Genomic DNA, 72,089 nt, shown 5'->3' on the forward strand with positions numbered 1-72,089 from the left:
CAATGGCTGTTTGAGCATCTTTCCCAGTGGCTCGATCTTTTGCGTAGATGGCAGTAAGTTGGTCATAATAAAGGAAACTACGATGTTTGAATTGAGCAGCTTCTTTATGATTCTATAAAAATGAGGAATTCATATTAGATATAAGTTTGGTCAAAATAAGATAATAAAGACTTGAAATAATTCTTACATTTATATATGAGTTTCACACCGCATCTTTAGCAACAACAAGTTGCCTATGCTCATCCCAACCAAAATCGCTATTGTTTTTCCACTGAGCATGTCATAAACGATTAACCAATCCCTTTTCACTGTCCTAATCCTTGATTCAAGATTAGGTTTCACCTTCAACATGGCATTGGGTAAAACTTTTTCTAACATTTTTTCCAACACATTTAAATAATCGGCTTTGAATCTCATATCAACATTAAAGGTTCCAACATTGTGCAAGTCAACCATACAGGCAACCAACGTAGCATCTTTTTCTAGAACCCATTTCCTTTTGGTTCCTCGAGAATTTTGGGAAGAAATACTTGATTGTGAAAAACCTGACATAACTATCTTAAGAAAAAGAATTTAAAAATAAGTTCAATATTATGAATCAAAAGGTCAACACTTTATAAAATTATAACACATGATGAATCAAAAGAAAAATAAATTATAATTCAACAAGTCTAGTATAATACAAAAAATAATTCAAACACCACCAAAGTTTCATAAACTAGATACATGAAATAACATAAACAAAGTAACGTTTACTATTTTTACCCTAAACCTAACTAATTTCTAGATGCTTGCCATTCATCGAATGTCGAAACCATTTTTTTATTTTGAAAAACGGGGATCGACTTTAAAAAGAAATATGGAGTCGCCACCAATCCTTTTTGTTTTGGTGTGATCAGATCACCTATAAAACATTTTATTTTATTAAAATATTGATTTTGGCCTACAAAATTCAAGAAAATGGGTTCGGGAGTCGGTTACATGCGAGGAAGGATTAGCACCCTTGCAGCACCCAAAATTGGTACCTTATTGATCAATTAATATCCTAATGTCGAAATTTTGAAAAGATTTTAAAATACAATCCCCTTAAAAATTTGGATAACTCGAAGTGGATATTGAGATTCTCTTGTTCCGAAAAAATAAAATATTATATTCAGCACGTTAGGATATGACATTTCAAACCCTCGATACCAAGATCATCTCATGATTTCCAAAACTCATGCATTGAAATTTTAAAAGGATATTTGGTTATTTGGTCAAACAGAAAATCGAAACTCAACACGTTAGGGCACGATTTCTCGAATTTCCAAACATGAAATATTTCCTTGTTCTTGAGAGGTTCCTTTTGCCACAATTTAAAATAAAAAGAGTTGATGATTTAATTAAAAGATAATTGATCGGACTAAAACATTCAAATGGCCATTCATAGTAAAAAAATTACAACATGCATAAGAATGATGACATATTATCTTGCCAAAACACATTACAAAAGCATTAACGAATCATGGTGTTGGAAAGCATAAATAATCGAATATGATACAAATGAACAATATAAAAGCAATAAATTCAAATTGCGACACATCAAGCAAATAATCATTCAACATACATTATTCCAATATTCACACTAACAAAATTTTAAGATGAATTAAACAATATATATATAACCAATAATGGAAAATAAACATAAAAGTTTAGAATAAATAATGTATATAAAATTATTTTAAATAAATAGTAAAACAAATTTTAATAAACATTACATTAAAACAAGTTAAAATAAATAATATATAAAAATAATTTAAAATGAATGGTAAGATAAATAAATGTATATATAAATTTTAAGGTAAACAAATATAAAAGAAATATATTAATAATCTAATTTTGAAAATGTATGTAAAGATATACCTAAAGGAATAAATAAATAATGAAATGGCAATGATAAGAATAATAATAGATATATATAATAAAAATAATTTATTAGAAAAATAATAATAAGGGAATAAATGAAGAAAAAAAAGAAAAGAAAATTTAAGTATTAAATTAATCAATTTAATAATACAATAATATTAACAAGAAAGGACTAAATTGAAATGAAAATAGAATTAAAAGTATAAAATCTAAATATTAAAAACGCAAAAGGATCCAATTGGAATGCGCGCGCAAAGGAAAGGGACTAACTGCGCAATAAACCCCAAGCCCTTAAAACGCAGCACCTTGATGCGGACCCAAATGAATCAATGGAAAAAGACATGAAGCAAAATTAAAAAAATAATAAAAAGAAGAGGACCAGATTATAATCTGTTTAAACATCAGAGGGACCAGTACAACAATTAAACACTCAGATCCCCACAGGACAAAACTAAATCGAGCTTTGGGTCATTGAAAACGGTACTGTTTCAGGTGTCCGTCCTCTCAAATGGTTTAAGGACTGAATTAAAAAAAAGAAAAGAATCAAACGACCAAATTAAAAAACAGAAAAGGATTAGATTGGAACAGGCCGAAAATGCGGAAGGGTTAATCGCATAAATAGCCCAAATCATGAAAACATGCAGATCCCTTAGCGGGTCCGTCACGCGTACGGGTAGGCTGAAACGGCGCCGTTTTGAGGTCACTGCAAAACGACGTCGTTTACTTCACCTATAAAAGCCAATTTTTTTAAAAAAATTCTCATTCTGTTAGGGTTTAAAAAAAACTAATGTGAGAGCTTTGTTTTCTCTCTAAAATCCCCGATCTCCAGCCGCAGGGCCACCATGGTGGCCGTCGGTCGCTGACGCCTGCGCCGCAGTCTACGGTGTCCAGAAAGCATTAAAAAGGACCTTTCAGGTCATTTTACTCCCATTAACCCCGATTTGAGATCAAAAACTCGAAAAAAAACTCTACAGAAGCCAAAAGAAATTGAGGAAACCTTTGGTTTCATCTTTTCCGATCGTCAAAAAGGTAAAACAAAGGTTTAGATTTTATATGTATGTATCTATATACGCACGCAACATAAAAAAGGCTATAAAATGGGAATACCTAATCTGTTTTCAATTGATATTTTCCTCTTTGTTTTTTTTATTGTTATGTATGCCTTCGTAAAAAAAAACACAAGACGATTGCTTTGGGCTTCTAATAGCAGAATGAAAGAAAAAATAGAGAAAAAATATAAAAATCGCTTCTTTGTGCTTGTTGCCTTGCTGTTGTTTGTCTGTTTTTTTCGCAGGTACGGAGGCCAGTTGGCGTGGTGGTACATGGCATTCGGGTGGGGCGTACGGAGGTGTGGTCGTTGCTAAAGCGCTGGAGCAGTGCAGAAAGGGTTGGGGCTAGGGTTTCTGTTTGGCTTAACCTAGGCTTAGGTTTTGGGCCGTTGGGCCGTTGGGCCTGGTTTAGTTGTTGGGCTATCGGGTTTTGTTGTAATGGACTGATGGACTCTAATCTGTTTTGGTTTTTTTGTTTTGTTATTTAATCATTTCATGGGCCTGGGAAGATTGGGCCGCTTACATCGAACATTTGGTTGGCTAGTTCTATCCTCCAAGTAGCCCATGCATCCGATGGATGAATATTTACGATATTCGGTTCATCGTCTTCTATCTCATTACTAAGTAATTCTTCTTCCAACTCTGCTTCAATAGGACCAAGACTCATATAGGTTCGAATAAAATTATGGACCAAACAACATGTAATAATGATTCTATTGTGCACACTCACAGGATAGAATGATGGACTCCTAAGTATTCCCCATCTAAGTTTTAATAACCCAAAGCATATTTTAATAACATTACGTGCTGAAGCATGTTTCATATTGAAAAATTCTTTCGGAGTACTTGGCTAGTAACCCTGACGCCACTCATTCAAATGATATCTTTGTCTTCTAAAAGGTGCAAGAAATCCCTTACAATTTGTGTATCCAGCATCAACTAGATAATAACAACCTATAAAAAAAACTATTTGTCATGGTTAATTTCCCAAAAAAGTATCATCTTAAATATTAATTCAAAGTCCTCTAATTTTGCACTTCACCATAAGGAACTTTTAGTCCATGTCTCCTACTAATGGCATCTCGAAGAACTCGTCCATCAGCTATAGAACCTTCCCAACTAGGAATAACATAAACAAAATGCATATCAGGTGTACAAACACCTAACATATTTGTTGCTATGTCACCTTTTCGTGTTCGATATCTAGGTTTATCAACTATTGGAACCCTAATCTTGATGTGGGTTCCATCTAAAGCACCTAAGCAATTCTACATCACATGTATAAAACCTCGAGTTAGGATACTATATTTAAATCTAAGTCAACTAAATTATGTACGAGCTATATATAGAACTCACTCCAATACTTTGAACCATTTCCACCTTGGGTCTGTAGAATTAGCTGTAATTGGCTCTGCCTTTTTAAATAACACATCTTGTAAGCGTATGACAACATTTAAAACATTGTGAAATGATCCGCTAACGGTTTCCCCGGACCCATTAAAATGATGCTTGATAACTCGATTTTTAAGGTGATGAGAAATGATATCTAAAAACATTGCCACTTGCTCATCAACAAGCATGTTCCTTGACAACTTCAATCCCCCTAAAGTTTGTAACATCTCATATAGTTTAAAAAAGGTAATTTTATTCATCCTAACTTGATCAATATAGGTCTCGTCACTAGCATATACAAGTCTTTTCACATATCTCGTTTTGCATAAAAATCTAAATTATAGGATCTAATCCTTGGTCTATAAGTATGTAGGCTATGGATGACACCCAATGTAACTAAGAACCAACTTGCAACTGTACACATTTGCAACCATATTGTCAATGTAAGACCAATTCTTTTACGCCTCACACTTTGTACTATTAAAGGAAGACGAGCCATTACTGCAAGATATTAAAGTGTTACATATCTTCAAATCGTAGTAAAAAGATCACATTTCTCCAATACTAATTTCAATAACAGTATAACAAAATCAAAGAATTTAATTTCCAAAGAATTTACAGTGTTTCAGTGAATATATGACGCTCAATTGTGAGTAGAAGAAGCAATCAAACAAGCCAAAGAAGAAGAGGAAGCAATAACATACTATCAAAGAAAAATGAACAATACATATTAAGAATCTTTACAGAGCACAAAATAGAAATTACAACTATCTTTGCAAGTAAAAAACTTGAAATTTCATTTCTTTATCAATCACCCAAAAAAGAAAAAAGAAAGAAAGAAGAGAAACGAATGTGTTTTTGTGGATTTGATAAATTGATGACTGAATGTGTTTTTGTGGATTTGATTAATTGATGACTGACGTTTAATAATTATTTTTAAAAAGAATACCCATTTAATATATCTACATCCAAATAACATAGTTTCTAGTTCTACAAAAATATACATATATTATATGAATTTTTTTAAAATATTCGATCTTTAATTTACATTTTAAAAAGTTTGCATTCATCCTCACTTTGTAATTAACTAATTTTTTATTTGAATTAATAATTGTGAATAGAAAAATATATATTATTTTTTTTGAATATTAAAATTAGTAAAAAGAAAATAATAATACGAATTTAATAATGTTTATGAGAAAAGAAAATAAAGTCTTAATTTCTTTTATTTTATATTAACTCAATTCGATTATTGGTATATAATGTGTTAAATATCTTAAAAATTATGTATTTTATAATACTCGATTATTATTTTTATTTAAATAAAATCTAAAACTCCATATACATTACATTCTTATCATAACATGATTTGTTTGTAGCATTTTACTCTCTTTTTTTTTTGTTTCGTTTGTTGAGATAATTTTTATATTTGAATAAAAGAAGCTCAACTCTTCTATTAAAAGTAATGAGTTCACATACAGTTTTGGTATTATTATTAATTTTAAAATTTTAGTTTAAAAATATATTAAATTAAATACCCTATATTAACAATTGTAGATAAAGTTTTTTTTTTGAAATAAAATATGTTTGTAGTGTTAATTATAATTTTTAATCAAACAATATAAGTAATATAAAACATTGTTTAAAGACCAAAATTAAATATAACATAAATTAAAGATATCGAAAATAAAAATAGTTTAAAATATATTCAAAGATTAAAATAGTTTTAAATGAAACATATCGAAAATTAAATATAACCAAAATGTTTTGTTTAAAGTAATAAGATCAAATCTGAATTGTAAATGTAGTTTAACATGTATATATTGTCTTTCCCGTATTACTAGAAAAGAGTAATGGTATATTCATTCCAATGGAGATATTTGTTGTTGTTGACTCTTGGCATTTGGCACCCTACGAGGGTGTGCTGCTCTTTACCTTGGCAACCTCCTTTTCCATTAACAAATTTCATCTTTCCAAAGTTGAACACATAACCAACTTACAACAAAGACATTGGAAGGGTATTGTTACCTTAGCACGCCCTTGAGTGATATTTTTCCCCTTCTTGTTGCTATCTTCAACCACTTCTTTAGCTAAAACACACAAACCATTCTATTATTTCAAGAGGATACACATTTAAAACATAATGGTTCCAACTGAAAAATCCAAATAAATATAAACTTAACAAAAAACCAAAGGCAAAATAAACACTACAATAGGGCCAAACAAACACTTTCACTTTGTATTGGGGACTAATATTCAACAATTGGTATCATAAATGGTGAATAGGTCGAACTCTTGTGTAACTTAGATATGAGGAGGTTCAATGGGAAGAGTTTGCTTGAGGAGTTTAGTTGAGGAGCCTCTGCGAGGAGCATTACTTGTTCAGAATCCTAAGGAGAAATTCCCAAGAGATCTTCTCAATGTGTGAACTCTAATTTTCGAGGAGTGGTATTCGAAAGGTCGTCTAAAAGTGTGACCTTAATTTTTGAGGAGTGGTGTATGAAAGGTTGAGAATATAACAATTACTAATAAAATGGCCAAAAAAATAAAGTTAAAGCAAAAATGGAAGCAAGAAATTGAGGAAGAAGCTACGCAACAAAAAAGGAGAACAAGCCAAAACCATTAAGGAAAAAAAAAGAAGAGGGCTGCTGCAAAACAAAAAAATAGGTTCAAAACCTAAGTAATTCATATTTTAAATATTTTTTTGATAAATAAAATATTTTAAAATAATATAATTGATATATTCATATTTTTAAAAATATATATGAATTAATTAGAAATATCTCAATACAGCATGGCACTTTAGAAAAACTCTTCCAACAAAAACTGCAACTGACAGTAAAATAATTCCAGGGATAAGAATGCTACGCTCAAACAATGAACCTAATCCAATTTTTTTCTCATTTCCAATACCTCTAGATAATCTCCGAAAGGACATAGTACAATCTCACATACATATATGTGTATATATATCAAAATGTATATAATACAAACTATTAACATAACAGAATTTACATAAACATTAATTAAACACACTTATGGCATTAAATAGGAGCTAAAACATGGCTAGTTACAAAACCTTCTAAAGAGGAGCAAAAACATATAACCTGTAATTCATTGTTCTGTAGTTGACTCATTTCATATAGGCTGGCCTTTTGGAACAATTTGATCTTTAAGCCACATGTAAATGGGAACCAATACAAAGTAAGTTGTTGCATTTGCTCCAATTATGTGTTCATTTTCACTTAATAAAATAAACTCAACATATCAATAATACTATACTTTCTCTTTTCCATAAAATACATAAACCCAAAAATAAACACTTGAATAAATAAAAGCACTACACTTAGTTAGTATCAATTCGCAACCAAAAAAACACAACAACAAGCAAACAGACAGTTATCATTGTGAACTAAGCATGAAAAACACTGAGAAAAGAAAGAATTTGGAAGAGTGATCAGGGACATTGGAAGTCAAATGGAACTTTTTTTGAGCAGACATTTAGAAGCAAGCTGAAGGAAACTGGGATATTAAGATTGATACCCAAAATTGTGCCTTTGATCATTGTGCAAAGGCAAACAACAGCTTCAAGATCAACAAGGCCTTTGATAAGGGTGCAGCAAGGTTGAACTGGGGGTTACCCAACAGTTACATTGACTAAACCAAGCACCTTAGCACATACACCTAGTTTAAGGATATTTATGGGGTATTTTCCTTCTGCAGTAGGAGTTGGGGAGGGAGTGGGGTTTGGTTTTGGTTTAGGGGAAGGGGAAGGGCAAGAATAATTAACACTGACAAGTGAAAAGAAGAAACACCATGAAAGGGACATTAAAGTTTAGTAATATAAAACCAGTACCAATATTCAAAACTAAAAAGAAACCTATTATTTTACTAATTTAACAAAAAAAATTAGAAAAAAAAGGAAATCAAAATGGGAGAAGAGTTTTCTGAGGGACAATTGCTCACATTGAACCACTATCCGATTATTTCTCTTCTCAAGTTCCCACCTCATACGATTCTTAATTTAAAGCCTTGCTGAGGGTTGTTAAGGTTTGTCAAAGGGTTGGTGAGGATAGAAGCATGAAAAATAGAGAGAAGGTGGGAAGGAAATTGAAAGAAGAATGAAAAAAAAAGAAAATGCTTCAAACGTGAGACAGAAATGAAGGGTAAAGTTGAAAGTTTGACCTAATTTTTCACCCACCCATTCGCTGAGTCCTTATTCCGTGGGGAGAGTGTCGAATTGTAAACGACACTTTTGCCCTGAATAATCTCGTATGGAATAAGGCTGTAATAGTCCATTACAGCCAACCAAACAATGGCTTAGTGATGGGCCCACTGAATTCAGTTGTAATGGCTTAGTATTACAACCAACCAAACATCCCCTAAATGGTTGCTTCTAACGAATCGACTATCAATTTAATGCACCGTTAGTTTAATGATAACTCTGTAAAGTAGGTTTATGATTTCCAATGCTCAGTAAATATGGGAAATAATGAACGTGATGTTAGCCTAAAACCTTGGATTGGTTCTAATATGAGCAGACGTCGTTTTCCACCCAAAAAATGCCTTAATGAAACACTAGGTCTGACATGTCATTATCATTAAACCAAACCATACACTACAATCAAATAATTAAAGTGCAAAACAAGAACAAAAAATTAGCAATGATTTGGTGGTTTTTTTTTGAACATTTTATAAATTTAAAGTATTAAACTATGTACATGCATTATCACTAGTTTTACAAGATTCCATAATGTTATGATATTAGTTCATGACTTTATTACTATTAATGCCCATGCTCAATTATGATATGTGCATAATGAAACTAGTAAGCATGATTATATACATGCATACCCTATTATGATATGTGTATAATGAAACTAGTGAGCATGACTATGTACATGCATGCTCAATGTTGATGTGCACTATCCTGTCTTTATTTACTTTAAAGAAAGTCAAGTTTGGGTAGAGCTCCTTAGTATGCCAATTGAATCTCTGATCCCGCAGTGTTATAGTTTCATTCCGCTTTCATTATGAAACTAGTAAGCATCACTATGTACATGCATGCTCTATTTTGATATGTGCACTGTGTAACTAATGATCATCATTATGTACATGCATGCCTTATTATGATATGTGTATTATACACATTTCTAGTGAGCATCACTATGTACATGCTTGTTACATTAGCAACAATTTTAACAAAAAAAAGTGTTATTAACAATTATAACTCAATTTCTCATTTTTGAAAAGTAGAGGGATTATATTCATAAAAGAAAATTGTAGGATCACCTTCTTAATTGAGTCGTTGTACTTTACATGTAATATAATTGTGTTGTTGCTTGTATATAACATGCCTTGAATGTAATCTGCATAGATAATATAAAGTAACTTCTTTATGCTTGAGTAAAGGCCTCATTTAATGACATTTTTTAAATTATAGCATAGATCCCTATATTCTTAGAAAAATTAAAAATTTAGTCCTTGTACAATTGTACTACTCTTTTACAAACATTTTTACCCTACAATTAACCTTTTAAATTTTATAAAACTAGGGACTAAATTCCAATTTTCAAAAGAGTCTATGTAACTATGTCATAGTTTAACCTTTAACTTTTCATATACCTTACAAATTCATCCAATCAATTCACTTCTTCCAATGGAATATTAAAATTTTACAGCTACCCAATTCAATACAATATTTGCCTTTTTGTATCACTTCTAACTATCTATAAATATTTTGGGAGGGGGGAGAAGAAATAAATCTCATTTAGATTTCCCCTCAAATGCACTTAAACAACATGGATGGAATTCTTGATAACAAAATCAGTCAAGCCTTCCAGCTTATCTTGTCGTCATTAAGTCGCTTTACAGCAACACCAGGCAGAACTATCTTGCTTACAAGGGCGAAGTTAAGGAGCTAATGCAAAAGATTAGTTTAGATTCGAGACCGTAATCTTTCAGGAAAACCTTCTCACTAATATATATGGTATGTTTTTCAAACTAAATGGGCTAATGGAATGACCAAATGTTGCAGTTGATCATGATAAGGTGGGAGCAACTATTATAAGAGGAAAGGACGTGTCCAATAGCAAGCCTGGTCATGCTATACCGAGAAAGCTAATTTTGGTTTATCTAAATCCAAATCAAATAAGATATGAATGATCTTGTTGAGTCCCTTGATGATGTCTGTTGTTTCAATGCCTTGATAATCCCTTTCCTAGTTCACCTTACTACAAATTTACAGTTAATGAAATAATTAACTTTGTTAATTATCTTATTTGATCATTCCATTAATTGCTTTGTTTGAATAAGTATGAAGATCTCCTTTCATTTATTTCACCGAACTAGTTCTCTGTTAGAATGACAACTAAAATATAGAATCATATGGATTATGACATTAAACCAATCATTCACTTACAACCACAAAATGTCATTTAAACAACTAGGGCAATTTATTCTTCATTCATAGGTGCATGGTTTTATTTTTCAAACTATCTTATACTTAACAACTATGGACTTTTTTGGGTCAAAAATAGCTTCTTTGATCATTGATTACTTTGTTATTATTTAAATGAAAATCATTATAAAGTATAGGTTTTTTATATCTAATAAATTTTCAATTCTCGCCTAGCATCATATACATACCAAAATAATTTCAGTGTAGGACATCTAATCATATCTAACCCGAGAAATTTGATAGCAATTATTTTTGCCATTCTTTAATCTAATGAATGCATTCATCATATGAACATGAATTATTCCTTCATTAAAAGGTTTTATAGAATTTAAAATGCAAACTTCAGGATGAATAATCTATCGAGCATGACCTCTACTCCTCCGAACAACATCTTAAAGGCTTCCACAATAGCCATCTAAGAAATTATAAATGCTTGGTTTCTACCATTGAAAAACCACATACAACTTTTTCATATTCATTGTTTGAATATCATTAAGGCTTGATGAACATCATTTGAATTTTTTTTCCCAAGTAAACCAGAGAGATTAAAGATCTGAAGAATTTTTTTTTCAAGTAAAATAGACAAATAAAGATTAAGGATTTGAAATATTTTTTCCAAATAAAACAGAGAGAAAAAGATGATGAGGAACTTGCAAATAAGATTTCATTTCCCGTCTTAAAACTAGAGGAAGATGAGGAGGCAAGGGTTGGTACTTGGGAATGGATAGTTATGGATATAGGTGTTGGGAAGGAAGAGAAATTGCAAATAGTGGCATTTACCCATTAGAAGAGAATGAAACATTTATAAACTCAATCCAGTGTTCACGTTAAAATAAGAGTAATGATTAGAAAGAGATATTATTTTAATTGTAAATTTAAGTAGTAAAATCATTTTTCAAAATTTTTGAGTGCCATCACTTCGATGTCTCTTTCTTTTGTTGTTAAAGTATTTTGTTAAGAGAAGTTAGTTAGGATCTGTTAAGTTGTTAGAAAGGCTGTTAATAGCAGTTTTTCCCTTACTTTCATTCATCTATGTATATAAAAACTAAAATTGATAAATGAAATAGTAGTGTTTTCTTTCAAATAATTCATTCTTTAGTTTCCATTTCAGCATTTTTTAAGTAATTCTTTCATGGTATCAGTCACTTGAGTTCTGGGGCCTTGTTTTTGATGTGTGTGTTCATGACGACCTCTGATTTTGCTTCTGCCTCTCGCGGTGGTTCGTCCTTCATCGGTTCTAGGTTAGTCCAATATTTTCTTAGGTATGATACAGTCAAGTTAGATGAATCTAATTTTGTTTAATGGCAGCAACATCCAAGATTGATTATAGAAGGTTATGAGTTGAATGGGTTTATCGAAGGCATTTTACCAGCTCTACCGCAGCTTGTGCCGTCGCCGGAAGGCCCTCTAGTTCTAAATCCAGAGGCTTTGGCTTTTCTTCAACAAGAAAAATTACTTGCGTCTTGGTTTCTATCCACCATCAGTGGATCTCTTTTATCCCGTTTTATAGATGCTAAAACAACCTATAATGTTTGGAGCACGGAAACTAGTTTGTTTGCTGTCGTTGCTGGTGCAAAGTTGTCTCGCTTACGTCATGAGCCCCACTCAATCAAGAAAGGCCACATGACGATCAAAGAATATGTCCTAAAGATTCAAAATACTTATGCGTTACTTAACACATCTAGATCGCGAATCTCGAAAGCAGAAAAAGTGGAGATTATTTTGACAAGGCTGTCGTCGGAGTATGATGCCATGCTCACACTTGCTTCATTCTCATCTAAGCTACTTCCATTGCAAAAATTGGTAGATGTGTTATTAGAATACGAAACTCGTTTGACTCATGTGGTGCAGGAAACGCTGATTCACGCTCATCTGGTAGAGGCCGCTTAAGTACCATTGATGGCGGATCATGTACATGGTGGTTGCACTTCCACTGGTGGCCGTGGGAGAGGTTTTTGCCCACGTGTTCAGTTTCAGATTTGTGGTAGATTTGGCCACGTGGCTCAACAGTGTTTTACCATTTTAATCGCAAATATGATAGTTCTCCTTCAGCGATGACTCTGACGCTAGTGGTCGGTGCTACATGCGGCTTGATTGCGAGGTTTAGTGTGCCTGTAGTGAATAATCATGGCAGTTCTTGTGTATTTACTTTGCTCTCAGCTGTTTCTGGTTAGGTCGGGTCATGCTTGCCAACAGCATCGTCGGGTTTCAATCCAAGTGGTTGTTGGGGTGGTGCTCCTTCTCATGCGGCCACTTCCCGAATGAAGTTCCCTTGGGTTTCTTCTAACCCTCTTGCTTTGTGGGATACTAATGCAGGCCATCAGTTTGGGCCACTTGAAGGAGCTGCTGGGCCACTTGGGTAGGCCATGCACTGGTGCGGCTAGGCCGACTGCTCCAAGCTATTGTTATGGGCCTCTTGCGTTAGATCAGTAGGTTGGGTCTACTCATGTTTCTACTTGGCAGCAGCAAGTTGGGCCTGCTCATGGTGTTTCTTGGCAATAGGTTGGGCCTGCTAATGGTGCAATTGGGTTTTTTGGTACAGGATTGGGCCAAATGCCAATTGTGTTGCTTTTGGGGGCTCGTCTGATTTTTTCGTCCACTGGAGATGTTCATGAACTGCGTAATGGGTTTGGATTACTGTGGTCTACGAACAAAGGTGCGTGTTATTTTTGGCCCGATTCTTAATCTTTTAATCCCTTACCGTACACTTGGTTGCCTAAAATTCCCGATCTACATACATCCGACTTCTCGGACACTAGTGGATCTAATATAAGCACAGCCCGATATGGGTCTAATTTTAATAATAGTGACTCGTATATTCCTATGTCTGTAAGGACTTCGTCATGGTATCATGATTCAGGTGATACACATCATGTTCGCAAGGAAGCTTCTGCCTTGAATGCGTCCTCTCCATACTCAGGTACTTTTCTCTCTTAATAGGTGATAGGACTCCTGTAAATATTTCGTGTGTTGTGGATTCTGTCTTGCCTACGCAAAATAAATTGCTACGTTTATCAAATGTATTGTGTATGTCGAATATATGAAAAAATTTGCTGTCTGTTTCTAAATTTGCTAAAGAAAATAGCGTATTCTTTAAGTTTCATCTGACTAACTGTGTTATTAATGATATACAGACTCGAAAAATCTTATTGTGGGGCCACACTTGTTATGGACTCTATCATTTTTCCCTTGTTACTCCTGCTCCGATTCTTGAGTTTCTTTCTATTCACAACACTGGTCTTCTGTCTACATCTAATGACTGCGCTGCGTTTACCTTATGGCACCGCCTACTTGGGCATCCCTCTGATGTTATTACAAAATCTGTTTTGGATAAATGTCAAATTGTGCTATCTAAGAAGGTTTTTGATGTTTTGTGTATTGCCTGCAAAAAGGGAAAATTTCATAAATTGCCCTTTTCAAAGTCTAGTACTGAATATACTGATCCATTTTCCATGGTTGTCTCTGACCTATGGGGACTTGCATCTCTTGTTTGTAGCAATAATTGGTACTATGTTTTATTTATTTTCATGTGTAGCCATTTTACTTGGATATATCTTTTTTGTCGTAAGTTCTAGGCTATTGATTATTTCATTCATTTTCAGAAGATGGTCAAAACACGGTTTGAAAAAGAAATTAAACAATTTCAGATTAATTAGGGTAGTGAGTTTTACGCTTTCTCAAAAATTCTAGCAAATCATGGGATTGTTCATCGGCTCTCGTGCCCACATACATTCGAACAAATTGATGTTGCCAAACGTAAGTATAGGCATATTGTTGAGATGGGTCTTACTCTTTTGGCTTAAGCGAATTTACCCATAGACTTCTAGGGTTATGCTTTTTGTTATGCTTTTCATCTAATAAATAGGCTACCAACGCCAATGTTGAAAAGTAAGTCTCCTTACAAAGTTCTTTATGGGCAGGACCCATCATATGATCACTTACGTGTGCTTGGTTGTTGTTTTCCATAACTGCGTCCATTTAATAATCATAAGCTAGAATTTCACTCTCAACCGTCTATGTTTTGGGGGTATAGTTCTTAGCATAAAGGTTATTTTTATCTTACTCCAACTGGTAAAATAATTGTTTCTCATCATGTTGTGTTTAATGAACAACGGTTTTTGTCTCCTACGCATACTATGACATTCTCTCCGCCTAGTGGGTGTGTCTCCACTCATGTTTCCCTTGTTCAGTCCTTCGCTTCTGGGTCCAGTTCTTTCTTACCTCCTACTAACACATACTGAGATTGATGGCGTTGCATCCTGGCTTGTTACACCTGAAGAATCTCCAACTGATTTGGATGCAGCTTATGTGCAAAATGACTTCTCTAAATTACCTGATGACTCCAATCCTTCTGTTCAGTCTCCTGCCATTCCGGCTGCTTCATGTGACCCTTCGAATATGGGAAATATTCATCCCATTGTCACTTGGTCCAAATTCAGGGTTTTTAAACCAAATATTTTCTCGGTTGAAGCTACCGATTTTGAGCCACGCATGATTACGGAAGCATTTGCTAGTCCAGAATGGCGATTTGTTGCTCAAGCTGAGTATGATACTTTGATGCGTAATTCCACCTGGACACTAGTTCCCTTACTACCTGGTTGAAAGGCTATTGGCTGTAAATGGTTGTTCAAGGTAAAGAAAAATCCTGATGGTTCTATAGCTCGTCGTAAAGCTCGTTTAGTAGTAAAAGGGCGCTCTCAAGTACCTGGGTGTGATTTTAAGGAAATGTTTAGTCCAGTCGTTAAACCTGCTACTATTCAGATTATCTTATCACTTGTTGTTTCCAACGGCTGACAATTCCAGCAGGTTGATGTCAACAATGCATTTCTGAATGGTGATCTCACTGAAGAGGTATACATGCATCAGCCTCCTGAATATGTACAATATGGTCCAACTGGTGAATGTTTGGTATGTCGTTTGTCAAAAACTCTATATAATTTATGTCAAGCGCCACGAGCATGGTTTGACAAGTTAAAACAATTTCTAGCTTCTGCTGGTTTTCAGTTGTTTAAATCTTATGCTTCTTTGTTTGCTTGAATAACGGATACCTCTTATATGTATGTGTTGGTATATGTGGATGATATAATCGTTACGGAAAGTGCTTCTACTAGTATTGACATTTTGTTCATCAGTTGCATAATGAGTTTTCCTTGAAGGATATGGGTGATCTGCATTATTTTTTGGGAGTTGAAGTTACTTGATTGTCTACTAGGTGTCTTCATCTTTGCCAGCAAAAATATATTCTAGATTTGCTTGATAGAAGCTCATTAGCTAATGCTAATGCAGTTCACACTCCCATGATCAGTTCTTCTGTGATGTATACAGATGAGGGCGATTGTCTGATTCATCCTACAGAATATCACAGTCTTACCGAAGCTTTAAAATATGTTGTGCTTACTTGTCTTGACATTGTGTATATAGTGAATCGAGATTTTCAATTCATGCATTCTTTTACCAATGTTCATTTTGTTGCATTGAAAAGGATATTAAGATATTTACATGGCACTATTGAGTATGGCTTAGTTGTTCGCCTATCCGACAAGCTATTTTTGGTTGGCTACGCCGATGCTAACTGAGGCTTGGATTTTGATGATAGACATTCTAAAACTGGCTACTGTGTTTACTTTGGGAATACACCTGTCTCTTGGTGCTCTAAAAAGCAACAGGTCGTCTCTCGCTCTACGGCTGAGGCTGAGTACAAAAGTCTGACTACGGCAACTAGTGAGATCACATGGCTAATGTCTTTATTGCGTGAGTTACGGCTTCGCTCTGTTGATACTCCTACTCTCTGGTGTGACAATTCCAGTGTCGTTGCAGTTGCTACCAATCCTGTATTACATTCTAAGTTTAAACATGTCGGGAAAGAGTGGCTAATTGCTCTCTCATTATTGGTGAAGTACCGGCTTGTGATCAGGTTGTTGATATCCTCACTAAACCTCTATCAGCTTCTGTTTTTACTCGGTTCCATAATCTTCTTCGGGTCTTACCTCTCGGGAAGATGGGTGAATGTTAAAGTATTCTATTAAGAGAAGTTTGTTAGGATCTATTAAGTTGCTATGAAAGCTGTTAACAACAGTTATTCCTTTACTTCTATTCATCTCTGTGTACATAAACACTGAAATTAATAAATGAAGTAGTAGTGTTTTCTTTCAAAGAATTCATTCTTTAATTTCTATTTTAGCATTTTCTAAGTAATCCTTTCTCAAATCTTTTTTTTTTTAGATTTTAGAAAGCATTTATAAGCGTAGAAACCCCGATTTTAATGTTAAACATTTACAATTATAAAATTAGGGTAATTATTTTAATTCCACGATGTCTTAATTATTTATTTTTAATTTTAGCTAAACTTGTATTGAAGAGCGCAATTGACCTCAAAACGGACAGATACGATATGGATGTATGATTACACTGAAGATTATGTAGTGAATGATAAATTTAAAGTCAATAATGATTGGAGGCTCTCTCACGCTTCACCCAGATGCGTTGCGTTTTCATTGCAACCTTAATTAAAAAGAAAAGAAAAACCAGTATTACGCGTTAAAATCAACCGTGGATTGGCCCACACGTCCCGAAAATGAATCTCCCAACTGCCTTCATTTTCTGCTAACTCTTCAATTCAAGCCTCTGCTCCCAATAACGTACTTCCTCTATAAATACTCCCAAACCCATATATATTCCCTCATTCCTCCATCATTTCACAACCTTTTATTTTAACCAACCATGGAAACCACTTCCTCTCTTTGCAACAATCATTCCTTAGCTTCACCTCTTCCTTTTCGTCCTCCCTCGAAAACCGTTTATACCAAAATACTGGCCTCGAAAAGAGATGCCCACAGTCACAACTTCGACGGCAAGCTTGTCGACCAGAACATGATCGTGTTAAGAATGCGGATTCACGAGATGACCAAGTCGGAGAAGAGTTACGAACCATCCCGGCATTGGATGGAGTGGGAGAAGGAATACAAGAAATCATATTACGACCTTGATGTCTGTGAAGCACTAGGGTATTTGCAATACAAGTTAATGGAAACGAGGCCAAGCTTTGCTTTGGGGATGGCACTTCTTCTTCTGCTTAGCCTACCAACTTCCTTCGCCATTGTTTTGTTTCATCTCATGCATATCATAAAAGGGTTTTACTTATAATTAAATTCGCTCTCTCTCTCTCTCTCTTTTTTTTTCTTCAGAACTTTGATCTTATTTTTTGTAACCAACATTTCGTTTGCTTAGTTATAAGCACATTTGTTGGAATGAATCTTCCATTACGTAATCCCTGTATGTATATATGTATACATTTAAAAGGATAATTTAGAATTCTTTTCATCCCTTGCGGCCACGCCAAGGTCGTCAATCTACTTTGCTTCTAAGCAACTTTTCTTCGCGTCTAATACTAGATTTATTTATTTTTAATCCTGCTACGCTGAGAATTTAAATTATTAATTATAAAAATACTGATTATATTAAATAAATTTCTCTAAATTTAATTATTGATAAATAGTTACGTATTAAATTTATATATAAACTTTGGTCATATGCATATGTATAAAATGGTGTTAATTCAATAATGAATTTAGTTAGTTTTGGTAGGGCAACAAGTGAAATCATTGGATAATCAATCCTGAAATTGAGCACTAAAACTATAAGAGTCGGTAGTAGATAAAGAAAACTCAGTTGACCCCCAAAAAATATTTATATTCTGAAATCCCATAAAGCTTAAGAGACTAAAGAATGGTAATCTAACTGAGCAAGCATGCTGGTAAATCTCTTCATTCTTAAGCAGTAAATGATTTGGAATTAAAATGGAAAAAGAATGTTGTAATTGGCACCCTTGTACCGATTAACCTGCATTAATTTGTAAAAAGAAATTGTCTAACAATGGAAAATTTCTACCAAATTATGAAAAGAACGATGGTTCTCATTTAATTTTCATACGTTCATCTTTTCCACGTTCAACATACCAAAAAAGATAGTATTATATGATATTTCATGTCATAAATGCATAATAATCAATTTATACTTTTAAAGAAAAAGAAAAGGAAAAGGAAAATTCTTAATAGAAAACCTTAATTAAATCTTTTAAATACAGGATTAACCTATCAAATTCATTAAAATACCGACCTTGTCCCTTTTAAAACTTTTAAACAAAGGTGAATTACCTTAACTACTTTTTTTTATATTAAATAAATATAAATTATTAACGTATAAAAAAATTATGCTTTAAAAGGCACTCAAATTTTTTCGAAAAAAACCAATTAAGCCACTACAACCTTTTTGAACCCCATTGAGCCCTTGAATTAATAAAACTAACCAAAGAGACTTTTTACTAGCATTGACTGTTACAATACTGCTGTGGCCATTAACAACACTAACATGGAGCTACATGTCAGAGATAGTTGCTGACATCTGTTGCTGACATAGTAGTTCTATGTTAGTAAAAATATAAAAAAATAAATTTTTTAAATAAAAAAGAATATTTAATTTTTTAATCAAAATGAAACTAGACATATTGTTGTCCAAGTTAATTCATTTCAAAGCTTAATTTCTTTAAAAAAGTTAAAATATATATTAAAAAAATTATAAACTTTTAAAATATTATTAAATATATAAAAAATTTAAAAAGTTAATAAAATAATAAAAACGATTTAAAAATTAAGCCCATAATAAATCTGGACATATGGTTGTTTACATTTACATTGAATCTGGACAACTATATGACTAAATTCATTCAAGAAGATTTTTTCTAAATTATAAAAATTTTAAAAATATTAAAAATTAATTTTCTTTAAAAATTGATTTGTATAATGTTTTAATTGTATTGGTAGCTTTTAGCATATTTAAAAAATAAAAAATATTTTATAAAATAAATATTATTTTAAATTTTAATATTTTTAAACTTTATATAATTTAGAAAAATCATTTTCAATGAATCTAGAATTTTTAAATGGTTTTATTGATTTTTAATTTTTTTTTAAATTTATTTAATATTTTTATAAATTTTAATAATGTTTTAGAAATTTATAATTCTTTTAAAAAAATATTAAAATTTTTTAAAATTTTTTTAAAAGAAATTAATCTTTAAAACAAATGAAATTGAACAACCATGTGTCCAAGTTCATTCCAATAAAAAATTAAATATTACTTTTAATTTTTTATTTTTAAAAGTTTTGAATTTTTATCTTTTGTTGACATGGTAGCTAATGTGACATTTCCACGCCAGTAACTGTCGCTGACATGAAAAGCCACATCAGTGTCGTTAATGACCAAGTCAACGTTATTATGATCAACTTTAATTGAAGAGCCTATTTGCTAGTTTTATTAGTTCAAAGGCCCAATTAAATGAAAAAATAGTAAGAGTTAAGTTTATTTTTTCAAAAAATTTAAGAAATTATATATGATTATAAAAAAAAGCTATAATATTTTAAACATATTAAAAAAAAAACACTTCTATTGTCTCCCTTTCTTTCCTTTCACCTTATTTCTTCCTTTTTCTCTCTTTCCTACCTTAATTTCCCTTTTTTAGCTCCCTCTCCCTTCCCGGCCCCTTTCTACCCTCAACCCACTACATCTCCAACCAAAAATAGAGTCAAATGTCACCAATTTAATAATAGTTCCCTCACATTTCAATTCTATTCACTTCTTAAAAATCTTTGTTCATTTAAACCTGTGATCACATTCTCACATCACTCATCATACTTCTTTATTAATTAACCCTCTTTACCATCGTTATCATATTTTTTTTCACTTTTATTCATCATTAATAAATATTTTATTAATTCCATTTACATCAATTGATATGCATCTTTTTAATAATAAATCAAATAATCACTTCTCATTTTAATATCGATAAATATTTTGATTTATGTCGATTGCACTAACTTGTTCCACTTAATACTGGTTGCCCCAACTGAAACAATCTGCATCAGCAGATGCATTGTTAAATTTTAACTAATATAAAGTAGTGGTTTTAAAATTTAAAAGTAGAAAGATTAATAAATAAATAAGTCAAGGTTTTATATAACAAGCAAACTAAAGAAAAAAATCTCTAAAAGTTACACAAAACATATGTTTTTATTAAACTTCCATTTTATAAACTTAGAATGAGATGATCTTGTTGTAGATTTTTTTTTATAATGTTGTAGATAATTTTATTGTTTAATGTATAAGATAATGGTTTTCCTTATTTATTTTAGATTTGTTAATAATTAAATTTTATTTGTGAAATTTATTGAAGAGTACTTTATATAATCGATTAATATTCTTTTATATTTAAAATTTATTTAATCCCATTTATTTGATAGTCCATTCTTTACAAAACAATCTATGATATTTTAAACATTCAACCCTTAAATTTGAATGATTTAACCCTTGTAATTCATATTTTACTCTCTTTCTAAGTCAATCCTTTAGTCTTTGTATTTTACAAAATCCTTCAATGTTTCCACCATAAATTCAAACTCAATTTCATATAATTAATTAATCTTTTTATTTTATATTTATTTATTCTTAATTGAATCCTAGTTTATATTTACTTTTCCTTCTTTCACAATTACACTTTAATATCAGATAACCAAGTTTCAAGCTTAACTATTATAATTCTTTCCTTTATTATATTAAAATCTTGGGTAAACTAGAAGAATATTCACCCTACCACTTTATTTTATTTTATTCACTTAATTATTATTTTTATTTAATTACTTAACTTTCAAATTTAAATATTTTAATTAGTCTCCAATTATTTATCATAAGTGACAGGAAGCTGACCTGGCTTTTTTATTGGCCTAATAACATTTCTTCTATTTAATGTTTACATATTCTATCAATTTGATCCTAAATCTAAAAAGTTTAAAAATTTTAGCTTCAATGTTTACAAAATATTTCATTTTAGTTGTAATTCTAAAGAATTCAATAAATTTAACCCTCAATTTTTACAAAACTTATCAATTTGTTTCTAATTTTAAAATTTTCAAAAAAAGAAAAGTATTATAAAATCATTTTTGGATAAAAATTATAAAAATGATTTTAAATTTAAAAATTATAAATAAAAACCAAAACATATATATGTTAAAAAATTAAAAATTACAAAAAAGAGAGAGAGAGAAATGATTCAAAAAGAAATGAAAATGAAATGAATTGATGGGTATTAGAGAGAAATGAAGTTGAACATCCCAATAAGACATGGAATTGAAAAGTTATTTTCCTTAGCTTAGTTTGATTTGTATTTTTAATTTATGGATTGAATTTTCTAGGACTTCGATCGTTTGACCAACGTACTTGTAGGGTTGGCCCTGGGAGTTGTTTTGAAGTGTAGTCTCCCAAGGCCCAAGGTTAAAAGGGGCCCAAAAAAATTATTTATTCAGCTTAATGTGGGAAAGTTTCAAACTAAAATAAATTAATTAAATTCTTAGAGTTTTCAATTCTTAGCCATAAATATTGATCTTCAACTCCTTACTTCTCCAAACCTCCTCTAATTCCCAAATTCCAACTCCTACCATTAAAGTTAAAAAAGAATTTCAATTTTCCTCAAAAAAATCTACTGTTACTAGCATTCAACCTTTTTTTATCTTTTCATAACCATGGCAATGGGAGAAAAAAGAGGAAGGAGGGAGAATTATACCTGCAACAATGGTAAATCTGGCAGACCGCAAATGGGAGGCTCTCAATCTCTCATATATAAAGTAAAAATTAATAATTTCAATTGATTGATTCTGTTCTGATTTTGATGAATGATTATTACTCAAATGAAATTTAACCCTATTTAATTTGTAGAAAATTTCTCCCATTGCCATGGCTTTAGAAAAATAGAAAAGGTTGAATGCTAGTAACGGTTGATTTTTTTTGGGGGGATGAACTTTTTTAACTTTAATGGTAGAAGTTGGAATTTGAGAACTAAATGAGGTTTGGAGAAGTCAAGAAATTGGAGATGAAGCATTTATGGGGAAGAGCTGAAAGCCCCTTTTTTTTCCTGGCAATGAACTGATAATGTGTATGTCAAAAAACTTAAAAGGAGAAGAATTTTTTTCCCAATTGAAGAAATAATTTTTTTGAGCTCTTTTAACCCTGGACTTTGGAAGACTACACTCCCAAACTATCCTAAGGCTAACCTGCTAAGAATAAAATGTTGAAATAAGACTTTTACGAGTATTTAAGCTTTAAGTTGTGTTTCATCATTAAAGCTTATAAAAATTATACTGATAATTTGTTGATTTCAATAACAAATGGATTGTGGAAGTATATATATATATATTTGAAGGATTTGTATGATTTATGTATTTTACTTCCTTTTATCTAATTAATAAAATAAAATAATTTTATTTATTTTATATTTATGTATTTGTTTTATATTTCACTTAATAATATCACTTACTGGTTTTAAAATTTTGTTTATAGAATAATATGTTTATTGTTTTCTCACATCATCAATAAAAATTTTTAAAAGTAAGAATAATTTAATATATATTTTTGTTAGATTAAATTTAAATAAATAGTTTAATAAAAAAATTAATTAGATAATTTATCCATTTGATTTAACTTAAATATTTATTTATATATTATATATTTTAAACTGTGATTTTAACAAAATAAAAATAAAAATCAATGATCACATTTTTAAAAGTAGTATTTCTTAAATTATATAATTTATCTATTTATTAGATTTTATCATTATTTTCAAATATGTATTTTACATATTCATTAGATAGCTAAAGTATTTAAGTTAAATAAAATGGATTATATTAAATAGAGAATATTCTATTTAAAACATATTACATAAATATTTAATTAGGTAATCATAATTTTTAATTTTAAATAAATATTTATTAAATAAAAATAATGAGATAATTTGTCTATTTTTTAACTTAAATATTTATTAATATATTATTTATAATAGTATCTATTTTAAATTTTGATTTTAACATAAATTTTTTAAAAATTAATTTATTATTTTAAGTATTAAAATACTTTTAATATAATTTAATCATACCACCAAATAATTAAAAAAAAAAAAAACTAGTTAGTAATGAGTTCACATCATGAGAAATGAGAGTGTTAGTTGCATGCCACCTTAACAGCTTCGATTATTAAGTACCGAACTGAGAAAATTGTATATTTTAAGGATTAAATCATAAATTAAATTAAAATTTAGGTATTAAGTAGAAAAAGTAGATTTAAAATAAAATTATTGTAATTCAATCTCGTACATATCTCTACTTGTGAGTTGACAGGTTTCCCGTGAATCTTTGAATTTTATCTTCTCTGTACTTCTCTGCAATACTTTAGTAGTTCTCCTGGCAGTTCTGATCCGTAAGTTCTATCTTTAACCTCTTTCTTCTTTTCTAGATTTTTTTTTTAATTTTTGCGGTGAAGTACTTTCTGATTTATTGGATTTATTATTACTATATCTATGGAAGTCTTGGATACTCTTCTCTGCGTTTTCCCATTGGTTTAGCTGGATTAGGGATCATGTAATTAATCCGTTTCTTGGTGTTGGGTATTTCTTTGAGTTTTTGGCTATTGATAATTTTGAGATATTTCGTGTTATCATGTTGAACCCACTTTATACGGATTACAATTCAATTGGGTTTTAGAGATTATCTTGGATTTCACCTGTTCGATTGTGTAATTATTTTTCTTCTTTTTATATTGCAGGAAGAACTTTTAAAATTGTTATTTGATATTCGAGAACTTGGAAGGAAGACCAAAGATGAATCGATATTTAGCTGAATTTTATAAAAATGATATGAAATCTAATAGTGAAGATCTGTTAAGTGCCATATTGCCTTTGATGAAACTTTTGTCTCTTACAGTCATAGGATTATTTCTTGCACATCCCAAAACTCAAATCATTCCAAGAGCCACATTTAAGCTCCTAAGCAAGCTTGTTTTCGCCCTATTCTTGCCCTGCCTAATTTTTACTGAACTCGGTGAAAGTATTACCATTGATAGCATTGCTCGGTGGTGGTTCATTCCGGTCAATGTGTTAATCAGTACTTTTGTTGGTTGCTTGCTGGGGTTGTTGGTGGTCATTATATGTCGTCCACCACCTGAGTACCAGCGATTTACCATCGTTATGACTGCCTTTGGCAATACGGGAAATCTATGTCTTGCTATTGTTGGATCTGTGTGTCACACTTCAAATTCCCCGTTTGGGCCTCATTGCCACTCGAGGGGTGTGGCCTATGTCTCTTTCGCCCAATGGGTTGCTGTTATTCTTGTCTATACCCTGGTTTATCACATGATGGAACCGCCGTTGCAGTTCTATGAAGTTCTTGAAGAAGGGACTGAAATTGAGGAACAAAGGCCGGTAAATGATATCAGCAGGCCTCTTCTTATAGAAGCTGAATGGCCAGGCATTGAAGAAAAAGAGACCGAACATTCTAAGACACCATTCATTGCCAGGATTTTCAACAGCATCTCTAGTCGTTCAACATCCACTTTTCCTGACATTGATATCAATGGTGACACTAGCGGGAGCAGTCCCATGTCCATTCGGTGCTTGGCTGAACCTAGAGTAGTCAGGAAGATTCGAATTGTTGCTGAACAAACTCCGATACAGCATATACTTCAGCCCCCTACAATTGCATCTTTGCTAGCAATCATTGTTGGCACCGTGCCTCAATTAAAATCCTATGTCTTTGGATATGATGCTCCCCTGTCTTTCATAACAGACAGCTTGCAGATTGTAGCAGGTGCAATGGTTCCTTCTGTGATGCTCATTCTCGGGGGTATGCTAGCTGAGGGTCCAAATGATTCTAAGCTTGGACTCAGAACCACCATCGGCATAATTGTGGCAAGGCTGTTGGTGCTTCCTTTGCTAGGAATAGGGATTGTGACACTTGCTAGCAAGTTGGATCTTCTTGTAGCTGATGATGCAATGTACAGATTCGTGCTCTTGTTGCAATACACTACACCAAGTGCCATTTTATTGGGAGCCATCGCCAGTTTGAGGAGTTATGCAGTTAGAGAAGCTTCGGCACTTCTCTTCTGGCAGCATTTGTTTGCGCTGTTTTCATTGTCTCTTTATGTAGTGGTTTACTTTAAATTGCTGCCAGCTATGTAGCTTGATCGGCTACCATGAAAATCTTGTTGGTTAATATGTTAGTAGGAAACTGTTATCCAGAGTCAGTGCTGCTTGTCCCCGTTCCATTGAAAATGTAAGACGTTTGTCTGACTTGATTTTTTTGTTTAGTTTGTATGTTTTGGGACAGTAGTATTTGCCAATGAAGTTTGTGAAAACTTTAAAAAGTTTGCCCAACACAACTATGTTCACAGTTTATTTAGTTTAGCTCGAAATAAAGTCAAGCTATCAAATGAATTCAATTAGCTTGATCGAGCCTCTGAATTCAAAAACCCAATACTGAACTTCCATGGGATTTGCAATTTGATGATTCATCACAGAATTTTTTTTTTTAAAAAAGAAGAGTAATTGAATGCCATATTGAAGAAGATGATGAAAGACCTCTTTGCTTCAATGTCAATTTGACTATGGGTCAAAAATTCCAAATCAAATGCAATAATAAACCGATTTTGTGATTAAAATGATCATAGAACAGTTGACATTCATCATTCTCATAGTTCAGCTATTGCTTTCACAATCCTAACATCCCTAAATCTTCTCTTCCCTTAAATTTGTGTCCAAAACGAAAATAACAAAACTTGAGAAGACAAGACAACTCTTGTCATCAATCAATAAATGCCAAAAAAGGAAGAATCCATTCCCAGCTGCAATAGCAATTCCCTAATTATTAAAATAAAGTTAGTTTGAGTTTGTACTACTTATTCTTGATGGTGATTCCAAGCTCCCCTGCAACTATAACAGTAGTGGCCATAGCAAGAAACATGCCATGCTCAACCACACCAGCAATCCTCAAAATAGCATCGCTTGCCACCTGCAAATCCCCAATATCTTTCTTCAAATACAAATCCACAATGTAATTCCCATTATCCGTTACGAAAGGCTCCCCTTTACAATCATTCCTCAGCTTGGCAACGCAACCAGAATCTCGAAACAAGTTTTGGAGTTTTTTGGCAGTGAATTTCCAACAAAAAGGAACAACTTCGACGGGCATAGCCAAACCGCTGCCTCCCAAATACTTGACCAACTTGGATTCATCAACGATACATACAAATTTCTTGCAAGCTCCTTCCACCATTTTCTCTCTTAACAGAGACCCACCTCTGCCTTTCACCAGATTAAGATGCGGGTCCACTTCATCAGCACCGTCGATTGCCATATCAATGGTGGGGTGGCTGTCGAGATCCGAAAGTGGGATACCTAAAGAAATAGCTTGTTCTTGTGTTTTTTTGGAGGTGGGGATTCCTATGATGTTGGTGAGCTTGCCTTGACGAAGCAACTCGCCGATCCGGTCGACGGCGTGTTTGGCCGTGGAACCTGTGCCCAGACCCAGAACCATGCCTGATTCCACGAACTCAACGGCTTTGTAAGCGGCGATTTTTTTTAATTCGTCTTGGGTTAGGATAACCGGCGGAGACATAGGAGGAGACAAAGACAAAGCCTCCATGGAAGAAGCTTTTTCAGACCAAGCAACAGCCATTATTTGGGCGGGGTTAATCGGTAGCAAACAATAAAGAAGAATATATTAAAAATTTTGGCAAGTTAAAAACTAAATCAACCAAAAAAGTCAAAAGGGTATGAATAGTGAGAGAAAAAGCAAAGAAAAGAGTGGGAATTTTCTTTGCTTTGAAGAAGAAGGGCGGGGAGGCGAGCGAGGTATGAGGTATGAGGCATAAGGGATTGTTTGGGTGTAGTGTGAGTGGGCTGCCCTTCCTTTGCTTCTTATAAAACGGAGAATCCAAGGCCGACACAAAATAATAATACCAGAGAGATTCGGAAAATCGAATATTGGCTTTAGGTCAAACTTCATCCTAAGTTATTAAATTATACTTATTTTGGTTATTTAAATATTATAATTTTTTAATTAAATCATTGAATTATTAAATTCTCTTTTAAAAAATGTACTTTCATCGTAAAGCTTAAAGCAACCATTCTATGATTGGTGTCGTGAATTACTACTCATTAATAAGTAGAATAACATATTTTAGATTCAAAATAATTTAATGGTCAGTGTCGAAGATTTGAAGAAAAAAATTATTTTAATTTTGATTCATAAATTTGTAACATCTAAAATTATTTCATGAAAAAAATTTATAGCAGAGAAAAGGAAAGACAACTTTTGATTGGTGTATGTAATGTGAACAGAAAAAATTATATAACATTGATTTTAATAGTCCAGTGACTAGTAATTTTTTTAAGTTAAATTACCAAAACAAAAATTTACCTATAATTAAGTGACTAATAATTTAATTTACCCTATTTTTATTTAATTAGTATTATTATTCAAAAAATAAAATATATTTACACAATAACCAAAATAATAATTAAATTGTAAATATCTCAATTTTGAAGATTTAATTTTGATATTATGTTATACCTAAATTGGAGTTCCAAAAATAATTAAAGAAATAAGCAAAAGAAATAGACAAGTTGCAAGGAAACGCGTGGGGACTTAAATTACGAATCTCCGCATATTGGATGGATTTGTCGGTGTCTGAAGGAATTTGTGAAAGTGGTGTATTACTATTTTGCTTTTTATTTTCCGCAAACTCTCTTAATAAATAGAAAAGATGAGGAGGCAGGCGTGGCGTGGCGTGGCGTGGGGCATGCATTTCCAACTTTGAAATCTATGATTTGGTCCACCAAACATTTTAAAGGAACCGTGGGGAACTGTTGTTCCTTTTTGCATGATTCTTGCCGCGCTCCGTATCTACAGCAATTGATGATGTTCTTAAGCCAATCCCATTTGCCTAATCATATACTACAAATATTCATCCAAAACCTTTTACACTATTTTCCCAATAAAATAGAGTCAAATCCTACAACTATTTGATATAATCAAAAACAGTAAAATTTATGATCAAATTAATTTTTAAACACAATGTCTAGAATTACTTATAAATAGGATACGTTTCAATACACTCAAATTTACAGTGTCCATTCTTATCGAATTAAAACTTAATCAACTATTAAAAATTAATTTTAGTAAAACATTGACTGTTTTCTTGAGTTGCGTAATTCAATTACGCTTTCTTTATTTAAACCCCAACAAAATCACTAGTAATAATCCGAACAATGTTATGTCTTATATATGAAAGCTGTAGGAATATTGATCTATGTAGTGGATGACCGAATCAAGGAGCAGGATGTGTTGTAGTTGACTTTTGGAGAAATTAGTAGGCAACAGCTCCTTTGCAGTGCAAATAGCGTTTTTAGGGAAAATGTTCATTATTCTCCACCGCTACTGCCTTTTCTCTTCCTCTGTTCAAATCAAACTATTACTAATAGAATCTATTAATATTTTAAAATCTTTAATTGTTAATTTAATGCACTTTTAAATTTATTGAATATTCAAAAAAAAAAAAGAAAGTAAAAACATGATACAAACATTATGACAATATTATTTTTCTTTATCTTTTAATTCATAGAAAATTAAGAGTAATTTTTATTAAAATTTTATTTTGTTAAAGTCTATCTACCATACATACATTGGTTTTTTTTTTTACTTTAGTTAAATTATTTTATTTTGTTTTTATTTTTCTCAATTTTTTTTCATTATATGAATATTTTTAAGTCTATTAGTTTTTATAATATATACTAGGCTTAATTTCATAGATATATAATATATTATTAATCAATTAATTCAATTAATTACCTTATTTTAATTCGGTTAATTAAATTTTCACACCCTTGCTAAAAAAGAATCAAAATGTTCTAAAGTTGGCACAATTTTTTTTGTGGAAGTTATTTGATTTTATCGCAAGGAGATGAAAGCCTAGTTGAAGTAGCGAAACAAATAACAAGTTTATGTTTATGTTGCAAATATTAAGAGTTGGAGAAGAATAGTTGGGATGGAGTTGGGACGAACGTTGGATGGAGCAATGGGTTGAATCTGATCCTTCATGTTACGGAATTGGAATGTATAACAAAGAATTAGTTAAAGTGTGTTGAGGTGGTTAGAGTTGTTAATAGTTACTGCAACTGCTTCTGTTTACAACAAATGTCTACTGCATTAAATAGCAGACTAATGTCACTACTGTTTACAACAATCGATTGCTTTCGCTAATAAATAAATATAGAATTCGTATAGAAGTACTATTATTCTATTTGATATTAATTGTATAAGTAGAATTGATATATAACTTCTCTTATTCTATTTAAGATTAATTAGAATAAGGCTTTTAAACCTATAAATAGAAGTATCGAAATTTCTTTTATATTATTCGAATATATATATATATTTTTTTGTGATCGTTTTATATTATTATTCTCGACGTTGTGTTTTTACAGGAGTGCTACAAGGTCAAACTCTATATGAGAAGCTTTATAGGGTCAAACCTGCTGCTCACATTTTAGAATTTTTAGTTGTGCTTGATTTCCCTATCTAAGGCCGTATAATCAACACAAGCTACAGTTCAAGTCGACACGGTGTGTTTTTTCTTGGATATAGCTCCCATCATAAAGGCTATTAGTGTGTTGATGTCTTGATGACAATGGACATTTTTTGTGTCTCGACATATAGTCTTTAATGAAACTCGATATCCTTTTGCTTGCACTACTCAGTCAGGTTCTTCTTCGAGCTCAGCTTCACCTCAACAACATAGGCAGTCTCATCTGCCTATGGTGGTTTCTTCTAAACCTGGTTGTTGTCATCCATCTGCTTCTTGTGAGGTATCTGCGAATAGTCCGATGGTTCTAGAAAGGTTATCTACCTCTCATAGTTCCTCTTCAATTGGTTCTGGTCATGATAATGTTTCAGTTCATCCTCACACACCAGATGCTACTCATGGTGGAAATGAACAGCTTGAGGCTCCAAGTGATAATAGAGGTAGCGATGTTCAAATTAATGCTGGTGCAAACAGGCTGCCATCTCTATCTGTTCTTTCCAATATGCATCCCATGTAGACAAGGTCAAAGAATGGGATATTCAAGCCAAAAGCGTTTTCAACAAGTTTGACTGAAAAAGGAAAACCATTAACCATTGAAGAAGCCTTCAAGAGTGAAGCAAGGACAAAAGCCGCTCAGCAGGAGTTCAATGCCTTACTTCAGAATTAAACTTGGGATTTAGCCCCTTCTACCTGAAATTAGAAGAGCAGTAGGGTGTAAACGGATTTTTAAGCTGAAAAGAAATGCAGATGGATCTATTGCTAGGTATAAAGGACGGTTGGTGGTTAAGGGATACTTGCAAGAGGCCGGGATTGGCTTTCAAGAGACGTTTAGTCATGTAGTCAAGCCAACAACGATCAGGGTTGTCCTCACACTTGTTACCTTTGGTTGGCCACTTCGACAAGTTGACATTAATAATGCTTTTCTAAAATGAGATCTCGCTAAGGAAATTTACATGCTGCAACCACCAGGATTTTAGCAACATCTTGATGGTCAACAGTTGGTGTGCAAATTGGAAAAAGGCTTTGTATGGCCTCAAGCAAGCTCCTCGAGCATGGTTTCACAAGCTAAATGAGTAGTTGTTGGCTGCTAAGTTTGATGTACTGTCAAAATCGGATGCCTCTATCTTTGTCCAGCAGTGTGGGTCTACTTTTCTCTATGTTGGTCTATGTAGATGACATTATTGTCACTGGCAACAATTCACAAGTTGTGGATGAGTTTGTTCAGTCGTTAGACTCTCGTTTTTCTCTGAAAGATTTAGGGAGGTTGAGTTATTTTTTTGGGATTGAAGTAACCTATATTTCGAATTGAATTTTCCTTAATCGAAGGAAGTACATACTTGACTTGCTCCAAAGGAGTTTGATGGATAAGTCCAAAGGATCCCCCACTCTAATGATTACTACTTGTAACTTATCAGCTCATGTTGGCAGTCCTGTTGAAGATGATTTTGTCTATCGAAGTATCGTTAGAGCATTACAATACATTATAATCACAAGACCAGACATCGCCTTTGCAGTGAAGTATGCTAATTCATGCATAAGCCACTTGATCTTCATTTTAAAGCTGTCTAACGAATTTTAAGTACTTACTGAACACCTTGGATCATGGGTTGGTGTTTACTCCATCTTCGAAGCCGTCCCTCGAAGGATATTCAGATGCATATTGGGGAACTGACGTTGATGATCGAAGGTTAACTACCAGGTTTTGTGTGTTTCTCGGTGGTAATCCAGTTTCATGGAGTTCAAGGAAGTAATAGGTAGTTTCTCAGTTGACGACCGAGGTTGAATATAGGAGCTTGGCTCATGCCACTGCAGAATTGATTTAGTTACAATCCTTGCTCTCTGAGTTACATGTGAAAGTCAGCAGCAAGCAATGATGTGGTGTGATAGTTCAGGAGTTATTGTTATTGCAGCAAATCTGGTTTTACATTCAAAGTTCAAGCATGTGGAGTCTGACCTATTCTTTATCAGAGAAAAGATTGTTGTGGGAGCACTTCAAGTTGGTAGTGTTCCAAGTCAAGACCAAGTTGTTGATACCCTTACTAAACCATTGTGAGTTGGATTCTTCACTAAGTTTAGAAATCAACTTAGAGTTCTTAGCAAGATTGACGAGTTACAAGGTAGCAGAAGATAGGAGTCACCAAGTAGGGGGAATGTTATGGAATTGGAATGTATAACAAAGAATTAGTTAAAGTGTGTTAAGGTGGTTAGAGTTGTTAACAGCTAGTGCAACTGTTTCTGTTTACAACTAATGTCTGCTGCATTAAATAACAGACTAATGTCACTACTGTAATCAAGAGAGTTTTCATGAAATGATTGTTTTCAGTCGATTGTTTTCACTTTACAATCAATTGTTTTGCTGTTTTAATTTATTGTTTTCTCTAGCTAGTATCTACTGATATCTCAACACTTCACAAACAACCCCACCATCAGAATATTGCTTAAAAGTTCGTTGTGTCAAAGAATGCAACATCTCCCCATACTTTATGAATGTAAAAAATTAGAACAATATTAGCACCTAGATTTCTGCCAACGCATCGAGCAAGTTACTCGATCCTCTTTGAGTCCGAGGTTCGATCGAAGCTTGGCTTCGACTTATTGTTTTTGAATAATGTAGTAAGAAAATGCTGTAAAAAAAGTTAATAAAAAAAGTTAATTTTAAGTATTTGGAATGGTTATAAAAAATTGCGATAAAAATTTAAAATACTTTGTTTAGATATGACATTGAGAATGTAAAAACAAATGGTTAAATTAAATGATAGTTAAATAATTTAATATAAATTATTGATTTATTGTTATAATTTAATATAATGAAAGTTATTTACATGAAAGGAATACTTAGAAAATTTTAATTTATGTCAAATTTGATATGCTGAATGGAACATGAAATGTGATTATTAGATTGTTAAAATATTAATGGTATAAAAAGTTATGAAAATGTATAAAATCACTTAAATTTTATAAATTCATTTCCTTTAATATAATCATACACACAATATAAATTAAAATTTAAAAATATATTTTTATTTGAGTGGAGAAACACTTTTTGGCAGTAAAGTCCAGATTTTTTTCTGTACTTATTGGTTGGAAAATGCTTTTGAAACCCAAAGCTTTTCAATCCAAAACAATAACGAACGGACATTCATCATTAATGCGTACTTCTACTTCAGGGGAGAGTGGCAATAGTAGGCCAAACTTGACAAAATCTGCCGAAGCAAAACAAAATAGCTGGCAATAATCATGTCTCAAGCACCTCATCTCAGCTTGATAAGTTGGGAGATGGTGAGAAAGAATTTGGAAAGGTGCAAAAATAATATTAATTGATCTTTATTTTAAGTTTCATTTTTTCATTAATTAAAAATGTCATATGTGATTGGCAATTTTTTTTTCAACAAAGGTAACAAAAGGACCATTTGTATGACGGAAGAATCACTTTGGAAAAATATTTAGCATAGATGAGAAGAACACCCATTTTTCATTTAAGCCTATATATATTATGTATGTGTATATGCATCTATGAGACAACACAGAAACGATAGATTACCCTTCCAACTCAAAAATGGAGCTTTGCCCCATCTTGGTTTCTTTCCCGGTCTCGGATACAACGAAAAAGAATGTTATATAGACTTGAACCTAATTTCTTTCTATAATTTTAGACACTATTTGCGCTTGACAATGTTGTCTTGTTGTTTGTGTTGAAAATGTTTTTGCAGCTCATTAGTTTCATCGGCAACAGTATCTTCACAAACACTTCCTCCCTTCGGGGGCGGTTTGCATAGAATATCCACAGAACCAGACACAGCAAAACTCCTACTGAGATTAACCCCAATCCTGCATTGACCATTTTAAGGTAACGCTCCAATGGATGGCAGTAATTCGAGGTGATATTTTGAAATGTATCCCGGACAAAATCGCAATTTTGAAGGCACAGTAAGGGTGGGGTATAGTGCTCAAGAGCATAACTCTCGTTAATCGCTGCCACCAGCTGTGTGAATCTGTCCGGCGTTATCCTTCCAGTGGTGTTGCATAGCCCAGATTCTGATACCATGCACGTGTAGTTCTGCCAAACCTGAACGAGAAAAAAAAAGTTAAACCAAGTACAGTCAAGTTTCTCTTGCATAAAATAGAACAGCTTCATATTTACAGGATTTGCAATGAGATGTTCATCAAGTGCAGAAAAAAATAATATTTCAGTGTGAAAATGCAGGTATGCTACCTTAAAGTTCACCCTTTAATCTTAATTGGGTGTTGTATTTTTTGTCCTTTATCAAACCTGACTGCAAGTTCATGCTTTAGCCCCTAAATGGTATTACAACTTTAGGTTTTTCTGAATATCCTACGAGCTTCAGTTGTAAAGCTGAATAAAATCATGCTATTCTCACTGGTCTTAGGTATGTAACTACCAACACATACACGCCAAACTCATCCACATTGATGTTCGGGATTACATATTCACAAGGGAAGGATGTAAGTTTATCCGGTAATGTCTATGTGCATCTGAGAAAACATGCAAGCCAAATTATCGAAGCTGATAGACATACCAGTGAAGCATTTGCCATAGACACCTCATAAGACCCGCACTGGCGATCTTGGAGCTGAGAGTCAAATGGGTAACATAAAGGAGGCATAGTAGGCCCAGACTGATTGTAGTATCGATTGTCGTCTGGGGAAAGATCTATATTTGCAATGGAGTAGATATATGTATTGACAACATCTACTATACTAGTGATGACTTGTTTGCTTTGAGTGAGTGTATGATTTGTTGTTCTCGGATCAACACAAGGAAGGATGTTACTAAGAGCAGTCTCCGCGTGGGGATTTTCCACCCATTCTTCCATAGCCAAACAAGTATCAGAAATTGCACTGAAACGCACAAAAGAGACCGTATATCCATCAGACATTGGCATCCACATGGGCATCTTGTGCATCAAAGCAAAAAAAAAAAATGACATGGACGAAGCAATTTGTTCCAAAAAAATTGTTGGCAAAGCAACTTTGAAATATCGAATACAAAAGAGCTGATACATCTTGTATATAAACAAGCTAAGGGTGTGATGGATGCAATTGCCAAACTAGGTTTTAGAATTTTTTATAAGCAAAGCAAAAACGTAGGAAACTTTGGAAATCTCTTCCACCTAAACCAAACATCTTACTTGTTCATGATTACAAAAATTCCATAAAGAATGAATGTAACAGCTACTAGCAACCATCCGCTGACTATGAATCTGCAACAAGTAGTTGGTAGTGTCAGAAAGTGATGTGAAGTTCTAGTATAATTGAAATAAGAGCATTCACCAACCAAGGGGGTGGTTAGTTTCACATGTTTTCGGTTTCCATTTGTACTCTAAATGAGCTAGATAAGATAAGATCAAATAACTTCGAAAACAAGGGATTCCAATGTAGTAAAAACGTTGGATAATCAATTATAATAAATTTTCAATCTACGGGTCCAATAGTTATTATCCTATCTCATTCATCATTTATGATGTAAAACTATGATGGAAAGTGTAGAACCGTTTTCTATAGAACAACACTGGCCTAAAATGAACTTACATGTGAATGGCATGTTGGTGACCTAGGATAGACATCACTGAAACAAAACAAGGAACAAATTCCGGATAGGTCAGAGACATGTAAATGATAAACATAAGATTAAAGTCATCAAAATCTTCTAATGATACTTACAAAGACCAAGCAGAGCCAAAATTAGCATCACAGCTGCCACGGTGATCAGTGCTAATCGTCTGAAAACAAATTTCAAATAGGCCAACTCAGTATGTGTTGATATGCAAACTAGTTCTAAAGTGAAGAGGTAATATTAATTGTTATAGGGGACCATACACAGCATTGAAGACTCTTTTTATTTTGACAGCATTTTCATCAGTCTTCTCAGTAAGTGTATCTGCTGCAGTGTTTAGATCTATGTTCAACTTGTCAATGTCGGTCATGACATCGGAAGGAAGGAAAACCTGAGCCACACTGATGGTTTTTGCTAGAGATAGGTACTGTGTAACATTCTTTAGGATCTGTACAGTATAGTCTGACTGATTTACAACATAATTCAAAGTATGCAACGCTTCATCATGAAATTCATCTTGCCCAATAGAAAGAAGAATACATCCAGTCCTGTTCAGTAGAGACTTAGGGTTAGTAAAAACTAGCCAAAAAGTGGCTAATATCATTTTCAAGAAAAAAACATATACACAGAAACCTCACACGTTCCATTGGAAGGTGCATAAATAAGTATAAGATAAAAAGCTCAACAAAGATCTTAATTGTAAAAAGTCTCAAGTTTGGGTCCTTACGCAGCAACACTTGTGAACAATATGAGCATTACAAGACAAATAGTTTGTGAGTGATCTGATTTTTTTCCTTCGATGTTTATTCTCCATCCACAACAATGATACACCGCAAGAAACAAGCCAAAAGAAACAAACCATAAGGCAGCGAAAATGAATCCAGCAGCACCTGTAAATCCAACAGACTGCAGAGTGCAGACACAACAGCCGAAATGCCAATTAGGAATATCTGATATATTGTACACAATTTCCAAAAGTAATGCAGAATGCAATCCTTAGGAACAAGATGTGTGTTAAACATCTTAGTGTAATAAAATATTAACAATTCAAGCAACTTGTAGCTTTAAAAGCTGTTTGAGTGGGGCATAAATAACAAAAACCCTTGTCTACCAATTTTTATAGCTCATCCAAGAAAATTTGCTACCAGCTCCACCATACTTACTTTCTAATAGCCATACTCCTCCCAATTCAGTTAATTGAAAAATTGAAAGAATCACACTACATTCCTTCGTGTAAAAGATCAATAAAAACATCTCTGACTCCAATACAAATACAGGAAGAGTCAGGATAATAGGAAGTGCATATTTCTCTAGCTTTTAAGTCCCAAATGAGTATAACAAAATTTGTCCCTTTTCTTGAATACATTAAACTTTCATCCAAACAACACTATCTGTTTCAAGTTTTATATGTTTCCCTGCATTAGATCTACATGTATTAAGATTCTGGTCTCATTTGACATAGATTCTAATTTCAGCTTAAGGATAGAGTCTTTACAAAAATACGATATTCACAGTCCAACAATATCAAGAATGATCAATGAAAAGACTAACAAGAATGCAAGGCATAGCCAAGACTTTACCGCCCAGTAATGCCGGTTGGTAATATCCCACCCACCGAGATAATGCTTGAAATGGGGAAGAATGTCCGGCCTATTTGTCCTTTTTGCAGCCAAAACCAGGGTGCTTGGAGGTTCATCATTTGTAGGAGCTGGTGCTTCTCCCATTTCAGATATTTCATTCTTCCATGGACCTAAATTCACCCCTCCTGCATACACAACAAACCGAAACTAAAAATGAAACAATTGGAGATATCTAATAGCAACAAAAGTCAGTCCTTTGGCTTAATTACATAGGTTAAGAACTTCAGATCAAAGTAAGCATTGAGAAAAAAGCAAAAAGCAAAAGAGTAAAAAAAATAAAAATAAAGGATCAACAGAGTTTCCAAAACCAACACTGAACTCTGCCAATTACTTTAATCTGGCTTACAGTTCAACAAAGAAAGAGATAATCCCAATATCCAAAATTCCTTTTTCTTTTCTTTCCCTTTCCTTTCTTGTTTATATAACAAAGAAGATCAAATATCATCAACAACACATACGACAAAAAAGCCAAGATAGAAGAGAAAATAACAACCAAACAACAAACCATAAAAGCGATGAACATTAAAACATTAACGTCACAAATTAAAAGAGAAGGCAAAAAGAAAACCAACCAAAAACGAACTTGACATGATCTGTGATCGGTCCATTTTGAGCCGAAACTGGAACTGAGAATAAACAGCCGAAGCCTAAAAGAAGCAAGGAAACGAAGTATCTAAACAAAATCTTCTTCATTTTCGGCTTTAAGCAGCACCCTTTACTGGAAACTCGTTGTTATGATCCCAAAGGCAACCAACCCAGAAAATCCAAATGTTAGAGACATTCCCAGGAAGAAAAAAAAACTAGAACCCAAGGCAGCAGTGGCAGTGAGAAAAGAAAGAGAAGAAAGTCCAGAGGTTTCAGGGTCATGAATTGAAAAAATAAATGTGGGGTGGAGGGGATTGAAATGGAGACAGAGTCACATGGGAGGAAGGACACTGAAAAGGCGGGTGGAAACAGTGTTGCTTCTTAAGTCTTAACCAATCTTTGTAAATACTATAGGTTTGTTCAGATACAATTAAGAAATAGAGTGGAATATCGGCTGCAAATGGGCTTCATTTCCTTCCTTCCATTTCCTGCTTTCTACCCACTTCTTTTGTCTCTTTCCTACTTTCATGTTTTCTCTAACTACTTTATTCACACTAACTCTCTTTAATTACCATATTAATTACCCTTTACTTGACGTTTAGAAGCTTTAATAAACCATGTATTATTTATTTTTGGCTTAATTATAAATTTGACTACTAATATTTACATAATTTATCAAAATAATTATAATTGTATTTTTTTCAAAAGTTTTTTATCAATATCAAGAAAAATAATTTAATACCCTTCATGGATTAAATCATAAAAAAATTTATACATGTTTGGGAAAAATACAAAAATACTACTACATCTGCTCCTCACTGAGAAAAGAAATGGCGGTATTACTTATTTTACGTGATCTCTTTTTTAATTAATATTTAGACCTTTTGATGTTTTAAACACAATCTTTGTCGATTGATGTTCCGTTGTGTTTAAGTGCACCCTATATCTCTTACACCACCATCAAGTCAATTCCATTTGAGCAATAGAAAGTGGGACCTTCTCACAATCTTTGATGGGATCAAATCCAACGGTCTGATATGACTCTAGTATATACGCGTAGAATTCGTGTGCACAGAATTTATTAATTCATATAATAATCGCAGAGCGCGTGTGATGAAACGAGGCACGCAATTAAAGAAAGCCATGTTGACTCACTTCCCCATGAAAAGCAACTGAGTAGTGAATCGGTCAAGGATGTTACGGCCGCCGCCGTTCATCACGCGCTTGATTCGAGGTAAATGTGAACTGGGTCGGGTTTTTTTAATATTGGCCCCGTGATTGGAGAACCGCTTTTTAGATCAGACGGCTTAGCCAGCCTTTTGCTTTAGAGTAAATAAATGTATCTTTTTTATACTTTTTTTTCCTTTCCTAACAAGCAATGTTGTAAGAAAGGAAAACCGGATTGATTCTGGCCAGAAAAAAGGGGAAAACCGGACGGGTTGAATCGAAACCGACTTGTCGGGGGAGTTTCACATTGAACCGGTTTAGATAGTTTTGCAACCCCTCCTTAATAAGGCCCCGTTCAAGATTGCTTTTTAATGCCATAAGCAGGATCAAATTCTTGGTTTTTGGAGTTAAATTACGAACAAACGTAAATGTTAAGTTTTTACTTTTTTTATATTTTGAAACTTAAATTATTAAAATATCTATATTTATATCAATTTAGATTGTTTTTTTTTAAATTTAGATATATCATTATATTAAATTATTTAAATATTATTTACAAATATTATTATAGTAAATATTTAAATATCATTTATTATTATATTTAATTTTAAAAAAAATTAATTCATGTATCATTAAATTTACAAATAATTTATTAATTACTTAAAAATATTTGAAATATATATTTTTATAATTATATTTAAATATTATCTGAATTAATTTATTTTTTAAGCTCATATATTCTGTTTAAAATAGACATTTTAATGTTCAACTCTAAATTTTGACAACAATATTAAACACTTGAAATTAATAAATCGCATTTTTTCATAATACTTTCCGAAAGCATTTTTTTGAACCAAACTTTTCAAAAGCACTTCTCAACCGCAATAACAATGCCAAATTGGTACTAAATAATTTAAGTAAACAAAAAAGTTAATTCACTATTTAATGTTTGAATTTGATAATTGTCCCTACATTAGGGCTTGAAATTTTTTTATCTGAATTTTTGAACTTAACAATTATTTAAGTAAAAAGAAAAATGTTAATTTTTTGATAAAAATTATCTTCACAATATAGTTAATTTTTAAAATGTTAGGTTTTCATTAAAATAATTATTATTTTTTAAGTGTGATCCGATAGTTTAAAATAAACTTAAAAAAGAAATTAAAAAAATCCTTAAAAAAAAGACCTTTTTTGAGTCTACATCAAAAATTTTAAAAAAAAATTCAAATTTCGATTACAAGCCCAAAAAATCAATACTTTACTACATGCTGTCTCAAATTTTAAAAATATGAATTCAAACTTTCGATATTTATTTTTGATCCCTTAAAATTAAAATCAACATAGATTTTATTTGAATGAGTGAATTTAATTTTAAAATAAAAAAATGCGACAAATGTAACGTTTTTATTTATTTATTGGGTAAATTACACAAACAGTCACTCAACTTTGGGGTAGCTAACAAAACAGTCACCTAGGTTTCATTCCAGTCACTTAACTTTAAAAAAATAACAAAACAGTCCTTTTAACCATTTTCTATTACAGAGTTAACGGGAAAATGACATGGCATTTAACAGTGAGTTAGCAGTCATTTTAACAGTACTTTTTAACCCTAAACAGCCTTGGGCAGTAGAAGAAGAAGAGAAAAAGAAGAATAAGAGAAGAAACAGAGAAGAAGAAGAAAAAGAAGAAGAAAAGAAGAAAAGGAGAAGAATAATAAGAGAAAATGGAAGGAGCTTCGTATCAGCAATTCCCAATGGTCAAAATTCGGGAACTCAAAGATGACTACGCTTCCACGGTACCGACACCTCCATGGCCAACTGTTAACATTATGATTAATGGCAGACAATTTTAATGGCAAACAATCCAAGTGGTGCAAGTTTAGCACCCTAAAGTTGACTTTGAAAAAGTGGCATGGGATATTTTTTTTTTGGTCCTTGAGATAATGGGCTATTTATTGTTTGGTCCTTGAACCTCAACTATAAATAGGCCTTCTCATTTCTCATTTCAATTCATCCCAACCAATCTTTCTCTCTTAGTTTTCTCTCTTCTCCCATTTGAGAATTCTTAAGGAATTCTATTTGTTTGTAATATTTTGGAGATAGTAAAGTTATCATCTGGTGTTAGTGCCCGAGGACGTAGGTATAATTTACCGAACCTCGTTAAAACTTTTGTGTTCTTTTTTGTCCTATTTTTCTTTCAATATTTGAGGGTATAATAGTAGTATTTAATTGTGCTATTAAATTACTATAGAAGGGATATTCTGACTAAGGAAAGACTTGGTATTTAAGAGATCCTTGTGATCCACCTCTCTTCCCTGGGAATTGAACTTTGTGTGATTTTTTAGTACAATAATTTACACGCTTCCGACCCTATTGGAACTACACCAACCCCCTCCGTCGTACAAGTTGAGTGCATGTCATTTCGTTTTCTTTGAATCCTATAGTCTATTCATGTTGTTACCGAAGTCTAAACCTTTGGATACACAGAGAGATCCTTTTCGAAGAGCTGTTGCAGAAGTAGGACGATGTTGTTGCAAGACGAAAGCACGCGAAAGAAGTGTTGCGTGTTTTGAGGCAAGCTGTTAAGGTTTGTAGTTACTTCACTTTGTTTATGTTGAGGGAAGTTTTTTTAACTCTTATGACATCCATCCATACTGCAACTTTTTTACTAGTCGTTCTTTCATATAATAATGTTTGTCTCTTTTGACTGAAACTATTTTTCTGCCTTTAGACGCTAAATGAAGTTCCAACACAGGACTACAAACTTGGGTATTGATGCTAGTCCCGGATTACCAAATTCTCCTGAGATCACCAATAATAATAGAAATTCATCTTGTATGTTGTCATCCAGCAAGCCCAGAGCTCGAAAACTACTCTATCTAGAAGAGCCACCATTGTGTTTCAGCTCCAATGTTGGACTGCGCTACTAGTTGGTTAGAATGCACGTCTCAGCTCCCAGATCCCACTGATTGAAGTTGGTGCCTAGACAGGGGATTAATGCATCTCATAAGTGATAGACTTGTTCCTAGATTACAGTTTACAGAGCTTCATATGTTCTAGTAGCAAAATTTGGTTAACTGGATTTGCTATGTCAATATTGTTTTTATGAGAGTATTTCAATTTTGCCCGACACCAGTTGAGTTTTGTGTTTACATGCGAGAAGAGAATATTCATTTTTTCTTTGAATCCTATATTCTGTGGCTTACAAAAAGAGGAGTGCTCAGCCTTGGTAGCAGCAAAAACAGAATCTATACTGCCTAAGGATGCAAGCACTTGCGAGGCTAACTGGGTCTCTTCCGTAATCAACTCAGCTAAAGCAGCATCAACTGTAAGAAGGGGAGATCGATGAAGCAAAGAATCCCTGAGCTGCTCGAACTTAGGGCGTAGGGCCATAAGGAACTGCATAAACGGGTCAAAAAAATAAAAGAAGCATAAAGAGAAAGAGATTGAGGGAGAAGAAGATGAAGAGAAAGATGAAAAGAAAAAGAAGAAAAATCATTTTGACCAATCATCTTTTCTTTTCTTGTTTGACCCTTTGACTACTCGTCCAACGTGGCAAGTTAACTGGCCACATTAGCTAGTTAATTGGCCACGTCAGCTATCCCGTTAAACGTATGACGGAAAATGTTAATGAGTGACTGGTTTGTCACTTTTTAATAACATTAGTGACTGTTTTATTATTTTTTCAAAGTTGAGTAACTGAAATGAAACTTAGGTGACTGTTTTGTCAGCTACCCCAAAGTTGAGTGACCGTTGGTGTAATTTACCCTTATTTATTTTATTATAAGAACATAATTTTCGTACATTTTAACAAAAAGAACAATAAACAAAATCGTATCCAATTATTTTGGCAATAATGACGTCAAAATTTTTAATATTGAAATGTTTGCTTACTGGAAAAATAGTTAGATTTATTTTAAAAAAAAAGGAAACACTTTCGTGCATATACTTCAAGTGTGAATAATTAATCTCATACACAATTAACAACCATAATTTATATAAGCATAATTAACCAAGTTAGCATGCATTGTATAACTCTTAAATATATATAAACATGTATACTACTCAGCGTCTTTTAATTTCATAAGCTTAATATACAAACATACATATGTAACAACTTTAACCACATCGATTATGTCGAATAATGATCATCACAAACATGGATATCATTTGAAGCAAATTGACTTTGCATGCATGCACATATTACATACACAATATAAGATGTATTAGATCATACACCAATACCCACTAATCTAATTCATGAATCATATATACAAATATGGGAGGCAGCAACACAAGAGAAACACAAATTTATGGAAGGCAGCACTCAAGGCTATGAAACATGTATATATACGTACAATTGCACTTAAGGCATATATATTACGTCTGCACAGCTGACAATAGTTAAGTCTAAAAGCTTGCATGGGTGAGACGTGTAGCAAACAACATACGTATATATAAATTAAATATAAAAAATCATACATATACACGTAAATGAGCCCAAATGCTCGCATGGGCAGCAAAAGCACTGAGGGTACTGCTGGAAAGAGAAAGGGAAGAAAAAAAACTTAAAAAAGAGTTTAAATAAAATATTGATAGCAATAGGCTGGTAAATCCAAAAGAGGCTCGAGAATGCCAAGTTTAAAATTTATTAGAAAACCAACAAGCATGCAGGCCTAAAGAAGCAAGTTTTTATGTTGTTGAGTATTTTTCCGTCGTGTTTTATTAGAAGGGATAATCGAATATTTATACATACAGTTATTGTTTATGGAATTGATGTTCTAGGTAGGTTTTATGCATGACGGACATGTATACTGCTCTGGTTTGTCTGCTGGACCTCGTAGCCCCCCACATGCGAACTCCTTGGTGTACGCGAACTGGGACCACAAGCTTCCTTTGCGAGCCCTCTTGGCGAACCCCTACCACAAGACTTGCACGCACCCAACTAATATGGCCCAACTAGTTCGCAGGTAAGCGACCCAAATTTTATCTGGGTTTCGAATTGGTGATTATAAATATATAACACATCTAAAACATTAAATTACAATTATAATCGAGTGAGCTGAATGACTAATCTTTTAGATTCTGTGTGTTCATTAAGAGGTAGACGTTAGTCACAAATTTTCAAACTAGAGATACTCAGAACGAGAATCGAACACTCAACTTAAGATAAGAGAATAACAAATTACATTTAAAATATGTACCAATCTAAAACTTTCACATCTTTCCTTTCAGGTCTCCCCTTTCATTTAGAGCAATTTTGGTAGAGGCCTCTTTGTGTATTGGTCACGTTTTCTCCTCTTTGTTCTTGTTATGCTTTCTGTGTTTTTCAATATTTTAAACTAAAAACATATCCCCCTTTCAATCTTTTCAACCGCATCTACATGCAATATATTTCATATAATTAGGGATTTAAATTGTGGTCGTGGCTGCGTTTTCGGTCGAGTTGTGTTTATCGCAGTTGCGGACATAACATATGCTATTGCGGTCACTGTGGGTATCGCGGTCGTGAATTTTTTTAAAATTTGCACAACTTATTGTAAAACATAATAATTATAGTTATAATTATAAAAAGTCACTTTTAATTATTTTTAGAGTGTTTTCTAACACTTATGGACTTTTATTAATATGATTGAGAACACAACTTTTATAATCATTAATTATTCTTATATTTATTTACGAATTTTCTAAGAATGTTATATTAACTAATAACAAAGTAAAAAAAAAAGGAAATATTAAACATTTATCATATTTAATAAGTTTGAAAGTTTTTATAGATAAAATAATTGAAAATTCATACCTGAGAGATGTCTTTAATATTTCTTGACAGCTTTGAAGATGGTGAAGATATAAACATTCTATGCTGCAAAAGGAAAAAAGGAATAGATAAATGTATAGATTCTCATTAATTATTTCTATTTCCTATCACTTATTCTCACTATCATTCTACTTTCATATATAGTTTAACATGCTTCGATTCTTAATTATCTTTTCATAAAATATACTCCATTCATTTATCTAAAGATATATTTTAAATGTTTTAATATCATCAAAATTAAGAACATTAACTAAAGTTTTCTTTAAAAAAAAACATACCTTGCAAATAATGGTAGTGGTATGATTTAGTTTTCACCAATTAATGGAATGACGAGGAGGATCAGATCATTCACCTTCACTTTGAAAGCGTTATTGACTTGATTCTCTTGGCCTTTGTCCAAAAATATATCAAAAAACAGTAACATTTTCACCTTGGTTTTCATATATGAAGGATATATTTGAGGAGGAGGATACATGAGAGGTGGAGATGGGTGATACATTGGTGGTGGAGGATGCATTTGAGGTTGGTATGGCACACCATAATTAGGAAATGGTGGATAATAACCATATGGTTGTGGATAACCATGTGAAGGTTGAAAATATAAAGGTTGTTCTAGTGGATAAAAACCTTGAGTGCTAGTAGATGAATCACTATACCCAAGGTTACTAGAACTCGATCTCCCACCAGATGAAGAGCCTATAGAAGTATGTTTCTTGCCTTTTCCTTTTGATGGAGCTCTAGGTTCACTTCTATCTCTCCTAGGTTCAGGAAATATATTTCCATCAAACTCTGATCTATCACGGAAATGTCCACTAGTGGTACCAACCCCATATTCTCCTCCATACCGACTAGAAGACCTAATTTCACTTCTATCAATTAGACTTAAGCCACCGCCATCGGATACTAGAACTTGAATGAGACAAATTTTTTGTTGTTGAGATTGATCAACATCCATTTCATCATCAGAGGTATCCACAGGCAACACACCGGCATTTTTACCATCTAACAATGGATTCTCTTTCTCATGAAGTCATTTTGATAGTGGATCAACATCTTCAAAGATATTATCAAGGCTGATAGGATTAAAACTAGTGTTTATATCATCAATGCTCATTCTTTTTTGATGCTTTATCTGAAGCCTCATATTATAATAGGTAAACACTAGTTTCTCAAGTTTTTTATACTTTAACCTATTTCTTGCCTTGGTGTGAATATAACTAAATGTGCTCCAATTTCGTTTGCAATTTGATGTAGAAGTTGTTTGACTAAGCACTTTAATTGCTAATTTTTGTAATTTGGGAACACATGTGTCGTATATTATCCACCACTCAGTTGCATAATATTATTTAAATTTCAAAATAATTTCAAAATGTACAATATAATTAAATAATTTAATTAACTATTTACCCAGATTCATTTGCTTCCAAGCTCTTTGTGCTTGTGAAGTACCGAATGTCTCATGTTTATCTGTAAATAGTAACAACTGCATAAATAAAAGATAGAGTAAAAAAAAATTTCTATTTCAAATTATGTAACTAAGTTACAAATAATAGTACTTAAATCTAACCTGATTAAACATTCTGACTTGACTATCAAGAGAAGGTTCTAATTTTTCAATTACTGATCGTGTACCTTCTAATGTTTCTATTAGTACATTCTCAGAATGCTCCACCCCAAATTAAAATTGAGGATTGAGAAAATAACCTAAGTATAATTTATAAGAATATCATCAAATAATAATCTAAAGCTTAAAATAATAAAATATAAAAATAGTTCTTAATTATATGAAACATTTTATCTTACCAGCTGAATGCAAGTCGGAATGCATAAAATTCCATCTATTGTCAATAATCTTTTCGTACTCGGGTGAAATATCGACAATCTTGTTGAATTGCTCGTTTAGCTCTATCAACAGCCTTTTAAATAAAAGCCCATTGTTGGTTTTTCATCGCTATCCACAAGTCTCAATACTTTTAGTAGGGGCTCGTAAACTTTTATGAGGTCATTGGCTTTTTTCCAAAAAAATTTTCCCAAAGCAATTTTTTTGGCTTCATAAGCAAGCCTTAACTTTTGCTATCCCCATTTTGATTCTTTAAATTCCTATATATTCATAAGAGAATTTTTAAAATAATATAATTTAAATTATTTGGAACTAATAAAATCATTAAAGGTTGTTATATTTAAGTAATTATATTAACTAATTATAAAATACTGACCTTTGAATTAAACATTTCTCTCAGACCTTGCTTTTGTCTTGTTATCTCTTCAAGTTGGATGAAATGAGTTGCAAATCGAGTAAGAGCAAGTCAAAGTATTTGCTTCCCTTGTGTATACTTCTTCATCAAATCAACAATCCAAATGTGATTGTATACAAAGCAAGTCACTTTCTTTGCCTCATCTAACACTTTTGCTACACTGGGCTATTTCCCAATATCCTCAAGGCATAAATCTAAACAGTGAGCTACACATAAGGTCCAATATAGATGTTTTCTTTTCAACATTAATTTTTTTCCAGCAGCTTTCATTGCTGCCTCATTATCAGTCACTATTTGGACAATGTAATTTTCTCCAATTTCTTCGACAACCAAATCTAACAAACTGTAGTAAAATTCAACATCTCTACTACGAACACTTAAGACATCTACCGATTTCCAAAATATGGTTCCTTTACTGCAATAAACAAGGAAATTAATGATGTGCATTTGATTCAAACTGTTGGTCAAACCATCACACATTAGAGTTGCACCCAATTCTTTCTAATGAGTCTTTAGTCCATTTACCCAATCACTAACTCATTGATACTCTGACGCCAAATACACATCTGAAACCTCATAAGGTGTTGGGAGCTTTACATATTGTCCAACTTCTATTGACACTTGAATTAAGTTATACAACCACGGAGAGCTTGCTAATTGAAAAAGAAGTCTTTCATATATTAAAAATTTAGAAACTGCTTCACCTATCTTCCTTCGAAAAGTCATTAAAAAAGAGTCACCGATCTTTGGTTGCTTTGAACTTTTACTTCTAGCCGATTCAGGTGTAGCTCCCCTTAAGGTAAACTCAGACTCACTTGGGATGGATTTACTTGTTCTTTCTCTATAATATTTTCTAGTTGATCCATGATAAGATCGCCCTTTTTTCATAAATGTTATTCCAACCACCATTACTTCATCTGAATTCTTCCCTTCTATGCCACTCATGTTGTGATTGGATACTTTCTCCAATTGCTTGCCTTATAGCAGAAACCTCATCAATGAATTCCTCGTGTTCATCCTCCTCTCCTCTTAATTGAGATAAGAATTCATCTATTCTCCACTTTTTTTCTATTTTTTTGTGTTGCTTTCTTTCAGTATATTCATCATACTTTCTCTAATGACACCTGTTAATTAAAAAAATAATTTACACTTTATATTATTATCAATTATATATAATCTTTATTGATAAATTTACAATTACATTTAAAAATAATAATAAAGTATCACATACCAATAACATTAGGGCATGGTGCAACATTGCCGGTTTTATGAGCAATGTGTAACGACCCAAAATCCTTGGGCACCGAAAAAGTGTGTTATCGGGCCTCCATCTTAGTGAAATAAGTTCAAAAATAATTATTAAAAATATTTATGAGCCCAGTAGTGTGTCTAATTAGGTTTTAATTAAGTAAATTTAGCTTAATTTAGAGTAATTAGTAAAAAGGATTAAATTGAATAAGGGTAAAAGTTTAATTATAGATTAAAGAAAATCTAGAAGGACTAAAGAGGAAATTAAACCATTTCCTATAGCTGAGGCGGTTTAACGTGGAAAAATATCAAAGATTTTATTGATTAAAATATATATTTGTTTAATAATTAAGTATATTATATTATATTATATTATATTATATTATATTATATTATATTATATTATATTATATTATATTATATTATATTATATATAAAAGAAACAAATGAGTTAAAAAGAAACAGAAATGAAACGAAAACAGAGAAGAAATAGGAGAGAAAGAAGAAAAAGAAAAATTTAGGTTTCAAGGTTCAAAATTAAATTGCTAATATCGAGCCTGAAGCATCGGCCCAAAAAAGAAAAGGAAAGATCGTCGAGGATTAAATCCGAAGAAAAAAATTCTGGTTTGTATCACTATAACTCAAGCTTTATAATTAATATATGTTTAATTTAATATGAATGTGTGGTAAGTATTTTAAGGTAAGTATTTAATGAACTGATAAAATTTGTGATTGGGAATTAAAATTTAGATTGATACTGAACTGAATTATGGGATACTGAATATTGTTTTGAATACCAAATTGAACTGTGAAATTACTGAATAATGTTACGTATATTGCATTGAACTGTAAAATTTCTAATGAAGTGAATTACTGTATTACTGTGAAAATTGATCAAAATAATAAATTATAATTAATATTGAATCGAAATGGAAATTGTACTAAAATGATTTAAATACTCTATTAATTAGTCGGGCTAGTCGGATATAGTTGGCATGCCATAGGATATGGAAGAGTACGGGCTTTTGCCGGCTTACTGATCAGGCACTTATGTGCCGACTACTGTTACTATTACCATTACTGTTACCGATTCGACACTTTGTGTGTCGAATATTGTTACCGTTACTGTTACAGATTCAGCACTTTGTGTGTTGAATACTGTTACTGTTACTGATACTGCTACCGTTACTGATTACTGATTAGGTATTGTATACCGTTAAGGCACATTGTGCCGTACTGGTGTGTTGGTTGGAATCCGTGTATCCGCCGAGTTCGAGTCAAGTTAATAGGGGCAAATGAAATAAATCTACTGATAAAACTAAATTTGAATGATATGGCATATGTGAAAGTTGAGAATTGAAATAAAGAAATAAGAATGATATATATATCTAATCGAATGATAAAATAAAAAGATTTAATTGTTCATTAAGTGATGATGATTGTAACATAAAAGTATGTGTGTGATTTAATGTATTTAATTACAAAATGAAATATAGTGATACCACTGAGTATATGCATACTCAGCGTACGGTTGTATCCGTGCGCAGGTTGTAGAAGTCAAGTACTGAACCAGCATCCAAAGCCAGACCCGACTTCAGCAAACTTTTGGTGATGTATATTTTCTTTTGGTAATGTGGCATGTACATAGGATGTGTATAAAGGTTATTATGTTTTGAATATAAATGGTTTAAAATATTAGTATTGCAAGTCTAAGAACTATAATGAAAAAGTTTATCCATTTCAATTTAATTAGTACAATGATAATTTTAAATTGATATTATATTGATTAAGTTGATTAGAAAGTATTTAGGATAGAAAATAAATGTGTGAAATAAATTGGTTGAATTGGTTATGTTTGAAATGAATATGGTTTAATTGCAGGGGGTTTTATGTAAAAATAAGCAGAAATGCTGTCGAAATTTATAAATAAATAAATAAAATAGAATAAATAAAAAAATTGGAGCACTTAAACGAGTCCCGTTTCACTTAAATGTATGATTTAGATTTGAAAAGTTCAATATAGGGATTTAGTAATTAAATTATGCTATGAATGTTATTTTATTTGTGAATTATTCATAAGTTGTCTGATACGACTGGTAATGCCTCGTAACTTTGTTCCGGCGACGGTTCGGGGTTAGGGGGTGTTACAATTGTTAGTATCAGAGCTAAGGTTTAGCTAATTCTTGGACTAAATCAAGCTCGTAAATGAGTCTAGAAGTACATGCCACATTTAAGTCAAAACTGAGTCGGGTTTTTGGATGCTAATATATTTATTGATTTTGTTTTATAGATAAAATGTCAGATGAAAGAATGGATAATGTTGAACAGGAAATGTATACTGGAAGTTGAGAATTTGAAGAAACTGAATCTGCTACACTTAGTGTGAATCCGTTAGATAATCAACCTCCTAACGTAGAAAGAGAAAGAGATGCCTCACAACTGTTAAGAGATATAGCTGATGCATTACAACATATAGTGAGAACTATACTTGTTACTACATCTGTACCTACTGTCAGACAGGCCCCGATTAAAGAGCTATGAAAATATGGTGCCACGGAATTTTAGGGATTAAAAGGAGTTGATCCGTCCACTGCTGAAAATTGGATGGAAACAGCAAAAAGAGTTTTGCAACAATTAGACTGCACCCCCCGAGAGAGTCTGATATGTGCTGTATCACTGTTACAAGGAGAAGCCTATCTCTGATGGGAATCTGCGGTTAGACATTTGCCGGATAATCAGGTAACCGGGGACTTGTTTCAAAAAGAATTTCAGAAGATTTATATTGGGGAATTGTACATCAAAGAGAAAAAGCAAGAGTTTTTAGTGCTGAAACAGGGGAATATGTCAGTACTGGATTATGAGCGAGAGTTCTCTGGATTGAGCAGGTATGCATCAGAATATGTTCCAACCGAGGCTGATAGTTGTAAACGATTTCTACGAGGACTGCAAGATGAAATCAAGATTCAATTGGTAAGCCTCAAAATTACTGAACTTGTTGATCTGGTTGAGTGAGGAAAAATGATAGAACAAGTACTAGGCCTGGATAAAAAGTCAGAAATGGGTAAATCAGCTGGGAAACGTATAGGAACTACCAGTTCTTATCCATTACCGAAGAGATTCAGAGAATCAAGAAGTGGTTGGAGATCAAGCTTTTGATCTGATGGGGTGACAGAAGCAGAGAAAAATAGATTACTGTCTCTATCGGTAGTGTAAGAGCGCTGCCCCGGGAAAGTGAAAATCCTGAATGCGATTATTGTGGGAAAAGACATTTTGGTGAATGCTGGAAGAAAACCGGAGGATGTTTCCGTTGTGGCTCTACTGAACACTTTGTTAAAGATTGTTTGAGAACTCAGAGTAGTACACCTGCCACATCTCAGAGATCGGTATTGACTGCTAGAGGTAGAGGAATATCTAGAAGAGGTTCTGTTTCAAGGAGAGGAGGAGTTGGTAGAAATAGTGATATAGCTACACAGCAATCTGAAGCCAGAGCTCCAGCTAGAGCTTATGTAGTCAGAACCCGGGAAGAAGGCAATGCTCACGATGTGGTGACAGGTATATTTTTACTGTATTCTGAGCCTATTTATACTTTGATTGATCCTGGATCTTCACACTCATATATTAATTCAAAATTAGTAGAGTTAGGGAAATTAAAAACAGAAATGTCTAAAGTCTCAATAGAAGTATCAAGTCCATTGGGACAAATAATATTAGTTAATCAGGTGTGCCCGAGATGCCCGCTAATGATATATGATAAAACTTTTCCGGTGGTTTTATTAATAATGCCTTTTGGAGATTTTGATGTTATACTGGTATGGACTGGTTAACTGAACATGGGGTAATTTTGGACTGTTATAAAAAGAAATTTAGAGTTCAGACTGAAGATGGTGATAGTGTAGAGGTAAATGGAATTCGTACCAGTGGGTTAGGTCGAATCATATCAACGATTGAAGTTAATAAGTTGTTTCATCAGGGTTGTACAGCATATCTGGCATATGTTATTAATTCTGATTCAGCCAGAAGTTCGTGTAGTCAGATTGGAACTGTATGTGAGTTTCCAGACGTATTCCCTAAAGAGTTACCGGGATTGCCACCTGACAGAGAAGTAGAATTTGCAATTGAAGTATACTTGGGTATAGTTCCAGTATTGATACCTCAATATCGTATGTCACCTACTGAATTGAAGAAGTTGAAGGTACAACTGCAAGATTTACTGGAACGAGGTTTTATACGACCTAGTACCTCACCGTGGGGAGCTCCAGTGTTATTTGTTAAAAAGAAAGATGGTTCGATGCGATTGTGTATTGATTATCGGCAATTGAACAAGGTGACAATCAAAAATAAATATCCATTACCACGTATTGATGATTTATTTGATCAATTGAAAGGAGCTTCAGTATTTTCAAAGATTGATTTAAGATCGAGCTACTATCAGTTAAAGGTGAAAGAAAGTGATGTACCGAAGACAGCATTTCGTACAAGATATAGTCATTACGAGTTCTTAGTGATGCCATTTGGGTTAACAAATGCCCCAGCTGCTTTTATGGATCTTATGAATCGAATTTTTCAGCCGTATTTGGATCAGTTCGTGGTAGTTTTTATTGATGACATTTTGGTATATTCAAAGTCCGAATCTGAACACGAGCAGCATCGCCGAATTGTTTTGCAAACGTTACGAGGGAAACAGTTGTATGGGAAATTGAGTAAATGCGAATTTTGGTTATCAGAGGTGGTATTTCTTGGTCATGTGGTATCAACAGATGGAATTAGAGTGGATCCAAATAAGATTGAAGCAATCATCCAGTGGAAGACTCCCAGAAATGTATCAGAAGTACGTAGTTTTCTTGGATTGGCTGGGTATTATCGAAGGTTTGTGCATGGATTTTCAAAAATAGCTTTACCGATGACAAAATTATTGCAAAAGAATGTTCTGTTTGTCTGGAATTATCAATGTCAATAAAGCTTTATGAAATTGAAGTAGATGCTGACAGAGGCACCAATTTTGACTTTACCAGAATCTGGAAAAGATTTTATGGTGTATAGTGATGCTTCTTTAAATGGGTTCGGGTGTGTATTGATGCAAAATGGGAAAGTGATAGCTTATGCTTCTCGGCAATTGAAACCACATGAACGTAATTATCCGACACATGATCTGAAATTAGCAGCCGTGATCTTTGCTTTGAAAATATGAAGACATTATTTATACGATGAAAAATGTTACATTTATACAGATCATAAAAGTCTCAAGTATCTTTTATCACAGAAAGAGTTGAATTTGAGGCAGCGTCGATGGATAGAACTTCTAAAAGATTATGATTGTGTTATTGATTATCATCCAAGTAAAGCTAACGTGGTAGCTGATGTATTGAGTAGGAAGGCAGCAATTGAATTGCGAGCGATGTTTGCACAGCTCAGTATTAGTGATGATGGAGGTTTATTGGCTAAATTAAGAATTAAACCAGTGATGTTTGAACCAATCAAGTCAACTCAATTAGAAGATGATAAGCTAATGAAGAAAAAAGAAATGGTTCAGAGCGACACAACATGGAATTTTAGTATTGATAAGCATGATTGTTTGAGATACAGAGATCGGATTTGTATTCCAATCAATTCAGAGATTAAAGAATTAATTCTTCGAGAAGCACATGACGGTCCATTTGCTCTACACCCTGGAGGCACAAAGATGTATTGCGATTTACGAGAATTGTACTGGTGGCCAGGGATGAAAAAAGATATAGTTGAATATGTCAGTAAATGCTTGGTTTGTCAGCGGGTAAAAGCAGAACATCAGGTTCCTACTGGATTATTACAGTCGATTACTATTCCAGAATGGAAATGGGATCGTGTTACGATGGATTTTATTACAGGATTGCCATTGTCTGTAAGTAAGAAAAATGCTATATGGGTAATAGTTGATCGACTCACAAAATCAGCTCATTTTATAGCTGTCAGAACGGATTGGTCACTTCAGAAACTTGCCGAGGTCTATATTCGGGAAATTATAAGGTTGCATGGTATACCGGCTTCTATAATTTCTGATCGAGATCTTCGATTTAGATCGAGATTTTGGAAATAGTTACATGAGTCTTTGGGTACTAAACTTAATTTCAGTACAGCATTTCATCCACAGACTGATGGGCAATCTGAGCGGGTAATTCAGATTTTGGAAGATATGCTTCGAGCTTGTGTTATTGATTTTGAATCTTGTTGGGAACGTTACTTGCTGTTAGCTGAATTTGTTTATAATAACAGTTATCAGTCCAATATTCAGATGGCTCCGTATGAAGCTCTATATGGTAGAAAATGTCGATCACCTATATGTTGGACAGAATTAAATGAAAAGAAGATAATTGGACCTAAATTGATTCGTGAAACAAAAGAAACAGTCAAGAAGATTCAACAGAGATTAAAAGTAGCTTTTGACAGACAAAAATCTTATGCTGATCTAAAACGTCGGGACATTGAATACTCAGTCGAGGATAAAAGTGTTTCTCAAAGTTTCTCCTTGGAAGAAAGTATTAAGATTTGGCCGAAAAGGAAAGTTAAGTCCTCGGTTTATCGGACCATATGAAGTTATAGAGAGAATTGGACCAGTTGCTTACCGATTGGATTTACCTCCGGGATTACAACAAATTCATGATGTTTTTCATGTTTCCATGTTACGAAGGTATCGATCGGATCCATCTCATATTATCTCTACTGAAAACATTGAGATTAGACCAGATTTGTCATATGAAGAGGAACCAGTTCAAATACTAGCTCGAGAAGTGAAAGAATTAAGAAACAAACGAGTCCCTCTGGTAAAAGTACTGTGGAGAAGCCATAGTGTAGAAGAAGCAACATGGGAACCAGAGGAAACTATGAGATCACAGTATCCTCACTTATTTTCAGGTAAAATTTCGAGGACGAAATTTTTTTAATGGGGGAGAAAATGTAACGACCCAAAATCCGTGGACACCGGAAAAGTGTGTTATCAGGCCTCCGTCTTAGAGAAATAAGTTCAAAAATAATTATTAAAAATATTTATGAGCCCAGTAGTGTGTCTAATTAGGTTTTAATTAAGTAAATTTAGCTTAATTTAGAGTAATTAGTAAAAAGGATTAAATTGAATAAGGGTAACAGTTTAATTATAGATTAAAGAAAAACTAGAAGGTCTAAAGAGGAAATTAAACCATTTCCTATAGCTGAGGCGGTTTAACGTGGAAAAATATCAAAGATTTTATTGATTAAAATATATATATTTGTTTAATAATTAAGTATATTATTATATTATATTATATTATATTATATTATATTATATTATATTATATTATATTATATTATATTATATTATATTATATTATATAAAAGAAACAAATGAGTTAAAAAGAAATAGAAATGAAAATGAAAACAGAGAAGAAACAGGGAGAAAGAAGAAAAAGGAAAATTTAGGTTTCAAGGTTCAAAATTAAATTGCTAATATCAAGCCTGAAGCATCGGCCCAAAAAGGAAAAGGAAAGATCGTCGAGGATTAAATCCGAAGAAAAAAATTCTGGTTTGTATCACTATAACTCAAGCTTTGTAATTAATATGTGTTTAATTTAATATGAATGTGTGGCAAGTATTTTAAAGTAAGTATTTAATGAATTGATAAAATTTGTGATTGGGTATTAAAATTTAGATTGATACTGAACTGAATTATGAGATACTGAATATTATTTTGAATACCGAATTGAACTGTGAAATTACTGAATAATGTTACGTATATTGCATTGAACTGTAAAATTTCTAATGAAGTGAATTACTGTATTACTGTGAAAATTGATCAAAATAATAAATTATAATTAATATTGAATTGAAATGGAAATTGTATTGAAAATGATTGAAATACCCTATTAACTAGTCAGGCTAGTCGGATATAGTTGGCATGCCATAGGATATGGAAGAGTACGGGTTTTTACCGGCTTACTGATCAGGCACTTATGTGCCGACTACTGTTACTGTTACCGTTACTGTTACCGATTCGTCACTTTGTGTGTCGAATATTGTTACCATTACTGTTACAGATTCAGCACTTTCTGTGTTGAATACTGTTACTGTTACTGATACTGCTATCGTTACTGATTATTGATTAGGTACTATATACCGTTAAGGCACATTGTGCCGTACTGGTGTGTTGGTTAGAATCCGTGTATCCGCGGAGTCTGAGTCAAGTTAATAGTGGCAAATGAAATAAATCTACTGATAAAACTAAATTTGAATGATATGGCATATGTGAAAGTTGAGAATTGAAATAAAGAAATAAGAATGATATATATATAATCGAATGATAAAATAAAAAGATTTAATTGTTCATTAAGTGATGATGATTGTAATGTAAAAGTATGTGTGTGATTTAATGTATTTAATTATAAACTGAAATATAGTGATACCACTGAGTATATGCATATTCAGCGTACGGTTGTTTCCGTGCGTAGGTTGTAGAAGTCAAGTACTGAACCAGCATCCAAAGCCAGACCCGACTTTAGTAAACTTTTGGTGATGTATATTTTCTTTTGGTAATGTGGCATATACATAGGATGTGTATAAAGGTTATTATGTTTTGAATATAAATGGTTTAAAATATTAGTATTGCAAGTCTAAGAATTATAATGGAAAAGTTTATCCATTTCAATTTAATTAGTACAATGATAATTTTAAATTGATATTATATTGATTAAGTTGATTAGAAAGTATTTAGGATAGAAAATAAATGTGTGAAATAAATTGGTTGAATTAGTTATGTTTGAAATGAATATGGTTTAATTGCAGGGGGTTTTATGTAAAAATAAGCAGAAATGCTGTCGAAATTTATATAAAAAAATAAAATAGAATAAATAATAAAAAAATTGAAGTACTTAAACGAGTCCCGTTTCACTTAAATGTATGATTTAGATTTGAATAGTTCAATATAGGGATTTAGTAATTAAATTATGCTATGAATATTATTTTATTTGTGAATTATTCATAAGTTGTCTGATACGTCTGGTAATGCCTCGTAACTTTGTTCCGGCGACGGTTCGAGGTTAGGGGGTGTTACACAATGTGCTCTTTAAATCGTGTTATTCCTCCTTTCACAACTTTACCACAAAGTTTACATACGACATTTCCTTTCGTATTTGGCACTGGAGTTCCAAAGTGTCAACATATGTCATTACTTGGTGCACCCTCCAATCCTTTAGTTGGGAACTCTTCACGTGGTGGTATGCTTTATTTTTAGTTATATATAAGAAACATAAAATTATATTTAGAAATATAAGCAACTTATTACTTATATTATCAACAATATAATACAAAAAAAAAGTAAACACCATTAACATGGAAAAATTAAATTTATTGCATAATCCATAATTTATTTATTTATTTTAAAAACAACAATACACCACAACCCATTATTACTTGGTGCTAAAGTTTTTTGTATAAATAGTTTGTTTTGTTCCATCTTAATAAAATTTAAATTCAAATTGGGTCAAATTTAAAAATTCAAAATTTTCATATTATGCAAACTAAAATCAGTAGAGATTTATCTAATGTTGTATTGAAGCCATCTATCGAATTTGATGAAGAAAAACACGATAAATTAATTTTTCTTGATTTTTTACCTTTTATAATACAAGTCATAAGTGATGGAGGCTATAATTTTTTTTATTAATTTTGTGTGTACCCTTAAGCAAACCCCAAGCAATAGAGGTTATAATATTTCATTAATTTTGTGTGTAACCCTAAATAAACCCTGAGTAATGAAAGTTATGAAATTTTAAAATAATAATAATTAATAATTAATAATTATCATTATAAATTATAATTACAATATTAATTAAAAAATAACATATAAAGTAACATTATAAATCTAATAAGATTGAAGCTTTCTTATTAAAAAATATAATAATATGATTTGGCGTCAAAGAAATTTTTATGTTCAGTAAGATCTCTCCAAACAATTCTAACTTATTAATCTCCTATTCTTTTAGTGATTGTTTTAGATGCTACTTGATTTCACCATAAACATTATAATTTTAAAAACTTCAATTTCATTTGATTTGATTTTCATATAAAATTTTAATAAATATATATTTTTATATAAATCTTATTCGTGTGTCATAACTAAATTTTGAATGTTTTATAATTTAATATGAAGAAAAATAATTCATTTGGTTGACCTGTTGTCTCTTTCAATTTCATAATCAATTACTTTATTTTATTTCCAATTAACTTCAATTGGTAAAATCTTGTAAAATCTTAAGTTAATATATGGTAAAATTATAATTTCTTCTTAGAAAATGTCAAAATTTCAATTTAATCTTTTTGAGAACTATCAAGATACAAACCAATACAAAATCACATTTTAACTCTGATAAAAATATATAACTTAATTTTAAATTGATATTTTTAATTGTAGTGTAAGATGGTTTAAGGTGCTTTTAGAAGTTAATTGTTGGGTTGGATATAGAGAATGGGAGCACACAAGAGACCAAACAAAAATTAAAATAGACATCAAATCTAGCAAAAATCAAATAGAAATCCACAAGCCCAAAAAAAATTAAAAGAAAATCTTATAATATAAAAAAACAAATGGCTGGACAGCTGGTAGAAAAAAATCAGCATTAGGTAGGCCATCAGCTCTCCTCTCAAGTCTCCACCATCAACAATAAATTAAAAAAAAACCAAAAACATTGGGAACCCCGAACCCAAAAAATTAACCCTAAAACCCATTCAAAGCATCCATAACCATGATCCATCCTTCCAAAACCTTTCCCCTTCTCTACAAGTTCTATAATTTTTTCTTTGTTTTCTCCAAAGCAGTTTTCGTCCTGATTGTGTGATGACATTATGAGTTCTTGTGTGATATGTCTTTCTGGGTTTTCCATAATTAAAATTTTTAAACAGTTTCAGTTGAGGAGTCGTTTTAATTTATTTTTTTATTTTTCAGAAATCAGAATACTCACTTTTACCAGAGCCGTTCTTTTTTAAACAAAGCCAAAGAGCTAGGTACAAAGAAAGATATAAAGGGCCAAAGGCTCTTGAGAAGATTTCGACTGTCGAGGTTTGTTCAAACTACCAATTAATGTTACATCCCGGGTATCTCATCATGAGATTCTCATGTGCTTTAGTATTTGATTGGCCTCCTATCTTTTTATATTGCATGTAGGTCGAGAAGTTTATGGCTCTATGGAGTAGCAAGAAAGTTGTCAGGGACGGTTATGAGAAAATAATTCTGCCATCCCTGGACCAGCGACAATTAAGTCAGGAATTCGGGATGGTCAGATCAGGAATCTTGATGAGAAACCACTAGTTGTACAAGAAAGACATTAGTGCCTTTTCAAACTGTAATGGTTCCAAAACCTAGCATTCGACAACCAAAGGAAGAAACCAAACGTGTGACGCCCCCAAAATTTATTTTTTAGCTTTTGTAAATTTTGACACAACTATGTATCTGCTTTAGTGGTTAAATGTTCTGGGTGTGTGTGAGAGGTCCCAAGTTCAAGCTTTGCATTTGGAAAATTTTGAAATTTTAATGAATAAAGCTTTACTCTTGTTCAGAAGGCTTAAGTTTGATTGTTAGTAAGTTTACTTCAGAATGGGCCTGCTGATCTGGTGGTTAGGTGGAGTGTTAGTCTGCTGAAGGTCTTGAGTTCAAGTCCTTGCGTGAGTAAGGGATTTATTTTTGCTGCTAGTGCCATGTAGGAGTTTGATTTTTAGTAAAATATTGAGTGGTGGAGTAGTGAGAGAATCAGGGATTATCTAGTTAGTTTTTCAGTTTTCCAAAAAAACTAGCATTCTCTTCCACTGACGTTGTTTCTATTTTCCTTTTTCAAAATTTTAGTTTCCCATACTTTTGCTTCTTCTTGCTGCCGAAAACTCTATTGAATATCCCTCCCTGTACGTTTTTCTTTTCTCTTTATAGTCGCTGTTGATCATCGTTTGGTTGCACGCTTGGTAAGTTTTTCTTTTTGGAAAGCCTTAATGTTTTCGGATTAAGTGATTAAGTTGGAATTTTTGATTGGTCGTTTTGGCAGCATCTTTACAAGAGGATTGCGATTCTCCTCTCGTGAAGTCATAACCAATCGGTTGGTGTGTTGGGGTAAGTGCTAAACGCTCATTCTGGGTTATGGTGAGTTTTAGGTTTTGATATAATCGAGCTTTAAGTTAGTTTCTGAACGTAAATGTGTTCAAATTTAGGTTTGGGATCGCTTAGTAGTACAAAGGCATCAAAAACGATCCAGGTGTGTGTACCTAACAATGTGAAAAACGAGGTTTAAGTGAAAGCCAAAAATTATTTTATCGATGCCACATGGGCGACTACACGGCAACTACACGCCCGTGTGGTAAGCCGTGTGATGGAACACGGGCGTATGGTGACAAGCCAAGTCTTGTGTGTATGACACGACCATGTCATGGCTAGGTAGGCCGTGTGCAACACACGAGCTTGATCAATTTAAGCCGTGTGGGCCACACGAGCGTGTGGGCTCACATGGGCGTGTAGGATTCTAGGCCAGGTCGTGTGGCCAATTTGGGCCGTGTGGGCTACATGCGTGTGGGCCACATGGGCATGTTGGCCGACACGGGCAGACAGCATAGGCGTGTGAGCCCACTTTTACTGATTTGTTGTTATGGTTGCACGGGTCGCTCGAGACGAATGTGAACCTACTTTAGGGTCGGTAAGTTTACCTAGATCCCTAATTATACGAAATGATTGAATGACTATTACACGTATATATGTGTTTGAGCATGATAACATTTCGCTGAACTGATATTGTATGAACTGTTACTATGAGGTAGCATAACATAATTGTATGTTGCATTGCATTTGGTTGGGGTTTGATATTGATCAGAGGAAGTATACTGAAAGGTTTCGAGCCTAACTTACTGACAGCTCAGCTGTAAATCACTGTCTAGTGCCGCATTCGGTACTTTTTGGAGTGTAGGGATGGGTGGGTTGATTATATCCCCACATGGAGTGTAAGGTTGGACGGAGATAGAGTGTAGAGGCTGGTTGGGTTGGATTTTGTGCTGCACATCTGTTACTAAAATGGGCTAAGGCCAAACTGATACTAATACTGATACGAAAAAGGGCTTAGGCCCAAATTGTGATTATTTGTTTACTGTCTGTTTGTTTAGATGGGGATTACACACTGAGTTACGTAAACTCATCTCTTCTATTTAATCTATACAGGTAATCCCCAGACATAGGCGGATCGGTGCGACAGAGGACTCAGTGGTGGCCACACGTATTCTATTATGCGATTTAATAACTATTAATGACTTTACTTTTAATTGGGATTATTTTGCTATAATATGACCTCTATGGATTTTTACTTAATTTGGGATTTGCAATGATTTTGGGTTTTTTACTACTAGCAGTAAGAAAAGACATGAGTTTTCAAAAAGATAGATGTTTTATCAAAAATACCACAAACGCACAAACTGTTTTAAAAGCTTCTGCATTGAATAAACATTTTGAAGATACTCGGCTAATTTAATAACACGATATTAGGATTAATAGGTTAAGGTTTCTAAACGAAAATTATTTTTAAGCAAAGCTGGTTTTTTAAACACACTACCATGTAACATCGCTTGATCCGGCCATAACGTCCAGGCCAGGTTTGGAGTGTTACATTTAGTGGTATCAGAGCCAGGTTACAAAACTCGACTGTGGATGTGGGTTTTTAAGATGTGATTTACTGAGAACTGAGTTTTAAATGTTTTACTGAAAGTTCGGTACACCAATCTCTGGCGCTGATCTAGTAAGTTTTCTAAAACTATTTCTGATAGTATATCCTGAAACTGCTATAGGTAGTACTGAGACTGTAGTAAAACTGATAGATATTGATTGACCCTGTGATGTACGAAATAGATTTTACACTTCTAATACTAATTTCATAAAATATCTGTTAATAAACGCTAGAACTATAAACTGATGCATAAAACTATTAATACAGATAAAATATGAATAGGCAATGAGCACGAGAGGTACTCGCGGATGGGGTACAAGAGGCCGGGGTAAAGGCCGCAGAGGGGCCTGAACTGGGTCATCATCTTCTGGTAACCTGCCCAATCTGGATACTAGTGAGACGCGACCTCACCTGTGACTGAGATTGGGTCTCATGATCGAGCAGCTGGGGATGACGCTCTGTTCCAAGACATGTTAAGGATTTTAGAGAGGGTCGCTGGGCCCAATACTGGAACTGGAGGCCATGGGTTAGTTACGGAAAGACTCCGGTCTAACGGAGCTGAGCTTTTCAGGGGTGTTGTTGGAGTTGCCCCTAATGTGGTCGAGTACTGGATAGATGCCACAGAAAGGATTATGGATGATCTGGACTGCACCCACAAGCAGAAATTAAAGGGTGCTGTATCGCTGCTGCGTGATGAGGCATATCAGTGGTGGCTCACTATTAAGGAGGGCACTCAGCACAAACAACTATCCTAGGAATATTTTAAGACCGCTTTCCAGGGAAAGTATGTGGGTGCCAGTTACGTAGATGCCCGTCGGTAAGAGTTCTTGAATCTAACTCAGGAAGATAGATCAGTAGTTGAGTATGAGGCCAAATTTTTTTAGACTGAGCCGCTATCTCGCGAAGTATGGTGGCGATTGAGTATGAGCGATGTGTTCGCTTTGAGGATGGCCTCAAGGATAACTTAAGGGTTCTAATAGCTCCATAGAAGGAGCGAGATTTTGTTGCAGTAGTTGATAAGGCGAAGATCACCGTGGAGGTTAAGCGCGCTGAGCACCAGAACTGCGACAGAGAGAGAGGTAAGAATAAGAGGGATTCGGAGCCCTCGAGTTCCGTTCAGAGGCCTAAGAAAAAGGCCAAAATTGATGGACCGATCAGAGTTGGGGCTCCTATTGCTGCTACTGGACAGCCGCTGTTTACTGACGATGGTAGACAGAACACCGTATTAGAGAGTGTCCGCGGAGGTCTGATTAGATGCAAGCTCCTGGCATTGGTACTACACCACCACCGAGGATAGTTCAGTAGCCACTGAGAGGCCATAGTTAGGCCAGGGGTGGTAATGGGTTGAGCCGTAGTAAGATGGCACCGGGTAGAGGTGCAGGTCATACTGAGGTGAGGCAGTCGACTCTAGTTTATGCTGCATGTCGCTAAGAGGATGAAGATGCTCTGGAAGTTATTACGAGTACGTTCTTTATTTATAATGTACCTTATACTGCATTGATAGATATAGGATTCACTCATTCATATATAACTTGTACCGTATATGAAAACTTGGGTATACTGGTTGAGAACACTACGAATGAGGTCATTGTAATGAGTTCGTTGCAGCAGTCAATAAAGGTTAACAAACGGTTTAGTGATGTTCCTTTAGAGGTTTAAGTGGCTATCTTTTTTGCTGATCTGATGGAATTGCCTTTTGGAGAGTTTGACCTGATACTTGGGATGGACTGGTTGGTTAAACACCGAGTGAGCTTGGATTGTGCCATAAAAATGGTTGTATTAAGAAATAAGGAGGATAGAGAGGTAGTTGTAATTGAGGAACGTCGGAACTACTTGTCGAATATGATTTTTGCATTGCGGGTGAAAAAGTTGGTTCGTAAGGGATGTGAGGCGTACCTGGCCTACATCAGTGTTTCAGATTCTAGGGATTCTTCAGTTAAGGATATCAGGATGGTTAAGGACTTTCCGGATGTTTGTTCTGAAGAGCTACCTGGGTTACCTACGAATCGTAAAGTAGAATTCGGGATTGAGCTCCTTCTTGGTACAATTCTGATGTTCATTGCTCCCTATAGAATGACACCGAAAGAGCTTGTGGAGCTTAAGGCTCAGATTCAAGAGTTACTGGATCGTGGGTTCATCTGCTCTAGCATGTCTCTATGTGGAGCGCCAGTTCTGTTCATGAAGAAGAAGGATGGATCCATGCGTATGTGCATTAATTATCGATAATTGAACAAGTTGACCATAAAGAATAAGTACCCCTACCGAGGATAGATGATCTGTTTGACCAGTTCCAAGGAGCTTCAGTTTTCTCTAAGATTGATCTTCAATTGGGATATCATCAATTGAAAGTTAAGGAGGCTGATGTGTATAAGATGATATTTAAGAATCGTTATGGACACTACGAGTTCCTAGTAATGCCATTTGGACTGACAAATGCACCAGCAGCTTTTATGGATCTAATAAATCAAGTGTTCTAGCCCTATTTGAATCGATTCGTAGTGGTATTTATTGACGACATACTGGTGTATTCAAAGACCGAGGATGAACATGATGAACACCTTAGGGTGGTTCTGCAGACTTTGCGAGAGAAATAACTATGCTCCAAGTTTAGTAAATGTGAGTTCTGGTTACGTGAAGTGACGTGTCTCGGACATGTGGTTTCTGCTGAGGGGATTAGAGTCGATCCTTGAAAGATTGAGGCTATCTTGGATTGGAAGCAGCCGAAGACTGTATTTGAGATTCGTAGTTTTCTGGGACTATCAGGGTATTATCGACAATTTGTAGAGGAGTTTTCACGTGTTGCAGCACCTTTGACTAAGCTGCTATGTAAGGGTGTGCCGTTTAATTGAACTGATGTACAGCAAGGAAGCTTCGAAAAGCTCAAAACTGTACTGACTGAGACTCTAGTGTTAATACAACCATAGTTTGGTAATGAGTTTACTATCTACAACAATGCATCACATGTCCGTTTAGGATGTGTATTGATACAAGATGGTAAGGTGGTAGCATATACGTCTCGTCAGCTTAAGACTCATGAGGCGAATTATCTGATGCATGACCTAGAGTTGGCCGCTGTAATTTTTGCATTGAAAATCTGGAGGCATTACCTGTATGGTGAGAAGTGTATTATTTACACGAATCACAAGAACCTTAAGTATCTCATCACTCTGAAGGAGCTAAATCTTAGGCAACGTAAATGGATTGAGCTACTTAAGGACTACGACTGTACGATAGAATACTATCCTGGTAAGGCTAATATGGTGAACGATGCACTGAGCCGTAGGGCTATGACTGATCTAAAGGCAATGTTTACTCACCTAAGTTTATTTGATGATGGTAGTCTATTGGCTGAACTTCAGGTTAAACAGACGTGGATTAAGCAGATTAAGGGTAAGCAGTTGGAAGACGAGTTTTTGGGTCTTTGCTTCCGACAGGTTGAGAGAGGGAATACTGTGGATTTTGGACTGAATAGCTAAGGGGTAGTCTATTTTCGAGGGAGAATCTATGTACCGAAAGATACTGAATTGAGGTAGTCTATACTATGAGAGGCGTATAGTAGCTGCTATGCTATGCATCCTGGAGAAAATAAGATATACCGAGACCTACGTGAGTTATACTGGTGGCCAGGACTTAAACAAGAGGTTACCGATTTTGTGGGTAAATGTCTAACTTGCTAGCAGGTTAAGGTTGAGCATCAGTTACCTTCGGGGTTGTTGTAGCCAGTTAAGATTCCACTTTGGAAGTTGGAGCGAGTGACTATAGACTTCGTTAGTGGGTTGCCCCTCACACCCACTAAGAAGGATTCTGTATGGGTCATCGTGGATGATTGACCAAGTCTACCCATTTGAATTTAGTTCGTACTGACTACTCATTGTAGAAGCTGGCTAAACTGTATGTGTCTGAGATAGTAAGACTGCATGGGGTACCGGTTTCGATCATATCTGATAAGGATCCCCACTTCACGTCTCGATTCTTGAAAAAGCTGCATAAAGCTCTGGGTACAAGGTTGGACTTCAGTACTACTTTCTATCCTCAGATAGATGGTCAATCTGAGACGGTGATGTAACGACCCAAATTTTAGTAATATCAGAATAGTGATTTGAGATCACTAAATCCGACATGTGAGTTTAGATATTAGTAAGTAAAAGTTAAGTGTGGTTTTAGAAAAAAAATTTAGTAAAATTATGAATTAAAGGAAATTTGTAGATAAAATGAGATAAAAAATGAGGTATCGAGACCTCGAATTTATAAACCGAGCCATAAATATTTCTAAAAATATTTATGGAGTGTTATTAAGTTAGTATTAAATTTTTGTTAGGAAATTTTACCATTTTGATAGTTAATTGAAGAAAAAAAAGACTAAATTGAATAAGATGTAAAACTGTGGGAAGTGATTAAATAGCTTAAATAATAAATAAGTGGGACTCAAAGAGAAAATTGGCCTAAAATAATAAATAAGATAAGTATTAGCTAAGAAATGGTGTGAACTAAGGGTAAATTGGAAATTTAGTTAAAATTTAATAGTTAAAAATTGAATTAAATTATGAAATCTAGAATTTTCTTTATGTTTCATCATCCTCTCCAGCAAAAAAGACATTGAAGGGTTTCTTAAGCTGATCTCTCATATTTTTACAACATGTAAGCTCAATTCTTGATTATTTCTTGTAATTTTTGTGATTTTGAGACATTTACAACTAGGTCCTATTATCTAATCCATTAGTTTTTGCTTTTATGAATGCTTTAAAAAGTTTCCATGAGTAAGAGTTGAAAGTTTATTATGATTTAGTATGGAATTGGGGTTCTAATTTTATTATATGATGATTTTAGGAAGAGATTTTTATAGGAATTGATTTTTAGGACCTAATTGTAAAAGTTGTTATAATTAGGGTTTTATGTTGAAACTTTGTGTGTCAAAAACTGTGAAATAGATTATAATGTTTAAACTGTATTTTTATCTTTTTTCTATTCAAAAATTTGTCCCCCCAAATTACATCCATCCTTTCATGGCTTTTATAGCCAAATAAATACAATATATTTCATTATTTTCTTTCATCTCTGCTACTGTTTCTACTATCTGCCTCTGTTGTTTCTTTTTTCCTTTTATTTGCCTTGTTTACAGGTGCAGCAGAGGAGGGGTCAGGTCTCGAGCGCCGAGTGCGCTGTGGAGGCACGTGGAGGGCGCGGCTAGTGTTTTTGCTTCCTTTTTTTGGCTGAAATTTGTTTAGATTTTGGGCCTATCGGGCCGTTAGGGTTTTTTTTAGTATTTGGGCTTCTATTTTTGTCATTTTTGGCTGTTAATGGATTGTGGATTTATTATTTTTTGTTTTTTTTTGTTTTTTGATTTGGCCCGGGCAAACTTTAGGCCTTATAGTTGCCCCTCTTTGCTTGTTGTCGTGTAACGAGAACAGAGCAAAGACTTTTAAGAAAGACCAATTTTGCCCAGTCTTGCCGAGTCCTTGTCCAGTCCACTGCATCTTGTTGCTTCAATCCACTCCACTGTAACTTCAGGGAACTAAGATTTGCTATCTTCAGTCTGCTCATACTGCAATTTCAGGGAGATAAGACTCGCAACTTTTAGCTTCAAGCTGCCCCACTGTAACTTTAGGGAAATAAGATCCGCTATCTTTAGTCTGCTCCTACTTTAACTTCAGAGAGATAGGGCTCGCAACTTTTAGCTTCAAGCTACTTCACTACAACCTCAGGGAAATGAGATTTGCTATCTTCAGTCTACTCTGCTGCAACTTTAGGGAGATAAGGCTGGTGGCTTCAATCTGCTCCACTGCAACTTCAGGAAGATAAGATTCGCCATAATTTGTAGCTTGAATCTGTTCCACTGCAACGTCAGGGAAATAAGATTCGCTATCTTCAGTCTGCTCCGTTGCAACTTCAGGGAGATAAGGCTGGCGGCTTCAATTGTAACACCCTAATTTTGGGCCTAGTCGGGACAGTGGTTTCGGGACCACAAATTCGACGATGAAAATTTTATTTTTATTATATTTTTATGGTCTACGATTTCACGGAATAATTTCGTGAAAATTTCGTTTGAAAATTTTGACATTCGGGCACTTAATTAGTCAAAGGACTAAATCGTAAAAAGTGCAAAAATTGAGTTCTACATACTAGAGGTGTCCATTTGTTATGAAATTTTAAATTGAGGGTCCTTAAATGGTAATTAGACCATTGGTTAATTGCTGGACAAAAATAGACATGAAATGGATTTAATAAAATATTTTTAAGTTAGGGGTATTTTGGTAAACTAATAATTAAAAGAATTAAAAAGGGAAATAAGCCAAATTAGCTATCATCTTCTTCATTCAACCATTTCTACCAGCATCAGCCATGGTTAAGGTTTGTTCAAACTCCCAAGCTCGATTGTAAGTGCTCCTTAGCCTCGTTTTTAAAGTTATTTACATTTTTGAAATCACGGTAACTTGGTTAAGCTTATTCTAGCAATAATTTAACCTAGGGTTTATATTTGGAAAAATACCCGTAGGTGAAATGTGTTTATTTTAATGTTTTATGGTAGAATATGAAGCTTAAAATTGTGTTAAACAACTTTTACTAAGCGATTTTACGTGAAAACGAGTAAAACGACATAATCGGTAAAAATACCTAATGTTCATAAGTACATGTTAGAGTGTGAGTTTGATGTTTCTATAGAAGGGAAAAATGATCAGCATGTCATAAAACATAAGCAAATAGGATGAAGTTTAATTTACGAGCCTAGGGGCAAAAATGTAATTTTGACAAAGTTTAGGGGAAAAATTGTAATTTTTCCAAAATATGATTTTGGGTCAATTTGAATAATTTGATTCCTAATTAGGCTATATTTGTAATGATAGAGCAAGGAAAATTGAAATTTGGGCTAAAATTGGTAAAATACCAAGTTGTGGAGAAAATGATAAAAATGGCCATTTTTGTATACGAGGTAAGTTCGTGTGTTAATAATAATGCAATACCATGCTTGATTTGTAATTTTCTATTGTTATGACATAAATTGTATGATTTAATATGTTTAAGAGAAGTTGATGGATGGTGTGTATGATATGGAAAATGTGATGCTTGTTGTGTCTTGTGAAATTGAATGGCAAATTATTGTTACATGAATTGAATGTTAAATTACTATTACATGGGTTGTATGAATTGCTACACGGTTGTACCTGATGAGATTTCGACAAGTTTGTATGTAAATAATTTATCGATTCTTTTTATTTTATTATATTTTGTTATCATATGAAATGTGGCTACCTATAGAATGGTTATTTGTTGTAAATTGCAAATTGAAAAAGGACTATGAATAAATTTGTAACATGTTGGAAAGTGAAGAATTTCCCGGTTGAGCCTTCAGAATAGAAACGATACGAATGATCTATTGTGAGGTTACCTGTGTAGTACTAAGTGCAGGCTACTACGTGTACCAGATAATTGGTCGCATGTGTAGTACTAAGTGCAACTACTATGCGTACTTGACAACTTCGATCACGTGTGTAGTACTAAGTGCAGGCTACTACGTGTATCAGATGGTTAGGTCACGTGTATAGTACTAAATGCAGGCTACTACGTGTATCGGATAATTGGTCGCATGTGTAGTACTAAGTGCAGGTTACTATGTGTACCAAATAGCCTTGTCTACAAGTGTGAAAATATGTGTAGGTAACTGAGTATCAATTATTATTTCGAAGAGTTCAACGGGAAAATCGATTAAGTAAAAATACATGTGAACATGATTATATGATGAATAGGTGCAGGTATATGTTTATGAAAATTATGAGCAATGTGCTCGATATTTGAGTGAACTTCGATAAGACAAAATGGATTAAGTGAAATTTTGTAAGAGTGAATTTTAGTAGTAAAATAGTGTTGGAAAGTAGCAGTTGAGTGGCTTTGAAAATTCACCAAAAATTGTGTAAGTTGAATTAAATTTCAAAAAAATTATGGAATTAAATATTAATGAGTATATTTTCATATAAAAGAATCAGAGGGAGAAAAAGAGTTCTATTTTATGTGATATTCTAATTTTTGTGAGATAGTGTCAGAATGAATTCGAGATCCCTGTTCTGACTTGGAAAAATCATTAAAAATTGTACAAAAATAATTATGAGTTATAATTTATATTAATAGAATCCTAAATTAGTCTAATTTCAGGAGGAATGGACAGGAACATCATCCGAGTCCCGGAATATGAGATAAATAATTTTTAGTGAAGAGAGGGCAGAACTGTTGGATAGCTAAATAGGGGAAACTTTAATGAATAAATTGTACTAATTGGCTACACCAAAAATTCTGGAAATTTTATGTGAGAAAGGTATATGAGTGTAGTTTCAAAGAAAATTAACAACACTAAATTTAGAGTTTTTTAGCTCCAGATATGAATGATTTAGTAATTGTAACTCGATAAAATAGCTTAACCTGAACATGTGTAATTGTACAATTATAGTGTTTTATCTTGAAAATCATGTTAGTAATTGCTTATTAATTTCATATGGACTTACTAAACGTAAAGCTTACCCATCCTATTCATTTCTTTAGTATTGGCAGGTCGGCTCGGGGCTGGAGATCGTCGGAGGCAAAATCACACTATCAAACTATCATTTTTGGGAGAATTAATTCAAATATTAGAAATATCAAGTGAGTGGCATGTATAGGAAGTTGGTTTGTGATATGTATTATTTTATGACTTTGACCATACGTATCAGTCTGCATTGAGTTATCGTATATGATCATGAGATGTGGTCCTTATCCATTATGGTTTATAAGTTTAATTAATCATGCCATGTCCCATGTTTTGATGTGATGATATAGTTAGCTTTGTTTGTTATGCATGATTGGTAATACATCAGGTAAGTTTTAAATGCAGGCCAGTGGATCATGAATTAAATGGAAATGAGTAATGTTGCCTTGAATATGGATGTTTAATGGACAAATTGGTAACTACATTATGATGGTATAAAATGAGAATAAGATTTAGCATGTCTAGTTCTAGTTAATGTAAGAATGTATATTATATACTGGATGATAAGCAAATATGTTTAAAATAAATGACATGTTATTGCATGATTACGGATGTGTAAGTGCTCATTTATGCCACATTATATGTCTTTAAATATGAGTCTATGCATGTGTTTGAAAAGTTTTGAATTAATTGAAATTTTATGACCCGATTTTCGTCTATGTGTATGGTTAAGTCTGGTAATGCCTCGTACCCTGTTCTGGCCTTGGATATGGGTAAGGGGTGTTACATCAATCTGCTCCACTACAACTTCAGGAAGATAAGATTCACCATATTTTGTAGCTTTAATCTATTCCACTGCAACGTCAGGGAAATAAGATTCACTGTCTTCAGTTTGCTCTACTGCAACTTCAGGGAGATAAGACTGGTGGCTTCAATCTGCTTCGCTGAAACTTCAGGAATATAAGATTTTCCATATTTTAGCTACTCCATTTGCAACTTCAAGGAGATAAGGTCTTCAACTTCAATCTGCTCCACTGTTACTTCAGGAAGATGAGATTTGTTGTCTTTAGTCTACTCCTCTACAACTTCAGGGAGATAAGGCTGGTGGCTTTAATCTGCTTCGCTGCAACTTCAGGAAGATAAGGTTCGCCATATTTGATCTACTCCACTGCAAATTCAAGGAGATAAGATCTTCAACTTCAATCTGTTCCTTTGCTACTTCAGGAAGATAAGATTGGTGGCTTAAATCTGCTTCCCTACTCGGGAAGATAAGATTCGCAGTCTTCGATCTAGTCCACTACTGCTTAGGGAGATAAAATCTATAATCTTCAGCCTGCTCCATTGTTGCTCAGGGAGATAAGGCTAGTGGCTTAAATCTGCTTCCCTACTACCTCTGTATGA

General features: G+C 33.4%; 4 protein-coding genes across 5 annotated transcripts; 2 read left to right on the forward strand and 2 right to left on the reverse strand.

The window, feature by feature from the left end:
* The first annotated feature begins 17,526 nt into the window (after nucleotides 1-17,526).
* LOC107887652 (uncharacterized) lies at nucleotides 17,527-17,949 on the forward strand. Its single transcript, XM_016811897.1, has one exon. It carries the CDS (start codon nucleotides 17,527-17,529, stop codon nucleotides 17,947-17,949), a length of 423 nt encoding a protein of 140 aa, XP_016667386.1.
* Nucleotides 17,950-23,916: 5,967 nt separating this feature from the next.
* LOC107886436 (protein PIN-LIKES 2) lies at nucleotides 23,917-26,043 on the forward strand. 2 transcript variants are annotated; one of them, XM_016810394.2, is made up of 2 exons: nucleotides 23,917-24,102; nucleotides 24,448-26,043. In XM_016810394.2, exon 2 carries the CDS (start codon nucleotides 24,503-24,505, stop codon nucleotides 25,856-25,858), a length of 1,356 nt encoding a protein of 451 aa, XP_016665883.1. In that variant the 5' UTR covers nucleotides 23,917-24,102; nucleotides 24,448-24,502; the 3' UTR covers nucleotides 25,859-26,043. The 2 variants fall into 2 exon arrangements, with proteins under 2 accessions (XP_016665883.1, XP_016665884.1); XM_016810395.2 differs by lacking the exon at nucleotides 23,917-24,102 and adding an exon at nucleotides 24,103-24,263.
* Nucleotides 26,044-26,307: 264 nt separating this feature from the next.
* LOC107886437 (probable ribose-5-phosphate isomerase 2) lies at nucleotides 26,308-27,669 on the reverse strand. The gene has a single exon (XM_016810396.2). It carries the CDS (start codon nucleotides 27,351-27,353, stop codon nucleotides 26,571-26,573), a length of 783 nt encoding a protein of 260 aa, XP_016665885.1. The 5' UTR covers nucleotides 27,354-27,669; the 3' UTR covers nucleotides 26,308-26,570.
* Nucleotides 27,670-33,714: 6,045 nt separating this feature from the next.
* Nucleotides 33,715-38,488, reverse strand: LOC107886435 (uncharacterized). The gene is made up of 9 exons (XM_016810393.2): nucleotides 38,049-38,488; nucleotides 37,417-37,601; nucleotides 36,564-36,742; nucleotides 36,100-36,384; nucleotides 35,944-36,002; nucleotides 35,812-35,848; nucleotides 35,412-35,483; nucleotides 34,800-35,121; nucleotides 33,715-34,327 (listed from the first exon to the last, which is right to left on the reverse strand). The coding sequence occupies exons 1-9, from the start codon at nucleotides 38,167-38,169 to the stop codon at nucleotides 33,911-33,913; spliced, it is 1,677 nt and encodes a 558-aa protein (XP_016665882.1). The 5' UTR covers nucleotides 38,170-38,488; the 3' UTR covers nucleotides 33,715-33,910.
* Nucleotides 38,489-72,089: the final 33,601 nt, after the last annotated feature.

This window comes from Gossypium hirsutum, chromosome A03, assembly GCF_007990345.1.
Source record: "Gossypium hirsutum isolate 1008001.06 chromosome A03, Gossypium_hirsutum_v2.1, whole genome shotgun sequence".
In the NCBI taxonomy this organism is placed as follows: domain Eukaryota; kingdom Viridiplantae; phylum Streptophyta; class Magnoliopsida; order Malvales; family Malvaceae; genus Gossypium; species Gossypium hirsutum.

Bases quoted from the DNA above. Each gene is read 5' to 3' on its own strand.
- LOC107887652 (XM_016811897.1), top strand. From the start codon at position 17,527: ATGGAAACCACTTCCTCTCTTTGCAACAATCATTCCTTAGCTTCACCT.
- LOC107886436 (XM_016810394.2), top strand. From the start codon at position 24,503: ATGAATCGATATTTAGCTGAATTTTATAAAAATGATATGAAATCTAAT.
- LOC107886437 (XM_016810396.2), bottom strand. From the start codon at position 27,353: ATGGCTGTTGCTTGGTCTGAAAAAGCTTCTTCCATGGAGGCTTTGTCT.
- LOC107886435 (XM_016810393.2), bottom strand. From the start codon at position 38,169: ATGAAGAAGATTTTGTTTAGATACTTCGTTTCCTTGCTTCTTTTAGGC. The intron at 36,743-37,416 runs GTAAAGTCTTGG...TGCACTCTGCAG, and splicing joins CCAACCGGCATTACTGGGCG to TCTGTTGGATTTACAGGTGC. The intron at 35,122-35,411 runs GTAAGATGTTTG...TGTGCGTTTCAG, and splicing joins ATTTTTGTAATCATGAACAA to TGCAATTTCTGATACTTGTT.